The 72,089-nt window shown below is 38.9% G+C and overlaps 3 protein-coding genes across 4 annotated transcripts; 2 read left to right on the top strand and 1 right to left on the bottom strand.

Moving 5' to 3' along the window:
- The first annotated feature begins 37,148 nt into the window (after positions 1–37,148).
- Positions 37,149–45,261, top strand: LOC104227921 (ankyrin repeat-containing protein At2g01680-like). The gene is made up of 7 exons (XM_009780300.2): positions 37,149–37,273; positions 39,518–39,682; positions 41,161–41,637; positions 42,154–42,384; positions 42,692–43,389; positions 44,101–44,184; positions 44,373–45,261. The coding sequence occupies exons 1-7, from the start codon at positions 37,270–37,272 to the stop codon at positions 44,985–44,987; spliced, it is 2,274 nt and encodes a 757-aa protein (XP_009778602.1). The 5' UTR covers positions 37,149–37,269; the 3' UTR covers positions 44,988–45,261.
- Positions 45,262–45,445: 184 nt separating this feature from the next.
- Positions 45,446–60,598, bottom strand: LOC104227922 (phospholipid-transporting ATPase 3-like). 2 transcript variants are annotated; one of them, XM_009780301.2, is made up of 27 exons: positions 60,109–60,598; positions 59,490–59,555; positions 58,212–58,273; positions 57,850–57,931; positions 57,588–57,698; positions 55,863–55,940; positions 55,595–55,691; positions 54,863–54,969; positions 54,321–54,386; positions 53,830–53,951; positions 53,656–53,740; positions 53,481–53,558; positions 53,257–53,373; positions 52,981–53,127; positions 52,798–52,902; positions 51,997–52,139; positions 51,138–51,239; positions 50,992–51,055; positions 50,703–50,915; positions 48,423–48,588; positions 48,255–48,334; positions 47,934–48,173; positions 47,279–47,500; positions 47,030–47,197; positions 46,560–46,919; positions 46,377–46,483; positions 45,446–46,074 (listed from the first exon to the last, which is right to left on the bottom strand). In XM_009780301.2, the coding sequence occupies exons 1-27, from the start codon at positions 60,274–60,276 to the stop codon at positions 45,771–45,773; spliced, it is 3,660 nt and encodes a 1,219-aa protein (XP_009778603.1). In that variant the 5' UTR covers positions 60,277–60,598; the 3' UTR covers positions 45,446–45,770. The 2 variants fall into 2 exon arrangements, with proteins under 2 accessions (XP_009778603.1, XP_009778604.1); XM_009780302.2 differs by having other exon boundaries at positions 58,212–58,268; positions 60,109–60,123.
- A 2,589-nt stretch (positions 60,599–63,187) lies between these two features.
- On the top strand, positions 63,188–65,063 carry LOC104227927 (serine/threonine-protein phosphatase 7 long form homolog). Its single transcript, XM_070159645.1, has 2 exons — positions 63,188–63,967; positions 64,827–65,063. The coding sequence occupies exons 1-2, from the start codon at positions 63,188–63,190 to the stop codon at positions 65,061–65,063; spliced, it is 1,017 nt and encodes a 338-aa protein (XP_070015746.1).
- Positions 65,064–72,089: the final 7,026 nt, after the last annotated feature.

The raw sequence follows: 72,089 nt of genomic DNA, 5'->3' as shown, positions 1-72,089 counted from the left end.
AGCTTGAAAACCCGAAAACATGGAAAAGAAGTCAAAATGTTGCAAAAGAATGGATATGTTGCAAGTATGCGGCCGCATAATTCACATACGGACCGCATAATTCAAATGGTGATCGCAAATAGGGACAGACTTATTGGCCAAATGAAGAAGAAAATATGCGGTCCATTATGCGGTCGTATAACACTTATGCGAGCCGCATAATGGTCGCATAACTTCAGTAGAAGAAAGTTCTCACCATGATATGTGATGGCATATGCGATCGCATAACACACATACGGACCGCATAATTGGTATGCGACTGAAGCAGGAACTGGGAACTTAGCAAGTCTGCGATGGAATGAAGAATATGCAAACTGCATAAGTGGTTTGTGACCATTATGCGATCGCATAAGTTACCTGAAGGGGTATTTTTGTCCGATTTTGACCACGACTTTTGGTCCACTATAAAGAGAACAACTAGGATTTTTGTGGGTCATTGAAATCTGAAACAAGGTCCTACTTAGAGAGCATTGAATACTCCATTTATTTGGAAAGTTGTGAAGAAGGAATCTTGCACTTTTGTAAGCTTTATGACTTTATTAAACACTTTGTACTTGTAGTTTAGCATGAGTAGCTAGTTTTAAATACTAAGGTTGTGTATCCTAGATGGGTGTAATGTTAATGGGTGTTTAAGATTGAATATATATATATATATATATATATATTGGTTGGTTGATATTGATTCAATTCTTGTTCTTTATTTATGGTTGGTGGTTGCAAACATTAATCTATTCCATTTTACTCTTTCTTTACTTGGAAAAGTAAGTTAGGGCTTGGTAGAATTGAATATCAAGAACTCAAGACTTTAAATCTTGTTTAATAGAATCGCTTAGGAATAAGTGGGTTCTACTTGCATAAATTGGTTGTTCTTAAATTGCAACTCTTTTTTATTTGCAAAAATCATAAAGAGAAAATACTACCCAACCATTGGAAAATATTGGGTAGTCATTTAGAAATCATTTCCATATCAAAGGACCTTCCATTAGAAATATAGCATATTAACACCAATAGCATTACATTTTATTGTCGGGGCCACAACCTTGGTTTCCTTAGTGAAATCATTTACATTCTCATATCAAAATTAGTTACCTCTTTAATTCACAATCATATCATTCTCTTGTTAGGTTAACGGAATAGAATTATGACCTAAGTCAAGATCCACAGTACTAAAGTAAACTTTTCACACCATATTCCCTGTGGGATTCGACCCCAACCTTGTTGGGTTATTAGATTTGATATAGACAGTCTTACACTATTTAATTAAAGTGTAATTTGAGCGTATCATATATCCCCATATTTTATCATCTATGGAAGGCCAATATACCATATTATATCATCTATGGAAGGCCAATATAGTGGCCGATGCATTGAGTAGGAAAGCTGACAGCATAGGTAGTTTGGCATATTTATCGGCAGTGGAGAGGCCACTATCCATGGATGTCCAAGCCTTGGCCAATCGATTTGAGAGATTGGATAATTTGGAGCCTAGTTGGGTTGTTGCTTCTGTTGTGGCATAGTCCTCATTGTTGGAGGGTATCAAGGTTCTCCAGTTTAATGATCCTCACTTATTGGTATTGAAGGACACGGTGCAGCAGGGTGGTTCTAAGGAGGCTATGATTGGAGATGATGATGTTATGTGGCTTCAAGGCTGGTTTTGTGTTCCAAATGTAGATGGGTTGAGAGAGTTGATCCTTGAGGAGGCCAACAATTCGCATTTGTAATGACCTGGCTGGTCGTTTTATGTATTTAGACTCATTCCCCTATTTTATCACTTATTTTATGTTCATTTATGGTTATGTGACTTGTCAAGGTAGTTGGTTTCTTTTTCGGGGAAGTTTCGGAGTGAATTGGGATACTTACTCCTACGGTTGGAAGCTTAAGTTGGAAGAGTTGATCAGAGTTTGACTTTTGTGTAGACGATACCCGAATGGAGTATTTATAGTTCCTATAGCTTTGTATGGCAATTTTGGAATTAGAAGTATGTCCACATATTCATTTAGATGACCGTAGGTCATTTTGGCTTGAGTTGGTGAAAGCAAGAAAGTTGAAGGTTTGGAAGGTTGAGAAGTTTGACCGATAGTTGACTTTGTTTGTACCGGACTCGAATTTTGCTTTCGGTAGTTAGAATATGTCTATTGTGTCATTTATGACTTGAGAGCGAAATTTGTGGTCAATCGAAATTGGTTTGGTATGTTTCGGCATTAGTTCTAAAAGTTGGAAGTTCAATAGTTCATTAGGCGTGAATTGGGGTGCGATTTGTTATTTCGATGTTGTTTGATATTATTTGAGGCTTCGAATAAGTTTGTATCGTATGTTAGGACCTGTTGGCATGTTTGAATGGGGTCCCGGGGGCATCGGGTGTGATTCCGATCATGTTTGGCTACATTTTAGACTTGTTGGACTGCTGATTTTTCTGGTATTTGGTTTCATTATACGCGTGCGTGAGGGAAGGGTCGTGATCGCGTAGACTCTTTAGGTGGCTGGTAAAATTTGTGCATTGCTCTACTAGGTTGTGCATCACGAACGCGTGATGCATGTTGCGTTCACGTAGAAGGGAGGCAAGGCGCAGGGGCGGCAGGAATTTATTCGTCGCGATTGTGAGTCATGGACCATGATGACGAAGCTTTGTGAATTTTGGCCATCGTGTTCGCGACTACTCTGTCACGTAGGAGGATTTATCAGCTGGGACTTTTTTGTGCTTCGCGAGCGCGAGGATTTTTCTGCGTTCGCGATGGAGAACCTAGGCATATTTATAAACCCAAATCAAGGGTTAGATTATTATTTTCATATTTTGAATTGTAGAGCTCGGTTTTGGGAGATTTTGGAGGGGATTTTCATGTCTTGGATCAGGGTATGTTTTTTGACTTGGATTTGTTCATTTATCATGATTCCATCCTTCTTTTTGTCATTTATTTAGTGAATTAAAGTGAAGAAATGGGGAATTTGGTGGGAACTTTTCAAAAATGAAAGATAGAGGTTTGAAGGTCGATTTGTGGTTATAATTGGATGATTTTTGGCATGGTTGGACTCATTATTGAATGGATGTTTGAATTTTGTAAATTTTGTCGGGTTCCACGGTGTGAACCCGGGGTTGACCTTTATCGTATGGAATCGATTCCTATAGCTTTTATTGATTATACTAAGTTGTTTGTGACTAGATTCGAGTCGTTTGGAGGTTGATATGCGTGGGAAGGGCTTGTCGGAGTAGTGATTTGCGCACTTTGAAGTAAGCAATATTTTTAAACTTGGAATTGAGGGTATATATCCATGGAAAACATGTTATTTGTGTTATGTTTGGGTGACGCACATGCTAGGTGACGGGCGTGCACCGTGGTAATTATGATCCGGTTGATTCTTTTATACTATGTTGTTATCAAATCTTGTTCTATCCGTGAAAACCTTACTTGTTAGAGTAACTGGACTATGATTCATGTTAGAAATCATGTTTAGCCTATGTGCTTATTCGGTTGAGTAATGAGGTTAATTCTATTATTTTGAGTTATCTGTTTTAATTGCAATTATGTACTCAGTCATGATTCTTCATTTGCAATTAGGATGAGTGGTACGAGATTGTGAGCCCTTGAGACTTGAGAGATTGATGACTGGAATGGGCCTGAGAGCCAGATTGTGATAGTTATTCTAGATCGGGTTGCACGTTGCAGCAGGCCTTATTAGCTTATTTATTATTGTGGATCAGGCTGCACGTTGCAGCAGGCCTTATAGGCTTTATATTAATGCTTGGGGAGGGTCCACCCTTCCGGAGTCTGACACACCATCATTGAAAGTAGGCACAGTGATATATACATGTGCGTTTGTGAGGGGCATTGATGTCAGGCACCCGTATAGTGATGAATGATTGTGTGTGTGATGAGTGGGTGAGATGGACAGATTGAGTACCCTGAGAGTATGAGTACCTAGGAATATCACTGTGATACATTACATTTGACATGTAAGCATAGACATGTAACATTCCTCATGCTAGATGTACTTGATATATGTTATCATTGTTGGACTTTAATTGTTGAACTTGAAAGTATGCCTAAATTTCTATACCCTGAACGAGCGTATTATGGGATTTTTCTGAGTTATTTATTATCATTGTCATTATCATACATGTGTTGTCATTATATGGATTATGAATGTATCCTTCTGAGCTCGTCACTGCCTTCGGCCCAATGTTAGTCCTATTACTTATTGAGTATATTAAGTCAGTCGTACTCATACTACACTATGTACTTCGTGTGCAGATTTAGGTACATCTGGACGCGGTGATTGCTAGATCATTGATAGTACTTGTTTAGAGACTTCAAGGTAGATGTTATGGTGTCTGCAGACCTTGAGTCTCTTCCCTTTTATTTTCTTCAGTATTGTTTTATTATTCAGATAGTTGTACTAGAGTTTTGGTTGATGTTAATACTTAGTAGTGCTCATGTACTCGTTGACACTAGGTTTTGGGATGGATATAGTAGAGTTGCAGTTATTTTTATCATATGTTTATGAGATTTTTCGTTGTTGAGTTTATTAAATCATGTTCCATTCAATTGTTTACCTATTATGTGATTATCAGCTTGCCTAGTAAGTGTGTTAGGTTCCATCACGTCAGGTTAGGATTTTAGGTCGTGACATCGTTATTCCATTCGCCCAATTTTCAAGAAGATGTACCGTGACTAAAAATAACACTATTGGTGGCGAAAAATGAAGAAAGATATTGTTGCTTATGTCTCTCGGTGTTTGAATCGTATGTAGGTGAAGTATAAGCATCAGAAACCGGGTGGGTTGACTTAGAGATTGGAGATAGTGGAGTGGAAGTGGGAGCGCATCACTGTGGATTTTGGTAGGCTTACCATGGACCTTGAGTAAGTATGACGCAGTCTGGGTTATTGTGCACCGATTGACTAAGTCCGCACACTTAATTCCGATGATGACTTCCTATTCCTTAGAGCAGTTGGCTCAGATTTACATCTAGAATATTATCCGCCTATACGACATGCCCATTTCTATCATTTGTGACTAAGGCACGCAGTTCACATCGCATTATTTGAGGTCCATACAGCGTGAGTTGGGCACGCAGGTCGAGCTGAGTATGCATTTCATCCTTAGATGGAAAAATAGTCTAAGCGCACTATTCAGATCTTGAAGGACATGTTACGTGCCTGCATTATTGATTTCGAAGGTTCATGGGACCAGTTCTTACCTGTAGCGGAGTTCGCCTCTAACAACAGTTATAAGTCAAGTATCTAGATGGCTCCGTATGAGGCATTATATGGGAGGCGATGTCGTTCGTCGATTGGTTGGTTTGAGCCCGGTGAGGCTAGGCTGTTGGACACTGATTTGGTCTGTGATGCCATGGAAAAGGTTAAGGTGATTTAGGAGAGACTTCGTACAGCTCAGTCAAGGAAGAAGAGCTATGCAAATCGAAAGGTTCGATATGTGGTTTACATGGTGGGTGAGAAGGTTCTTCTTCTCTGAGTGTCTCCTATGAAGGGCATGATGTGGTTTAGGAAGAAGGGTAAGTTGAGCCTGGGGTTTATTAGCCTGTACAAGAAATTGGATAGAGTTGAAGAGGTTGTTTATAGGCTTACATTACCTCCTAGCCTAGTAGGGTTACATCTGGTATTTTATGTTTCCATGCTTCGGAAGTACCATAAGGATAGATCACATGTTTTGGACTTCAGCACGGTGCAGCTTGATGAAAATCTAACCTTTGAGGACGACTCGGTAGTTATTCTAAACCGGCAGGCTCACAAGTTGAGATCTAAGAGTTTTCCTTCTGTGAAAATGCAATGGAGAGGTCAGCCGAATGAGGAGGCTATGTGGGAATTCGAGTCCGATATATGGAGTATATACCCCCCACCTTTTACCACTCCAGATACTTTTCTATATCCATTCGAGGACAAGCATTTCTATTAGATGTGGAGAATGTGACGACCTGATAGGTCATTTTGAGTACTAGTCTTTATTTCCATATTAAGAGACCTTTATTAGCTTCATTTGATGTTTTTTGATTTTCATGCATGGTCCGTGTAATTTTTCGGAAAGATTTTACGTAAAATTTTGAAAAAATGTGATTTTTGGCATAAAATGAGACTAGAGTTGACCACGGTCAATATTCTTGGTAAACGACCTCGGATCGGTGTTTTAAAAATTTTGGTAGGTTCGTATGATATTTTTGGACTTGTATGCACGTTTGGTTGGGGTCCCAAGTGACCGGAGCACATTTCGAGCGTATGTGAAAAATTATGAAAATGAGTGTTAAGTTGAAAATCTTGAGTTTTGATGATTGATTCTTGTTATTTGATGTTATTTTGATGATTTGAGGTAACGAATAGGTTTGTAGGATATTTATATACTTGTTTTCATGTTTGGTTTGGAGCCCAAGGGGCTCGGGTGTGTTTCGGGTGCATTACGAAAGAGTTTGGGCATTGTTGGTGAAAGTCAAGTTGCTGGTGTAATCTGCAGATCTCGCATTTGCGGTCAATTGGTAGCATTTGTGATATAGGGCTAGTGGGCTGGAAATTCGCTTTTGTGAAGAGTAGTTCGCATTTGCGGACTCTATATGTTCGCATTTGCGACCTTTGAATCACTTTTACGACTGGAGTGCGAAGTTTAGCTCATATTTATGACATCACTGGGTCTAATGCACTTATCGCATTTGTGATCAGCGCGTCGCATATGCCGACTTTGCATTTGCGAACAAATGTTCTCAAATGCAACACCTGCGGATGGGTAAAAGAGGGGAAAATCGGGACTTAGCTCATTTTATATAATTTTTCAATCCCCAAACACTCTAAAGGCAATTTTTGAAGAACCGTTTCTTCCCAAATTTATTGGTAAGCAACTCTAATTCATTTTCTATCAATTCCCCATTGCTTTTCATGAGTTTTTAATATCAAATCTAGAAATTTCACGGTAGAAATTAGGGATTTTGGATAGAATTTAGGGATATTATAAAATTGAGATTTAGACCTCAAATTGAGATCGGATTTTGGAACAAATCACATAACCGAGCTCGGGGGTGAATGGGTAATCGGTTTTTGGTACGGATCTTGGATTTTGACCAAGCGAACCAAGGCTAACTTTTATTGACTTTTTCAATTTCATAAAAAGATTGAACCTTTTTTATTCGTGGGTAGTTTCTAAAGCTTATTTTGAATTGTTTGAACGCTATTTGGCTAGATTTGATTGGTTTGGAGGCTTGTACAAAAGGAAAAGTTGTAGTTGAGTATTGATTCGGTTGCGGAAAGAGGTACGTATTATGTCTAACTTTGATTTGAGGGAATTGGGGCTTGTTGGTCTTTTTGTTATATGAATTATGTGTGGGAATGGCTTATATACGAGGTAATGACTGTATATGAGCTATCATGGGTTAAAGCATGTGGGTTGGGCTGTTTACTTTCACGTCATCATGTATTCCATGTTATCTCTTGTTACATATTTTGATTACTATATACTATCCATGTCTTCCTTATTATCTGTAATTTAGCTATTACCTGTTTCGATTTGTTCATTTTTCACTCATATCTATTTACCTGCTACATGTTCCTATCTGCATTAATTGTATATTTTTATTGTCTCGTATTTATACTTTCCTTTATTGTCCTTATATTACCTGGTGCAATTTATTATGTTATTTCGATTATGTGAGCCATTTAGCTATTCTTGTATTAATGAATTTTCAAGGTTTGTGATTACGAGGTATTGAATATTCTCTGTTTGTATTAGTAGTTCCTTGATATTACGTGCATTTCATTTCCCTTTTTGTGTTGAGATTACGTAATTAGTTGTGTTGAGTGATTAATTTTAATGAGTTGATATTGGGAACGGCTTTTGCTCCACAACAGTATTGAAACGAATTGATATCGGGATGGAGTTGAATGCCGCAACAGATAATAATATGATATGATATTGGGATCGGGTTGCACGTCGCAACAGATATTGTGATAAATGTTGGGATCGGATTGCATGCCGCAACAAGTATTGTGATAATTGTTGCGATCAGGTTGTGCACTGCAACAGAGTATGATGTTTGTGGCTGTATTTTGTTGTAGAATTTTATCTTGATATTGTGATATGAGATTTGAGATCATGTTATTCGGGGACCTCTGGTAGTTGACCTTTGAGTTTGTTTTTATGAGTTTACAACTTTATCTATATTTCTGTATTTTGTTATTATTATTCGTATAGGGCATCGCTACTTAGTCAAGGTTAGGCTCGGCACTTACAAAGTACATGGAGTCGGTTTTACTCATACTATACTTCTTCACTTCTTTGTGCAGATCTCAGTGTTGGTTCCAGTGGTGCGTAAAGTAGTTCGCTCGGATTGACTTGCTAGGAGACTTGAGGTAGAGCTGCATAACATCCGCCAGTCCTTGAAATCCCCTTCTATCTTGTTTTAATATTATTCTGGTTTCAGACAGTTATATTTCATTTCAGATCATGTTTCTAGTATTTTAGACACTCATGTATTCGTGACTCCAGTTTTCTGGGATGTGTTTAGACTGCATTACGTTTGTATTAATCACATGTATTTCAGATTGTATCAGCTTTGAAATATTATTATGTTTTAAATACTTAAAATGGTTAATTAATTAGCTAACGTCGGATGCCTAGCAAGTGGATATTAGGCTCCATCATAGCCCAAGATTAGAATTTCGGGTCATGATAGTACTGAACATAAAATATAAGCTTTAAGCCAAAAAATAAAATAAAAATAGCAATAAATTCAAAACACTTGTACCATATTAATTTTTGAATTATTGAATTCTTAAATTTATAAGAATTACATTTATGTTACTCATAAAATACAATAACATACCCAGTATTATCCCACACTGTGAGATCTGGGGAAGGTAGTGTGTACGCAGACCTTACCCCTACCTTGTGAGGATAGAGAGGTTGTTTCCAATAGACCCTCGGCTCAGGAAAGCATGAGCACCAAATTAATGAAAATATACACAAGAAGGGATAATACCAAAAAATCATATAAAAGCAGAATAAAAACAACAAGATAGTAAGGTGAAAGAAAACAACGGTTAGTCATAAAAACCTATTACCAACAGAAAGCGAGACTGGGTTCCCATACTACTGGTATGAACACTCTAGACTACCTACTCTACTACCCTAATCCTCGACCTCCATAACTTCCTATCGAAGGTCATGTTCTCGGTCAGCTAAAGTTGCGCCATGTCTTGCCTAATCACCTCTCCCCACCTCCTCTTTGGCCTACCTCTACCTCTTCGTAGGCCCTCCAAGTCAACCTCTCACACCTCCTCACGAGGCGTCTGTGCTCCTCCTACTCACATGACCAAACCACCTAAGCTACGCTTCTCACACTTTGTCCTCAATAGAGGCCACACCCACTTTATCGTGAATAACCTCAAATGATGTGCATTAAAATTTAATTAAGTAAGAAATTACCACTTTATGAGTAAACAATTATTACATTGATATATTACTAATTTACTTAAAAATTAGGCTATATAAAAGCTAACAAAGCTTTGAGTATAACCGAGCTAGCAAAAATATAACCAAGCCCTGAGCGACTCGACTCATTATCCAAGTCTAGTTGCAAGTGCATCTTTGTGAGCATCCACCAATACTAAAATCAATTTTGGGCCATTTGGTTCATGAACTACCAAAAATAAATTGTTACACAAATATTGTAGTATGGTTAATAATGTTGGAAAAATACCCTCACAGAAATAATATTCATGGTATATGACTGTAATAAATATGAATTACTAAAATATTGTAACCAACGAAAATAATAAGAGAAACAAGGACACCAAAATTTTTACATGAAAAACTCTTTTGAATAAAGGAAAAACCGTGACCTAAGAGAAGCAAATGATTTCATTATAGCAAAGATTTTTCAATTTGTAGTACTGAGTAAAATACTCCAAGACTACACACTCAAAAGCCATAATCCTCTTTTATTTTAATATTTACCTTACTACAATACCGCTCAAACTCTCATTTTTTCCTCACAAAGTATTTTTTCTTCGTACTCTAGAATTGCTCTCTTACTCTCTCTGTTTGGTGTGTATTACAAATCGGCCTAGAGCTCTCCATTTATAGTGTTAGAAAGACTCTTCTTCATGTCATGGATTACATCACAATATAATAAAATATCAATGCCATATTGTGAATTCAGAGCAATGATCGCCTCCCAAATCATTATCAGTATTGATTTGGTTGGCTTGATAATTCAAAGCCAAAAGAAGTTGTCTTTCTTTCACATGGTCATGGGATGGACCCATCAAATCTCCCCCTTTAGTCCTATGCACCTGAAGGAGGTATCTTCAGTTTTTTAATAAAGAGTACATGTCAGCAAGTTCTTTGCATATCTCGAACTTATCTCTCAGTATTACCTTAGTCAACATATCCGCTAGACTTTCACTCGTGTGCATCTTCTTGACCTGCAAAGATCTGTTCTCCACTTCCTCACAAATATAATTGTCACGACCCCAAATGTCGGTCGTGATGGCGCCTATCACATTGCTAGGCAAGCCAACTAATCAATAACCACAATCCTCTTTCTAAAAACATTAAGCCATTCACTAACGCAAGTTTTAGATACCAAATTTATTATAAGCGTTAAGGCAACAAAAGATATGCGGAAATTCAAAATAACAATAAACTACACAGCCCCAACAATCTGGTGTCACGAGTCTAGAGCCTCTAATACAAGTCTGAATACCTAATACATCAATAGTCAAGGAAATGCGGAAAAATAATAAGATAGGAGGGAGAGAACAGGGCTGCGGACGTCATGCAGCTACCTCGAAGTCTCCGTCAAATACTGAAATAGCTGAAAGCCCTCACTCGACCGTTCAGGCACCTGGATCTGCACACAGCAGGGAGTAACGTGAGTACGCCAACTCAGTAAGTAACTAGAGTAAATAAGGACTGAAAGCAATGATGAGCAGTACAAAAATACATAACTGGATAATCAACAGAATATCAGGTCATCTTTACAGTTTAAAATCCGTTTTCGTTAAAAAATCACATTTCCAGTTTAAACATTTGGAATCAAATACTTAGCGGTATATCAAATAGAGGCTTATTTAAAAGAAGAGTGAAATCAGTGAAAACATCATAACAAGGCCTCTCGGGCAAGGAATCACTCAGAATATGGCCCCTCGGGCAGCCTCTCAGTCACTCGTGACTTGACTCCCGTCACACATTACTCACTCTCAGCACTCGGCTCATTAGTATCTCATAATAATAGAAATCATAGTAACCGTTGCGGCGTGCAGCCTGATCTATATATAATAGTCGACTATGCTCACTGGGGGTGTGCAGACTCTGGAGAGGCTCCTACAGCCCAAGCGTCATATTGCTGCGACGTTCAGCCCGATCCAATATATATATCATTGCGGCGTGCAGCCCGATCCAATATATATATTTCTGCGGCGTGCAACCCGATCCATAACTCACATATATATACTTATCCTCACAATAGGGTTCTCAACCACTCTCGGTCTTTAACCTCACAGCCTCTCGGGCACAACAATAAAAATTAGGGAACTCAACTCAAACAGTCCTCACAATTAGGAGTAGAGTAATAAACTAGTTTTAAACATTTAAGCAGGTAAAACATGATTGAGGATTTGCTTCTAGTAAGTAAAGTGAGGAAAAATAGTCAAAATGCCCCTAAGGGTTTCTACAGGTCGGCACAAGGCCCCAAATAGGGCATACAGCCCATAATACAGTATAAATATCCAAAATACGGTATAATATAATATTTCCAAATCAAATACGTGGCTTAATAGTCGCAACGGGATGGACCAAGTCACAATCCCTACCGGTGCACGCCCACACACTCGTCACCAAGCATGTGTGTCACCGCGTTTATCAAAACAAGTCAAATACCGGGGTTTTGTACCCTCAGTTCTAGATTTACAATGGTTACTTACCGCAAACCGGTGAAAATACTACTCCACGACTCCTTTGCCCCTCGAATTGGCCTCCACTCGCGTCAAATCTATCAAATATCATAATCACGGCGTCAAAATATGCTAAGGGAATGAAGCCCAAGCAAAAACAATCGAAAAATACCAAAAATTCCAAAATTGGCCAAACCCGACCCCCGGGCCCACGTCTCGAAATTCGAATATTTTTACATCAATAGGTTCCTTAACTACCCACGAGTTCATACATATCAAAAGTTCTCAAATCCAACCCCAAATGGTCCTTCAAATCCACAATTAAAGGCCTAAATTTCCAAACCCTAGTTTCCCCAATTTTAACCTTTGATTTCCATAATTTCTAGCTCTAATCCATGAAATAATAGCATAGGAACGAGTTTTAGGTCCAAATTCCTTACCTCAATGAAGTTCTCTTGAAATCCCTCTTTCAAATCGCCCAAAGAGCTCTCAAGACGAAGTCAAAAATGGTAAAATAAACTCATAATTCGCGAAGGACCCTTTTTATACCTTCTGCCTAGTTGTTCTGCATCTGCGGCACCATTGCTGCTTCTGCGGTACCACATAAGCAGTCTATCCTCCGCTTCTACAGAAATCACTTAGCGGACCAATTCTGCATCTGCGATCCAATCTACGCACTTGCGACTCCGCAGGTGCAGTCCAATTACCGCATCTGCGGTTCCTGCCTCTTCCTCTCAAATCTGCTTCTGCGGCTCCCTTTCCGCACGTGTTGTGCCCAAACCGCAGGTGCAAAAACACCAGAAGCACCAAAGTTCAGCAGCTACAATAACATCTCAACTTCTCCGTTAACCACCCGAAATCACCTCGAGGCCCCCGCGACCTCAACCAAAAGCACAACATATTCCAATACCTTATTCAAACTTGTTCCAATCACAAAAACACCTCAAACAACATTAAATCACCCAAAACACATCGGATTCAAGCCTAAGTTTCAAAAATCATCCGAATTTCGCTTTTGATCAAAAACCCAACCAAACCACGTCCGAATAACCTAAAATTTTATGTACACATCCCAAATGACACGACGGTGCTACTGCAACTCTCAGAATTCCATTTCGATCCCTATATCAAAATCTCGCCTACCAACCGGAAATTGCCAAAATATCAACTTCGCCAATTCAAGCCTAAATCTAATCCAAACCTCCAAAACATATTCCGATCACACTCCTAAGTCATAAATCACCTCCTAAAGCTAACCGAACCATCAGAACTCACATTCGAGCCCTGTAACTCATAAGTCAATATCCGGTTGACTTGTCCAACTTAAACTTCCTTAAAAGTGACTAAGTGTATCAAACCCTACCATAATCTTTCCGGACTCGATCCGAACAACTCGATATCACAAAACACGGATAACGAAGCATAAAAAAGCAAAAAAAAATAGGGAAAACGGAGCGGTAGCCCATGAGACGACTGGCTGGGTCGTCACATCCTACCCAACTTAAACAAACGATCATCCTCGAATGAGTCAAGAAACATACCTGAAGCCTCAAACAGGTGAGGATATCTGCTCCGCATCTTCCGCTTGGTCTCCCAGGTAGCCTCCTCCATGGGCCGACCTCTCTACTGCACTTTCACTGAAGCTATATCCTTTGACCTCAACTTTCAAACCTGCCGACCCAAAATAGCTACTGGCTCCACATCATAGGTCAAATCATCGTCCAACTGAACCGTGCTAAAATTCAAAACATGAGATGGATCCCCAACATACTTCCGGAGCATAGAAACATGAAATACTGGGCGCACACTCGACAAGATGGGCGGCAAAGCAAGCTCATAAGCCACCTCCTCAATCCTCCGAAGCACCTCAAAAGGTCCAATGAACCGCTGACTCAATTTCCCTTTCTTTCCAAATCTCATAACACCCTTCATGGGTGAAACCTTCAACAGAATCTTCTCGCCAACCATGTAGGACACATCTCGAACCTTCCTATTAGCATAATTCTTTTGTCTCGACTGCGCTATATGAAGCCTCTCCTGAATCATCTTCACCTTCTCCAAAGCATCCTACACCAAATCAGTCTCCAATAGCCTAGCCTCACCGGGCTCAAACTAACCAACTGGAGAACTACACCGCCTCCCATACAAAGCCTCATATGGAGCCATCTTAATACTCGACTGGTAGCTGTTGTTATAGGCAAACTCTACAAGTGGTAGAAACTGATCTCATGACCCTTCGAAATCAATGACACAAGCACGCAACATGTCCTCTAATATCTGAATAGTGCGCTCAGACTGCCCATCCGTCTGAGGGTGAAAAGTTATGCTCAACTCAACCTGAGTACCCAATTCTCGCTGCACAGACCTCCAAAACTGCAAAGTAAACTGAGTGCTCCTATCTGAAATGATGGAATCTGGGATTCCATGCAGACGAACAATCTCCCGGATATAGATCTCTGCCAACCGCTCTGAAGAATAGGTAGTACATACAGGAATGAAGTGTGTTGACTTGGTCAGCCGATCCACAATCACCCAAATAGTATCGAACTTACTCAAAGTCCGTGGAAGCCCAACAACAAAGTCCATAGTGATCCTCTACCACTTCCACTCGGGAATATCCATCTGCTGAAGCAAGTCACCCAGTCTCTGATGCTCATATTTCACTTGGTGACAATTGAGACACTGAGCTACAAATCCCACAATGTTTTTCTTCATTCTTCCCCACCAATAATGCTACCTCAAATCCTGATACATCTTCGCGGCACCCAGATGAATGGAATACCGTGAGCTGTAGGCCTCTTCTAGAATCAACTCCCAAAGCCCATCCACATTGGGCACACAAATCCGGCCATGCATCCTCAACACCCCATCATCACCAATAGTCACATCTCTGGCATCATCATGTTGAACTCTGTCCTTAAGGACCAGCAAATACGGATCATCATACGGGCGCTCTCTGATGCGATCATATAAGGAAGACCGAGAAACCATACAAGCTAATACCCGACTGGGCTCCAAAACATCTAATCTCACGAACCGATTGGCCAAGGCCTGAACATCAACCACAAGAGGTCTATCCCCAACTGGAATATATGCCAAACTCCTCATACTCACTACCTTTCGGGCAAAGGCATCGGCCACCACATTGGCATTTACCAGATGGTATAATATAGTGATATCATAATCCTTAAGCAACTCCAACCACCTCTGCTACCTCAAATTGAGATCCTTCTGTTTGAACAAGTGCTAGAGGCTACGATGATCAGTAAACACCTCACAAGACACACCATACAAGTAATGTATCCAAATCTTCAACACGTGAACTATGGCAGCCAACTCCAAATCATGAATGGGGTAGTTCTTCTCATGGGGTTTCAACTGATGAGAAGCATAAGCAATAACTCTACCCTTATTCATCAACACACAACCAATCCCAACTCTCGAAGCATCACAATACATGGTATACGAACCTGAAGCTGATGACAAAACCAACACTGGAGCTGTGGTCAAAGCTGTCTTGAGCTTCTGAAAGCTCTCCTCACACTCGTCCGACCATACAAATAAAGCACCCTTCTGAGTTAATTTGGTCAAGGGCGATGAGATAGATGATAATCCCTGAACAAACCGATGATAGTAGCCTGCCAAGCCAAGAATGTTGCAAATCTCTATAGCTGAGGACGGTCTGGGCCAACTCTAAACCGCCTCTATCTTCTTCGGATCAACATGAATACCCTCGTTGGACACCGCGTGCCCCAAGAAAGCCATTGAACTAAGCCAAAACTCACACTTGGAGAATTTTGCATAAATTTTCTCCTCCCACAATCTCTGTAACACAACTCTCAAATGTTTCGCATGTTCCTCTTGACTACACGAATACACCGGAATATCATCAATAAGGACTATGACAAACGAGTCAAGATAAGGCTGGAACATGATGTTCATCAAATGCATGAATGTTGTTGGGGCATTGTCAGCCCGAAAAACAACACCAAGAACTCATAATGACCGTACCGGGTCCTGAAAGCTGTCTTAAAAATATCCGAGTCCCTGATCTTCAACTTGTGATAACCTGAATGGAGATCAATCTTTGAGAACACTCTCGCTCCCTAAAGTTGGTCGAATAAATCATCGATGCGAGGTAAAGGATACTTATTCTTAATTGTTACTTTGTTCAATTGCCTATAATCAATGCACATCCTCATAGTGTCATCCTTCTTCTTCACAAATAGAATCGACGCACCCTAAGACGACATACTAGGCCGAATGAACCCCTTATCAAGGAGCTCCTGCAGCTTTTCTTTTAATTCTTTCAACTACGTTGGTGCCATACGATACGGCGGAATAGAAATGGGTTGAGTGCTCGGCACCAGGTCAATACCAAAATCAATGTCCCTGTCCGGTGACATGCCCGGCAGGTCTGCAGGAAACACATCAGAAAAATCCCTCACAACTGAAACAGAATCAATACTGGGAGTCTCATCTCCGACATCTCTCACAAAGGCTAGATACTAAAGATAACCCTTCCCAACCATACGCTGGGTTTTCAAGAATGAGATCACTCTACTGGGAACATAATCGGTCAAGCATCGCCACTCAATTCGTGGCACACCCGGTATAGCCAATGTGACTGTCTTAGCATGATAGTCCAGAATAGCACGACACGGAGATAGCCAATCCATTCCCAAAATGATATCAAAATCCACCATACATAATAGTAAAAGATCCACTTGGATCTCTAGACCCCTAATAGTCACCACAAACGGCCGATACACATGGTCTACAACAACAGTATCGCCCACCGGAGTAGATACATGAACAGGTGAAACAAGAAACTCATGGGGCATATCCAGATAATAGGCAAAGTATGATGACACATAATAAAAGGTGGAACCGGGATCAAATAATACAGAGGCATCTATGTGGCAGACTGAAATAATACCTAAAATCACGGCATCTAAAGTAGCAACATCTGATTTACCTGGGAGGTCATAGAAATGAGCCTGACCCCTATCTGATTGACCTCCCCCTCTAGGGCGGCCCCTAGCTGATTGACCTCCACCCCTAGCTGGTTGGGCGGGTGGTGAAGTAACTGGAGCAGAAGTCGAGGGCTGATCCCTCTGCTGAGACTGACCATCACGAAGACGAGGACACTGCCTCCTCATATTCCCAAACTCTCCACACTCATAACAACTCCCCGGTGCTGGAGATAGGGATTGAAGGGAACCCCTGGCACTGGAATGACTAGTAGAAGGGCCCGGCATGGAAGAACCTTGGACTGATGGAGCACAAGACGAGCTCTGAGCTAGAAGGGCACTAAGTGATGAGTGGCCCTGATGAGAACTGTGAAAGCCATGACCCGATGATGCTCCACGGTAACCTGGGCGAGCTGAATGGGCCTGCCTAAAATAACGGCCTCTGCCCTGCTGGAACTGATCCCTCGAAGGAGCACTGCTAAAGCTACCAGATCCTCGAGGCCTCTTGGCCTTCCTCTCCTCTCACTACTGTCGGCGAACTGACTCAATCTCAAAGGCGATATCAACAACCTCCTCGAAGGTATCACCTGTCACCCTCTCCCTAGTCATGAGAATCTGAAGCTGGTACGTGAGGCCATCAACAAACCTCATGATCCTCTCTCGATCTGTGGGAACCATCCAAACTACATGACGGGCTAACTCAGAGAACCGCATCTCATACTATGTCACTGTCATCTACCCCTGACGCAGCTGCTCAAATTGACTGTGCAGCTCCTCTCGGCACGACTGTGGTACATACTTCTCTAGGAAGAGAACAGAGAATTGCTTCCAAGTAAGGGGCGCTGCACCAACAGGCCTACGCCTCTCATACGCCTCCTACCAAGTGAAGGCAGCCCCAGAAAACTGAAAGGTAGTAAATGCCACACCGCTGGTCTCAAGAATCCCTGCTGAATGAAGCATCCTCTGGCACTTATCCAAGAAACCTTGGGCATCATTACCCTCTGCACCACTGAATGTTGGGGGTTGGAGTTTGCCAAACATCTCAAGTCGACGCTATTCGTCTTCCGACATAACTGGTACTACAAACTCCTGAGCTGGTGCAACCGGTTGGGCTGGAGGTGCCCCCGGTGTCTGGAGTCCTGGTACAACCTGCTCAGGTGTGCAAGCAACGGGAGTTTGGGTGCCTCCCACGGCCTGAGAAGTAGTTGCGGTCGTAGTAACTGAAACCGCCTGAGCCAAATCGGTACACACTGATAAGATCTGAGCTAAAGCCTCCTGAAGGCCTGGAATCACAATGGGCACAGCTAGTGCTTGAGTTGGTGTTGTTGTAGCGTCCACAACTGGGACCTGATCCTGAACTGGGGCACTAGGTGGATCTGTAGGTGCTGCCCTAGCTGCTCTGCCCCTACCACGGCCTCGACCGCGTCCTCGACCTCTGGTGGCCCCAACTAGTGGAACTGATGGTCGTCCACCCCTCCCGGTAGCTCGTGTCCTCACCATCTGCGAGAGAAAGGAATAATAGAAGTTTAGTATTCAGATCAACAAGTTCACACAATAAGAATTTCAAGAATATGAAGAATTTTCCTAAAGGTTCTATAGCCTCTCGAGGATAAATACAGATGTCTCCGTACAGATCCGCGAGACTCTACTAAACCGGCTCATGACTCGCGAGACCTATGTAACCTGGCTCTGATACCAACTTGTCACGACCCCAAATATCGGTCATGATGGCGCCTATCACATTACTAGGCAAGCCGACTAATCAATTACCACAACTCTCTTTCTAATAACATTAAGTCATTTTCTAACGCAAGTTTTAGATACCAAATTCATTATAAGCGTCAAGACAACAAAAGATATGCGGAAAGTCAAAATAACAATAAACTACACAGCCCCAACAATCTGATGTCACGAGTCTAGAGTCTCTAATACAAGTTTGAATACTTAATACATCAATAGTCAAGGAAATGCGGAAAAATAATAAGATAGGAGGGAGAGAACAGGGTTGCGGACGTCATGCAGCTACCTCGAAGTCTCCGTCAAATACAGAAGCAGCTGAAAGCCCTCACTCGGCCGCTCGGGCACAATAATTTGCACACAAGTTGTAGGGAGTAACGTGAGTACGCCAACTCAGTAAGTAACTAGAGTAAATAAGGACTGAAAGCAGTGACGAGCAGTTCAAAAATACATAACTAGATAATCAACAGAATATCAGGTCATCTTTACAATTTAAAATCAGTTTTCGTTATAAAATCACATTTCCAGTTTAAACATTTGGAATCAAATACTTAGCGGTATATCAAAAAAAGGCTTATTTAAAAGAAGAGTGAAATTAGTGAAAACATCATAACAAGGCCTCTCGGGCAAGGAATCACTCAGAATATGGCCCCTCGGGCAACCTCTCAGTCACTCGTGACTCGACTCTCGTCACACATTACTCACTCACAGCACTCGGCTCATTAGTATCTCATAATAATAGAAATCATAGTAACCGTTGCGGCATGTAGCCCGATCCATATACAATAGTCGACTACGCTCACTAGGGGTGTGTAGACTCCGGAGGGGCTCTTACAGCCCAAGCGTCATATCGCTGCGGCGTGCAGCCCGATCCAATATATATATCACTACGGCGTGCAGCCCGATCCATAACTCACATATATATACTTATCCTCACAATTGGGTTCTCAACCACTCTCGGTCTTTAACCTCACAGTCTCTCGGGCACAATAATGGAAATTAGGGAACTCAGCCCAAACAGTCCTCACAATTGGGAGTAGAGTAATAAACCAGTTTTAAATATTTAAGCAGGTAAAACATGACTGAGGATTTGCTTCTAGCAAGTAAAGTGAGGAAAAATAGTCAAAAAACCACTAAGGGTTTCTATAAGTCGGCATAAGGCCCCAAACAGGGCATACAACCCATAATACAGTATAAATATCCAAAATACGGAATAACATAATATTTCCAAATCAAATATGCGGCTTAATAATATCTACGGGACGGACCAAGTCACAATCCCTACCGGTGCACGCCCACACGCTCGTCACCTAGCATGTGTGTCACTGCGTTTATCAAAACAAGTCAAATACCAGGGTTTTGTACCCTCAGTTCCAGATTTACAATGGTTACTTACCTCAAACCGGTGAAAATACTACTCCGCAATGCCTTTGCCCCTCGATTGACCTCCACTCGCATCGAATCTATCAAAAATCAGAAACACGACGTCAAAATATGCTAAGGGAACGAAGCCAAGCTAAAACAATTGAAAAATACCAAAAATCCCGAAATTGGCCAAACCCAACCCACGGGCCCACATCTCGGAATTCGAAAATTTTTACATCAATAGGTTCCTTAATTCCCCACGAGTTCATACATATCAAAAGTTCTCAAATTCGACCCCAAATGGTCCTTCAAATCCACAATTAAATGCCTAAGTTTCCAAACACTAGTTTCCCCAATTTTAACCTTTGATTCCATAATTTCTAGCTCTAATCCATGAAATAATAGCATAGTAATGAGTTTTAAGTTCAAATTTCTTACCTTAATGAAGTTCTCTTGAAATCCCTCTTTCAAATCGCCCAAAGAGCTCTCAAACCGAAGTCAAAAATGGTGAAATAAACTCATAATTTGTGAAGGACCCTTTTTATACCTTCTGCCCAGTTGTTCCGCATCTACGGCACCATTGCTGCTTCTGTGGTACCGCATATGCGGTCTATCCTCCGCTTTTGCGGAAATCACTTAGCGGACCAATTCCGCATATGCGATCCAATCTACGCACCTGCGACTCCGCAGGTGCGGTCCAATTACCGCATCTACGGTTCCTTCCTCTTCCTCTCAAATCCGCTTCTGCGGCTCCCCTTCCATACGTGCGGCGCCGCACGTGCGGTCCCCAAACCGCAGGTGCGAAAACACCAGAAGCATCAGCAGTTGTAATAATATCTCAACTTCTCTGTTAACCACCCAAAATCACCCCGAGGCCCCCGAGACCTCAACCGAAAGCACAACATATTCCAATACTTTATTCAAACTTGTTCCAATCACCAAAACACCTCAAACAACATTAAATCACCCAAAACACATCGGATTCAAGCCTAAGTTTCAAAAATCTTCCGAATTCCGCTTTTGATCAAAAACCGAACCAAACCACATCCGAAAAACTTGAAATTTTACACACACGTCCCAAATGACATGATGGAGCTATAAAAACTCTCGGAATTCCATTCTAACCCCTATATCAAAATCTCGCCTACCAGCCGAAAATTGCCAAAATATCAACTTGGCCAATTCAAGCCTAAATCTACTCCAAACCTCTAAAACCCATTCCAATCACACTCCTAAGTCATAAATCACCTCCTGAAGCTAACTGAACCATAAAAACTCACATTCCGGACTTTTCCAACTTAAACTTCCTTAAAAGAGGCTAAGTATCTCAAACCCTACCATAATCATTCCGGACTCAATCTGACCAACCTGATACCACAAAACACGGATAACGAAGCATAAAAAAGCAAAAAAATAGGGAAAACGGAGTAGTAACCCATGAGACGACTGGCCGAGTCATCACAATAATGATATCTCATGTCGATATGCTTTATTCTTGTATGGTACATGCAATTCTTGCTCAAGTCTAGTTGTACTTTGACTGTCACAATAGACAACATACTCCTTTTGATGCAATCCAAGCTTTTGAAGAAATCGCTTGAGCCATATCATCTCCTTGCTAGCATCTGTAGAAGCAATGTACACCGCTTCAGTTCTTGAAAGTGCAATGCACTTATCAATTTAGACTGCCATGATATAGTGCCCCCCTCCCCAAAAAAAAGATAAATAGATATCCAGTAGTAGATTTTCTATTATCATTACCATCGGCCATATCACCATTTATATAGCTCTTCAGGATTGGATCTGATCTCCCAAAATACAAGCATTTATTTAAGGTTTCTTTTAGATACCTGGGTATCCACTTCACAGCTTCCTAATATTCTTTTTCGATATTGTCAAGAAACTTACTAACAATACCAACACTATGAGAAATATCAGGTTTAATACATTCTATTGCATACAATAAGCTCCCAATTGCACAGGAATATGTAACTTTAGCCATGATTTCTTTATCTTCCTTTGTTGTAGGACAAGTTTTCTTGCTCAACTTTATATGACCAACACGAGGCGTACTAACTGATTCAGAACTCATCATATTGAAGTGTTTAAGCACATGTTCAATGTACTTCTTTTCTGATAGCAACAATGCTCTATTTGTCCTATCTCGAAAAATCTCCATTCCTAGTATTTATCGTGCTGGACCCAAGTCATTCATGTCAAATGACTTGGATAAATTTTCCTTCAACTTGGCAATCACATTGTGTCTTATCCTACAATCAGCATGCCATCCGCATATAATAACAAAATGATAAAGTTATTATTATTATAGTATTTCTTATAGTATACACATGGATCTAAAAAAGTCTTTATGTATGTTTGACTTCTCATGAATGAGTCAAACTTCTTGTACCACGGCCTTGGCACTTGTTTCAGCCCTTAAAAACTCTTTTTTAATTTGCACAATATGTGTTTCTTCGCCTTTATTTCCAACCTTCTAGTTGCTTCATGTAGATCTCTTCTTCCAAATTTTCATGTCGAAATGCAGTTTTCACGTCCAACTTCTCCACTTCAAGATTTAGGCTAGTTGCTCCTTGTGATCTTCTTTCTTTCTGAGTCCCACAATCTGTAGCCAAGCTCTTCATCTCCATAACCGATAAAGATGCAGGGAATAGCTTAGTCATCTAGATTTTATCTACTCCTTCGTCACATGCATAAAAGCTTTACATTTGAATACTTTCATATGGGAATAGGACACTTTTTTGTTGGTCTAGACCTTATCTGGAATGTCAAACTCTAATGGAACTGATGGACTTTTGTTAATCAGTTAACATGTTGCGCGAGCTGCTTTGTCACGCCCCAACCTTGGGAGGTGCGATCGGCGCTCAATCGAGTGAACCCAACTGAGCAAGCCTTTTTAAATACTTCCTACCCAACTCAATATGATTAAGGGAACCATGCTTTTGTTTATTTAGACAATAGGAGAGATCGTACATTCAACCTTGTTAGTTCATTTTATATCATAAACCTTAAGCCATGGTTATATTCCCAAAACATCATGTAGTTCACAGTTTAGAGGAAATAAGAGTTTAGAATTACAACATGGTCTAGTGCCCAACCAACCCGAACATAACCCATACAAATGTCTACGGAGCCTCTAAGGGTACAAAAGACAGTTATGATAATGCCGGCAACAAGGCCCCAGCTATACCTCAAAAGTGGAAATTTACAACAAAAGATGTACAACATAACCCTTTTGAAGGAAAACGGGGCTCACCAAGACTTTGAGAGGAAGATACTCCGCTACGTGCGATCGGAACTGTCCGCTATAGAGCCACCTACATTCATTCAAAAATGTAGCGCCCCCGGCAAAAGGGACGCTAGAACTATGAAATAGTACTAGTATGTATAACTAAACACCATCTCATTAGAAAGAACTATCATACAATAAGGAAATCACAAAGAATCAATCAAATACTTTAAACGAACACCACATCATCAAATAAAAGAATCATATAACTTTTACATAATTTTTGTAGCTTTAGGTTGGGGACTTTAATACTGTTCATCATCATTCACAATACCACCACTTTCTTGAGCGGAGTTCGATCACGACCCGATCGGCTAAGCTACCTCATTTGAGACATATACCTCAATCATTATTCATTCTCACTTTTAGGTTTCAATCGTCAACACAATACCACCATATGTAGCATGGCGTCCGATCAAGGCCCGATTGGCTAGGCCATCTTACCAAGACGTTACCCCTTTTTCCATCAATCATCTCACTTCAATTTTTGGTTTCACATACATTAGTTCATTGGCACTTTGGGCCACAATTACCACATCAATGCTTGGCACTAGGCCACATTCCATAACTCAGGTTTCTCATTATTCCCATTTTCAACATTAACCTTGCCATTTAAGATCATAGGCACATACAAGAGCAATTCAAGTTGTAAGAATAAAGATGAATTCACCTAGTTCGACATAATAATCACAATGTAACGTTGACTTGAAATTTAGGTATTTTAGCACATAGTTCATGTTCTTCACATATCCTCCATTTTACAAAGAATAGCACATTAAACACATGGAGACGCACCTTCCATATATATTCTCACAACACCAATTCATTTGATATAACAAGTACTACATCAATCAAATTTCAGACTTCCAATCATTTGCACGGACACCATGGAAGCTCAATTTCTAAGAAGAGGGAGTTTTAGCCATACATACCTTAATAGAGCTTTCCTTAAGTCCTTATAATAATTCTGGAATTTCCTAGCAACTTCAATCTATTTTATGAGAATTATAAATTGAACCAAGAATTAGAGACACGATTAAGGTTCTAGCTCATTTGAGTATATTATCAATTACTAAGTGTGTGTTATGATTTTAGGACCCTTTTGTGAGAGATTTTTATCATCTTACAAACCAATTACTATCTTTTCAACACACAACCTCCCCATACCCTATTATCATTTATGCATGCAAGACAATCAATCCTTATACCCATGAACCCACTTGTTAATTACCTATTCTACTGTGAATTTCGAAATCAAAGGTTAGGGCTCAAGTTCTTACCTCTTGGAGTGAAGGCCTAGTAGCTTTACTTGATAATCTTCAAGGGATTAGGCAAGGATTGAGAGTTGGTTTCTCCCTCTAGAACTCCCTCTCTCACTCTATTTGCAGTAAAATAGCATAAAATGGGTCTAGTGGGGTGTTTTTCGGGTTTTAAAAGTTAGAAAATAGGATCCCCGATACGATCTGCGATCGCATAATGGACATGCGGCCCGCAAAAGGGACCGCAAAAATGGCCCCCAAAACCTTAACAAACTGCCCAGGTATACGACAAGAATGCGGTTCGCATACCTGTTCTGCGATCGCATAGTTAGGGGTGTTCATGGTTCGGTTTGGATCAGTTTCCTTAAACACAAACCAAACCAAGTAAGTCAGTTTTTCAAATATTAGAACCAAACCAAACCAATTAAGTCGGTTTTTTCTCGATTCGGTTTATGTCGGATTTTGTCGGTTTTTCGGTTTTTTCGGTTATTTGTCAGTTTTTTATTAAATATAAGACATACACAAACAAACACATATTCCGGAGGCCACATTTCCAACGTAACACTATCAAATCAATTGCCCTTTGAGAAATCTATTATTTACCAAGATATATTGATGATAATTGAATCAAATAGTGATGAATAATTTAAGGACTCAATTAAAAATATATTATTTTTAATACGAAATGGATTCTTACACTTAACAAAAGAAAACTACCAATCAAACTAGAATGTAATGATAAAGAACTACACAAAAAGTGCAAACTATTAACACTTACCATTAAATTTTTGAAACTTTATATAAAAATATACATATATATAGATGTAATAATAAATTTGAAATAGCTACTCCTATAGTCGATTTGGTTTGGGTTTTTTCTGATTAAAACCAAAACCAAACCAAATTTGATCGGTTTTTTAAAATTCAAAACCAAAACCAAACCAAACCAAAAAATATCGATTTTTTTGATCGGTTTGGTTCGGTTTTCAGTTTGGTTCGGTTTTTCAGATTTTTATGAACACCCCTACGCATAATACACTGCAGAACTGCCCCTTGCAAAAATTCCAAGGAGATTATGCGATGACTATGCGGCCCGCATATGGATTATGTGATCGCATAATTGGCTGCATAGTTGACCTCAAAATTAACCATCAAACTGCCTCACTCTGCGGCGACTATACGGTCCGCATAGCTATTATGCAACCGCATAATGGACCGCAGAAACGCATTTTTTCTGAAAAACATTATTCCTTAACTTTTTAATGCACAGATCAATCCAAAGGGTCCGAACTGCGGCGAGCAAGTTCGCCGCGAAGAAATTTACGAATTTCTAACACATATTCCTAACTTGGAACTACGAGATCTTGGGTTTTTGAGCAAAAACTTTCACGGGGCCTTACATCCTCCCTCACTTAAGATCATTCATCCTCGAATGAGGATCAAGGTTCACTCATTAGGAAACCTTATGCAACTTCAGCTTTTTCACATCATGAAACATATCAACAGCCCCAAATTTGGCTAACTCCCTATATTTTCAAAAGTTTTGCCAGAGTTTCCTTTGTAACTAGGCTTATCCACCTGTCAGAGATCCCCAAAAACACATCCTAATAGCTTATACACAATCCATAGACATGACATAACTTGCAACGACACCAACCATGGCCGCATAGGCAACATATAACCAAAATAGAATAGTTCTACATAGACCAATTCAAAAGATACAGAGTTCATAGGAACTAGATTCATAAAAGTTGTTATATGGATATACAAACAAATATGGGTACTTCTTTTTCATTTCTTCCTCGGCTTCCCAAGTGGCTTCTTCAACCTGCTGGTTTCGCCATAACACTTTCACAGAGGCAATTTTCTTTGTTTCTTAACTTCCGGACCTGCCTGTCAAGAATGGCAACTAGAATTTCCTCATATGACAGTTCTTCATTAACCTCAATAGTTTCAACTAGCACAATAGTGGACGGATCCCCCACTACCTTCTTCAACATAGACACATGGAAGACTAGTGTACCAATGACATCTCGGGTGGCAGCTTGAGCTTGTATGTCACCTGACCAATTCTCTGAATGATTCTCTATAGTCCGATATACCTCAGACTTAAATTTCGTTTCTTTCCAAATCGCATGATACCCTTCATGGGGGAAACCTTCAAAAATACCCAATCATCTTTGAACTCCAAATGTCTGAATAAGACTTTTGGCGACTCTGAGAAGTTTTCAACCTTTCCTTAATAATTTTGACTTTCTCCATGGCCTGATGCACGAAGTACGGCCCTACCAGTTTAGCTTCTCCAACCTCGAACCACCTAATGGGATACCTACATCTCCTACCATACAATGCCTCGAATGGTGCCATCTGGATACTAGCATGGAAGTTGTTGTTATAAGCGAATTCTATGAGTGGCAAATGGACATCCTGGCTACCTTTTAAATCAAGATCACAAGCATGCAACATGTCCTCAAGCGTCTGAATAGTCTGCTCTGCTTGCCTGTCGGTTTGGGGGTGAAAAGTCGTACTAAGATTTACCTGCGTACCCAAACCTTGCTGAAATTTCTTCCAAAAGTTGGTCATGAACTAAGCCCCACGATCTGAAATAATTGAGACTGGAGTGTCATGCAACCTAACTATTTCTTTGATATACAACTGAGCATATTGTTCCGTTGTGTCGGTAGATTTAACAGGCAAAAAGTGCGCTAATTTCGTGAGTCGATCCACGATTACCCAAATTGGGTCGAACTTGCGTGAAGTGCGCGGTAACCCTACCACAAAATCCATGTTAATCATTTCCCATTTCCACATTGAAATTTCTATGCTTTGAGCCAATCCACCGGTCCTTTGGTGTTCGGCCTTCACTTGCTGACAGTTCGGACATTTTGCCACAAAGTTCGCCACATCCCTTTTCATGTTGCTCCACCAATAAACTTCCTTAAGATCATGATAAATTTTGGTAGAACCTGGGTGCACAGAATACCTGGAAGTATGAACTTCTGCCATGATTCTTCCCTGAAGATCGTCAATATCTGGAACACATAGGCGGCCTTGGTACCGTAGGGTACCATCATCCATGCTAAAGGAAAAGGTTGTGGTCTTGTGTTTATGAATCCCCTCTTTCAGTTGTGCTAATAACGAATAGTTGTATTGCTTTTCTTTGGCCTCCGCTACAAGCGATGATTCAGCCCTATTCTACACAATCACTCCCCTTTCACTAGAGTCCGCAAGGCGAACTCCCAAACGAGCCAACTAGTGAACCTCCCGGGCCAATAGCCTTTGACATGCCTCCAAATGAGCCAAACTTCCCATAGATTTCCGGCTAAGAGCATCCGCCACGACATTGGCCTTTCCTGGGTGATAGAGAATATCGATATCGTAATCCTTGAGTAACTCTAGCCATCTTCTCTGTCTTAGATTCAACTCCTTTTTCTTGAAAATATATTAAAGGCTCTTGTGGTCCGTAAATACATCCACATGGACCCTATACAAATAATGTCGCCAAATCTTTAGTGCAAACACCACTGCCGCAAGCTCTAAGTCGTGGGTTGGATAGTTCTTTTCATGATTCTTGAGTTGCCTAGAAGCGTAAGATATAACCTTGTTGTGTTGCATTAGCACACACCCAAGACCAATCTTTGAAGCATCACAATACACCACAAATCCCTATGTACCCTCTGGCAGGGTTAATACCGGTGCTGAAGTCAATCTTGATTTCAATTCTTGGAAGCTCCTTTCACAAGCATCGAACCATTGGAACTTAACTGCTTTCTGCGTCAATTTACTCAATGGAGAGGCAAGAGTAGAAAAGCCCTCCACAAATCTTCTGTAGTACCCAGCCAAACCTAAGAAACTACGAATCTCTGTTGGAGTGGTAGGTCTAGGCCAATTCCTTACTGCTGAAATCTTTTGAGGATCAACCATAATCCCTTCCCTGGAGACGATATGACCTAAGAACGTGACAGACTCAAGCCAAAATTCACATTTCAAAAATTTTGCATACAGTTGATGTTGCTGAAGAGTCTGCAGAACTGCCCTGAGATGGTCAGCATGGTCCTCCCGACTTCGGGAATACACAAGAATATCGTTAATGAACACTATCACAAAGGAATCTAGAAAAGGCTTGAAGACGCAATTCATAAGATCCATGAAAGTTGTCGGGGCATTTGTTAGCCCGAAAGACATCACCAGAAATTCAAAGTGCCCATACCGAGTCCTGAAAGCTATTTTGGTATATCTTGCTCCCTTATCTTCAATTGATGATACCCGTGCCGCAAGTCAATTTTTGAGAAACACGTAGCACCTTGCAATTGATCAAACAAGTCATCTATCCTTGATAGAGGGTATTTATTTTTGATTGCGGCTTTGTTGAGTTGCCGGTAGTCAATACACATCCGTAGCGACCCATCTTTCTTCCTTACAAACAAAATCGGTGCACCCCATGGTGACACACTTGGCAGAATGAAACCCTTCTCTAGAAAATCCTTCAATTGTTCCTTTAGCTTTTTCAATTCTGTCGGTGCCATTATGTAAGGTGGAATTGATATAGGTTGCGTGCCTGGCTACACATCGATCCCAAAATCAATCTCCTGTCTGGTGGGATCCCAGGGAGCTCATTTGGAAAGACATTCGGAAATTCATTCACAACCGGCACGGACTCAAGTCTAGGTGTCTCGACATCAGTGTCCATAACATGGACTAAATGATAGATACACCCCTTCTTGATCATTTTTGCGGACTTAAGGTAAGAAATAAACTGACCTTTAGGCACTACATTATCTCTCTTCCATTGAACAATGGGATCATTAGGAAACTCAAGCCTCATAGTTCTAGTCCAACAATCAAGTTTGGCAAAACACGAATAAAGCCAATCCATTCCCATTATTACATCAAAATCAACCATCCCCAATTCAATAAGATCGGCCATGGTATCCCCAATTCATGAAGCTGTTCTGGTTCTATCCCAAATTCCATAGCAACATAAGGGGTAACATAGGACAAGCTGGAACTGGGGTCAATAAGTGCATACACATTATGAGATTGGACAGTCAGAATACCTGTAACAACATCTGGAGAAGCCTCTATAGTCTGGCGACCACTCATAGCATAGAACCGGCTGGGTCCTCCCGAACTCTATGCACCACCCCTAGCTGCACCGCGCCCCACAGGTGCTGGAGTAACTCGAGCTGGAGAGGGTGCTGAAGATGTAGCAGCTACTGGACTGGATGACTGTGTTGTTCCCCTACCCGCACCCTGGCGAGATGCATGACAATGCCTCTAAATGTGGCCCATCATCACGCATTCACAGCATATGGGCAACTCCATGTAGCAAATCCCTGAGTGCATATTCCCGCACTTGGGGCACGGGGACCTCTGCTGATGTTGGGATCTCTCTCCTGACTGACCCCACTGGTGGGATCCCCTGTTGCCCTGACTGGGCCTGAGACAACTCCATTGTTGCTGCTGGCTGGGCCCTGATCGCAGTGCACTGGCTGAAGACTGTGCAATAGACTGGGACGGCCCTGATGATCCTCCCCGGAAAGCTGATCTTCCCCTACCTAGTAACTCACCCATGTTGCCCGTAAACCGGACCTTTCTGTTACCCTCTCTCTCCATCCTGTTCTTCAGCTTACGGTTCTCTGTGGCCTGAGCAAATGCCACTATCTTCCCATAATTCATGTCAGAATTCAAGGCAGTTGTAGAAGCCTCATTAATAGTCAAAGGATTAAGGCCTTGAACAAACCGGCTCACCCTGGCCTCCATTGTGGGCAACATGTGAATAGCATATTTGGACAGGCAGGCAAACTCCATGTGGTATTCCCACACACTTCTGCTACCTTGATTCAGATTCTCAAACTCTGCTGCATGGGCTGCCCTTGTCTCAGCAGGCAGGAAATGATTTACAAAGGCATCGGCAAACTCGCTCCATCTCATCGGAGGGCTCCCCTCCTCACGAGAGTCTTCCCACAACTCAAACCACGAATAGGCCACCCCTTTCAGATGGTAGGCAGCCAACTCTACTCCCTATGTCTCAGTTGCACGCATAACTCTGAGGGTCTTGTACAACTCATCAATGAAATCTTTGGGGTCCTCTTCTGGATTTGCACCGTAAACACTGTAGGGTCTAGCTGGAGAAATTTGTTTACCCTAGAACTGGTGGAATCCCGTTGCTGGCTAGATGAACTGGGTGCGGCATTTGACCTTTGGGCCTGAGAGGCCACTAGCTGGGTCAACATCTGGATAGCTCCCCTAAGATCCTTATCAGAAATACCGGAACCGAAAGTTGGGGCTGGAGGCAGAACAAGCATACCGGCGGGAGGGATGGTGGTACCCTCCGTAGATGTAGGAACTGAGGTAATCTGCTCTAGAGTAGAAGAATCAGGTAGTGTGATAGCAGGGCGATTATCCTCACCCGCAGTATCAAGTAATGAATCATCAGTCACTCCTGAGGTAGCATTGGCTTCTTAGCCAATTCTCGCATTTTTCTTAGGTGCCATGTACTGAAAATTGAGGGAATGCACTATTTAAAGGAGGAATAGTTTCACAATTGCCGCACGATCCAGAATATCAAAGAAGGGTGTTATTCCTAAATGCCCAAGTAGCCTCTAACTTATAGATGTGGTCGACTACACACCGATAAGAAGGACTCTACTAGACACGGCTCCGCCTTAGGCTCTGATACCACACGCCCCAACCTCGAGAGGCGCGACCGAAGCTCAATCGAGTGAACCCAACTGAGCAAGCCTTTTGCACTTCCTACCCAACTCAATATGATTAAGGGAACCATGATTTTGTTTATTTAGACAATAGGAGAGATCGTACATTCAACCTTGTTAGTTCATTTTATATTATAAACCTTAAACCGTGGTTATATTGCCAAAACATCATGCAATTTACAATTTAGAGGAAACAAGAGTTCAGAATTACAACACGGTCTAGTGACCCATCCAACCCGAACATAACCCACACAAATGTCTACGGAGCCTCTAAGGGTACAAAAGATAATTATGATAATGCCGGCAACAAGGCCCCGGCTATACCTCAAAAGTGGAAATTTACAACAAAAGATGTACAACATAACTCTTTTGAAGGAAAAAGGGGCTCGCCAAGACTTTGAGAGGAAGATACTCCGCTACGTGTGATCGGCATTGTCCGCTATAGATCCGCCTACATTCATTCAAAAATATAGCGCCCCCGACAAAAGGGACATTAGTACCATGGAATAGTACTAGTATGTATAACTAAACACCATCTCATTAGAAAGAACTATCATACAAGAACACCACATCATCAAATAAAAGAATCATATAACTTTCACATAATTTCCGTAGCTTTAGGTTGGGGCCTTTAATATTATTCATCATCATTCACAATACCACCGCTTTCTTGAGCGGAGTCCGATCACGGCCCGATCGGCTAAGCTGCCTCATTTGAGACATATACCTCAATCACTATTTCATTCTCACTTTCCGGTTTCAATCATCAACACAATACCACCATGTATGTATCATGGTGTCCGATCACGGCCCGATCGGCTAGGCTGTCTTACCAAGATGTTACCCCTTTTTCCATCAATCATCTCACTTCAATTTTTGGTTTCACATACATTAGTTCATCGGTACTTGGAGACACAATTACCACATAAATTCTTGGCACTAGGCCACATTCCATAGCTCAGGTTTCTCATTATTCCCATTTTCAACATTAACCTTGCCATTAAAGATCATAGGCACATACAAAAGCAATTCAAGGTGTAAGAATAAAGAGGAATTTACCTAGTTCGGCATAATAATTACAATGTAACGTTGACTTGAAACTTAGGTATTTTAGCACATAGTTCATGTTCTTCACATATTCTCAATTTTACAAAGAATAGCACATTAAACATATGGAGACGCACCTTCCATATATATTCTCACAACACCAATTCATTTGATATAACAAGTACTACATCAATCAAATTTCAGACTTACAATCATTTGCACGGACACCATGGAAGCTCAATTTCTAAGAAGAAGGAGTTTTAGCCATACATACCTTAATAGAGCTTTCCTTAAGTCCTTATAATAATTCCGAAATTTCCTAGCAACTTCAATCTATTTTATGAGAATTATAAATTGAACCAAGAATTAGAGACATGATTAAGGTTCTAGCTCATTTGAGTATATTATCAATCACTAAGTGTGCATTATGATTTTAGGACCCTTTTGTGAGATATTTTTATCATCTTACACACCAATTGCTATCTTTTCAACTCATAACCTCCCCATACCCTATTATCAGATTTTCATGTAAGACAATCAATCCTTATACCCATGAACCCACTTGCTAATTACCTATTCTAATGTGAATTTCGAAATCAAAGGTTAGGGCTCAAGTTCTTACCTCTTGGAGTGAAGGCCTAGTAGCTTTACTTGATAATCTTCAAGTTTTTAGGCAAGGATTGAGAGTTAGTTTCTCCCTCTAGAACTCCCTCTAGAACTCTATTTGTAGTAAAATAGCATAAAAGGGGTCTAATGGGATATTTTTAATGGGATGGGGTCGGGTTTTTAATGTTAGAAAATAGGAGCGCCGACACGATCTGCGATCGCATATGCGATCACATAATGGACATGCGGCTCACAAAAGGGACCGCAAAAATGGCCCCCAAATCCTGAACAAACTGCCTGGGTATGCGACAAGAATATGGTCTGCATACCTGTTCTGCGGTCGCATAATTGGCCATATGCGGGCCATATGCGATGATGGCCCGCATATGGATTATGCGATCGCATAATTGGCCACATAGTTGACCTCAAAATTAACCATCAAACTGCCTCACTCTACGGCGACTATACGGTCCGCATAGCTATTATGCGACAGCATAATGGACCGCAGAAATGTGCTTTTTCTGGAAAATATTATTCCTTAACGTTTTAATGCACAGATCAATCCAAAGGGTCCGACGCCGCGAAGAATTTTGCGAATTTCTAACACATATTCCTAGCTTGGCACTACGAGATATCGGGTTTTTGAGCAAAAATTTTCATGGGGCCTTACATGCCTCACCCCAAAATGACTTAAGTAGTTTTGTTATTTTAAGCATACGTCTCTCTTTTTTGACAATGGTGTGATTCATCCTTTCAATTAAATCATTTTATTGTGGGGTTCCAAGAATTGTCCTCTCATGTATGATTCTATGGCTTGAGAAGTAGACTTTAAACTCTTTTAAAGTATATTCTCCTCCATTGTCTGTACTAAGACACTTCAATTTTTGACATGTCTCCCTTTCCACCAGAGCATGAAATTTTTGAAAAATTTAAAATACCTTATCTTTTGTTCTTAAGAAACAAATTCACATAATGGACCGCAGAAATGTGCTTTTTCTGGAAAATATTATTCCTTAACGTTTTAATGCACAGATCAATCCAAAGGGTCCGACGCCGCGAAGAATTTTGCGAATTTCTAACACATATTCCTAGCTTGGCACTACGAGATATCGGGTTTTTGAGCAAAAATTTTCATGGGGCCTTACATGCCTCACCCCAAAATGACTTAAGTAGTTTTGTTATTTTAAGCATACGTCTCTCTTTTTTGACAATGGTGTGATTCATCCTTTCAATTAAATCATTTTATTGTGGGGTTCCAAGAATTGTCCTCTCATGTATGATTCTATGGCTTGAGAAGTAGACTTTAAACTCTTTTAAAGTATATTCTCCTCCATTGTCTGTACTAAGACACTTCAATTTTTGACATGTCTCCCTTTCCACCAGAGCATGAAATTTTTGAAAAATTTAAAATACCTTATCTTTTGTTCTTAAGAAACAAATTCACAATTTTCGTAAAGCATCATCAATAAATATGACAAAATATTTGTTATCTCTCATTGATTCTACATTCATTGGACCATAAATATCAGAATATAATAAATCAAATATATTCAATTTTCTTTCATGAGTTGCTTGAAATGATTCCATATGTTATTTTCCAAATAAACAATAATCACGGGGATTCACAGTTGTACCTTTTGCAAAAGAGATATGTGACTTCTTTGGCTAGGATCTGCAATCCCTTCTCACTCATATTAGCCTAATCTCTGGTATCGTAGATCAGCAGGCATGTCATCTACAGCCTCATGTAACCTTCACTTATCTTAGCAGTTGTGTTGTACAATACGTTTGGAGAAACTCCTTTAGCAAATCACCAATAATCATTTGGTGAGCCTCCACTTCCTATTGGTAAAGTGATTCTCCTACCCGTCTCTATTTAGAGCAACCCCCGAAAGTAAATTCATTCGCAGATCTAGTACGTGTTACACGTTTTTTAGAACTAGTGTGCATCCTGCATTTGTCTTGATATAAATATCACTAATTTACACAATCTTTGAGTGATTAGTATTTCCTATCTTGACCATCCCAAAGTCTCCTATTTTGTACCAATGAAAAAAATTCTCTTACTGATGCGGCATGGTAGGATGTTGTTGTGTCAACCACCCATTTGACTCTTGGCTTGCTAGGTGCATGCATTCCTTCTCCTCATAAACGAAGAGAATCATTGAATCATCGTTGTGCACTACAGTAGTTGTGTTGTCATCATTCTTCTAGCCACTTCTTTCACCTCGACTTTTATGTAAGCAATCTCTTTTGAAGTGACAGGATTGGCTGCAAATGTATCAATTTTTACTTTTTGACTGATTCTTGGACGGCCTTTGAATTTATCAGGGCTACTTGAAGCTCTATAAAGACTTATTTCTCCGTTTTCCATGATCCTTATTTTCAAGCTTCTTCCTCATCTTATAATTAGGCAGGATGGCTGATGTGACATCTTTTGACTCGATGGTATCTCTACCATGCAGGATGGTTGTTGCCAAGTTATCATTGGAAGATAACAACCAGTTCAGAAGCAAGATAGCTTTTTATACTTCAGTGATTGTTTCTCCGAGGTTTGTCAGCTGCATGATTAATCCATTAAACATATTTAAATGGGACAAAAAAATTTATACTTTCACTCATATGAATGGCATAAAGTTATTTTCTCAAAAATAATTTATTTGTTAAGGATTTGGACATATATAGACTTTCTAGTCTTTTCCAAATACCAGATGCACTATTTTCGTCGCTGACAATATTGAGCACTTAATTGGACAAGTGCAATCTGATTGTACTAGCCGCATTCTTATCCATAGCTGCCCAATTCTCAACTTTTATTGTTTCGGGGTTTGCCTCTTTGTCATCTGGTACAATGTCTAATCTTTGTTGGATGTGTAGATATTTCATCCTTCTTTTCCATATGAAGAACCCGTCATTACTATTGAATCTTGTTACTTCGTATTTTACTCCTGATATTTTTTATCACAAAGCATAACCGACCATATATTTTTGTGAATGACCAGAACATGTACTCTGATACTAATTGTTAGGAAAATATTTCCCACATAAATAATATCCATGGTATATGACTATAATAAATATGGATTACTAAAATACAGTAATTAGGGATGGCAAAATGGTTAAAAGAAAATAGTTAACTACTCATATTATCTACTAAAAATGGGTTGGATATTGAACTTTTTAAAAACGGGTCAAATATGGATAAGACCATATTATCCCATGGATAACTAATGAGTCTAACTTTTACATTTGTAAAGCCTCAAATTGGGGGCTCCTCAAGTTAGTGAGACTAAGAATTCTCCCAAAAGTGATCATATGCAAAAAGTCATGGATAATATGGTTACCCATATTATCCACCGGTTAACACGTTTTTTATCCGTATTAAATATGAGTCAGGTCCGATAATTTATCTATTTTTTCATTACCCGTTTTCGATCTGAACCATATCCAACCTGACCCGCCCGTTTGTCACTCTTAACAGTAACCAACGACAATAATAATAGAAACAAGGGCACCGATATTTTTACGTGGATAACCCTTCTGAATAAGGAAAAAATTACGGCCCGAAAAGAGAAACTAATTCACTATAGCAAAGATTTTGCAATTTGTGATACAAAGTAAAATACTCCAAAATCACTACATAATCCTCTTATGATTTTTTCACTTCACTACAATATCGTTTGAACTTTCTTTTTTCTGACAGAGTATTGTTCTTCTTACTATCTCTGTTTGATGTATATTAAAAATAAGCATGGAGCTCCCTATTTATAGTGTTAGAAAAGCTCCTCTTGATGTCATCGATAACATCACAATGTAAGCAATCAAATGACAAATTGTAAATTCGGAGAAATGATTGCCTGCCAATCTTTTTCATGGTTGATTTGGTTGGCTTGACAATTCAAAGCTAAAGAAAATTATCTTCACATGGGCATGGGATGCACCCATCAAATAATTAATTGAGAATTATTAGGCAGAGATTGTTATATCAAAGATTCCTAAGTCAAGCTGTTTTATCTTTTATTAATTGCTAGACATCTTCTTGTTTCACTTATTTTTGTCCCGTGCAGAATATCAATATCTATTCTCAGGTCATGCATTTAATATAAAATAAAACCCAACGACCTCTTAGATTAAAAAAAGACCAAAAAAAGTGGTGGGGTTGTACCTTTAATCACAATTGTATAAGTTCCATCTTGCCCTGTGAGCACCTGCGCCAAATAACAAAGAAAGCCAAAAGTTTGTGCTCTTTAATCTGTCTCTCTGTGCCGATGTTGAAGATTAGGAGCTTATAAAGCTTCATATACTAAGATAGTTCACTCTCTCCAGTTCATCATGAGTACGTCTTTCTTCTCTTCTCCTTCTTCTATCTTCTCATGTTTTATTCATTATTTTATTTTATTAGGGAACAGCATAGGAAAGACTAGACTAAGAACAACAACCATAAAATAAAATAGTAACATGAAGTTGAAAATTTATCATTTAGAAAAACACATATATATATATATATATATATATATATGTTTATCATTGCAAGTTTCACACTCTGGGTATCCTATTCTTCCCATCGAAACTTCATCTATATATTTTTATTTCATCTATACACTTTTAGAGGGTGTTTGGATTGGCTTTAAGGTGGTCTAATCAGTTTTTAAGTTCTTTTTAGCTTGACAAAATTAAAAAGTAAAAATCGTATAAAACAAGCCAAAAGTAATAAGCTAAGCAACCCCACTTATTAGTTTTTGGCCTAAAAGCTATACTTTTTAATATCTAAAAACGAAGAATATTATAATCGCTAAAAGATCAATTTTAAATCAAATGCTTAAAAAAAATTAAAATGAGCTATGAGTTGGTCTTGAACTATGACATGTGATCTCTTTGTAAATCAAAATTCAAAAATTACCAAACATTCTTAATTATAGGTGTGGTTGGTGTGGAGTAAAGTATATCCAAAAAAAATATTTTTCAATTTTTACTTATTTTCTGATTGCTTCCTTCCCAAAAAAATGGTCAATTAGTTTGGGTTGGCATAGGCATAAGAGATTTGATTGAATAAATGACACATTCGTAGTTTAGACTATATCAATCTAGTGAATGTTGTTCAGATTATATCAATTCAATAAAAGAAAAAAAGCAATTCAAAACGGTCTTGAAATAATTCATTACATTTCTTCTAAAGTTGCTCGGTATCCAGTTTTTATTCTACAATTATACGTTTGATTGGTCAAATATTTTAACAAATATTTCTTCTAAAAAAGCAAGTTCCTTAAAAATAAGAAAAATAACTTTCCTATGAGACGCTAGGAAAACAAGCTTCATAAGTGGCATTCCACGCGAATTGTTTATTCCGCGCCGCCAACACCATCATGTCACCTATTGCCGCCCTCACCACCACCCCATCCATCTCCTACCACCCCCACAGCCACCCCTCCACCACCCCCTCGCCCTCTCCCCTGCAAACCACTAATCCCCCCGCTCCATAGTATTTAATTTGCATAAATTATATCATATAAAAAATATTTTAAGATATTTTTTTCAATTCATTTACCACCACCAGAACATAAATAAGAAAATCGCTTATTTTCTAAAATATTTTTCTCCGTGCCAAACACATCTATAATCTAAAACCAAACCAAAAAAAAAACAGAAGGAACGATGATCTTTTTCAATATGTATTGACTTGATTTTGTCATTCCGCTTTATGTAACAAAACTTCATACACAATTAATGATGGAATACACTGTGGCGAAACTAAAAAATTCAATAAGGGTGTTCAAATTTTGAACACTCTTTGTCAGTGGGCTATGCAAAGATATTCAAAATCTAGTTTTAATCAATAATAAATAATATTTTACCTTATACATAATATAATTTTTTGACGAAGAATAATCAGTTGATCATCCTTGGACCAACATAACTTTCGCCTCTGAGAATACATCGACAGCCGCGTAAATTTGCCAGCATATTTCATTTGTACACTCGAACTAAGGCATGTTCAAGTGAGCACCTGGACACGGATATAGAGGTCCTATTAGATACTTGATTTCCTTTCTTAGAGTTTTTTGGAAAATGACTTTTGATATTGTTTTTGAGTAACAATCAAAACAAATATTGTATTTAAAGTAACAGTACGATACAGTATAATAGGTAATAACCATCCAACTAGTTTTTTACTTAAATTTTATTATATCGTATTGTTAAATTCATCGTTACGACGAAAAATGTCTATCTACCTTGCTTTTTTTCTTTTATTTTTTCCTTCCTCATGTATTACATAACTATATTTTGTCATTTACCTTGTATTTTGTATAATAATTTTACTCTGTATTCTTTTTTTTAGCAATGTTACAAGCTTATTTTTTCTTATTGTTGATCCGTTACATTATGAAACAAATGGAAAACGATACGATCCATTCAAAAACACTACAATACAATTTCTGTTTGGACCATCCAAACAAGTTCTCAAGCAAATAAATTTATATCAGTTGTCACCATCTGATTTCTTAGAAGGAGGATTGATTGTGACATCTGGCTGGTCATAAATTATATTCCTCTATAATTAATTATTTTGTAAGTTTTGTAGATTACAGTCCTGATATATCTATAACGCGGAGATCATCCGCAGTCAGCCGTTATTGCTCAGCTAAATCATACTTTGATGAAATTGAAGAACAAGATGAAGGAGGGTCACGATCTGATATCGAAAATCAATCTCCTGCCCGTCTGCAGGATGCACTACTTTCTAATAGTAAGTTCACAGTTACAGTAGTATTATTTTCTTGCTTACAGATAAGGGCGTTGGGTTTTACCAAATCAACATATATAGGTAATTAGAGGATACTTAGCTTGATGAATCATTACCATATATTTAGGAGTCCAAGATTCGGGCTAATGGAATTAACCATCAGATATTTCCATTGATTAGAATTTTGGAAGGTGTTTTTAAGATTTCTTTGCTGACTAAAAGCTTTGAAGAATGCGGGAATTTAACATTTTGGGATCTCTCCTGTATAGCTTTACTAGATATCCATTGCCTGCACTTAGTATTGAATGAACACCCCAAAACAAACAACAACAACAACCAATAAAAAAACCAAAAAAAAAAAGGCACCCCAAAGCTTCTCATTGCTTTAAAATGCTAGACAAAAAAAAAATTACGAACCACCTACCCCTGTTCGAAACCAATTAATGCTGAGATGAACAAGGATTGGGAGAATGTTTAACCTATGAGAAATTTTGTGGAATACTTACGTATAGCTTGTCAAGTGTAGATTTCTTTTTAAGTATCAAGTTGTAGATAAGTAAAGGATTGATCTCTTAGATAAGGTATGCTATTTTCTTCAAATTTACCCTAGTTTTGATTCTGATTTCGGGAATCAAATTGTATCTCGTCTCGAATTTTTCCGTCTGTCGTGGTCAAAGTACCAAAATTGTTTGACCAAATCCGGTACGGATCCCATACCCACACCCATATTAGTGTTGTGTCGACACGGGTGCGACACCTAAATTGCCATGTCGGAGCTACTTAGTGTTTAACTATACAGAACTTTCTTGTATAGATCATTCTTGAAATAACTACTAATCTCTTTGGTCCACTTTATGTGGCAGTGCTTGAATATTCATAGAGTTTAAGAAAGAAAGTAAGATTTTTAAAACTTGTGGTCTAAAACAAGTCATAGGATTTATGTAGCCACAAATCATCTCATTAAGGGTAAAGTAGGAAGTTTTAAGTTAAATTATTTTCAAAGTTAGAAAGTTGTCATTCTTTTTGAAACGAATTAAAAAGGAAATGTTACCATATAAAATGGTACAGAGGGAGCACAATAAAGTTGAATAGAAATTAAAGGGGGAGCTGTCCGTAAAGAGAGTGATTTTAGTTGCTATTCAGTTAACCATCCAAAATAGATTGTAAATGTAATACTACTAGTTATAGTACCAGTCCAGCAATCCAGATACTCATTGAATTTTTGTATTCACTTAAATCAAAAATAAAGACAAACAAGCTAACACGTACGTCAGGATATCCATCTACAAATAAGCGTTGTTCAAGTATTACTCATTGCAGCAACAATAACAACACGACCCAGTAACATCTCACAAGTAGGGTCTGGGAGGGTAGTGTGTAGCAGACCTTACCCCTACCCAGATGGGGTAGAGAGATTGTTTCCGATAGACTCTCGGTTCAAGCAGCCAAGCATTACTCACTGCGCGCTTTTAATTTTGCAGGTGGCAGGAAAACAAAGTGTCGGACACCGCAACAAATTCTTTATCAAGCTGCTTTGCGAGATGATTGGGGAGCTGCTGAACCTATTCTGGAAAAGGATTTGAGTTTAGCTAGAGCTAAGATGACGGAACGTGGTGAAAGAGTTCTTCACATTGCAGCTGTGGCAAGAAGCACACGATTTATACTGGAGCTAGTGAATAAAATGGAGGAAAGTGACTTGGAACTGCCAAATAACGGGGGAACTAATGCGTTTTGTTTTGCAGCTGCGTCAGGGGTTGTTAAAATTGCTAGTATAATGCGGGATAAGAATAAGAAGCTACCCAACATCATCAGTAAACATGGAAGTGCAATCACAATGGCTGCTTTGCTTGGACACAAAGATATGGTAGTATATCTTTACAAGGTCACAGATCTTGCCGCACTAGACAACTTAGAACGCTTTGAACTTCTCGAAGCCACGATCCAGCATGAGTTGTATGGTATGAATATGAGAGATCTCTTCCAATGACAGATACATACATATGCACACAGAAAGCATGCTCTCTCCCTCCTTTACCGCCTCAAAACCCTCCACCCTAAAATAAGGAATTCACTATGCATTCTTGATTTTCTTTGATTATGGCTTTTGTGGTATTTACATTCCTTTTATGTGATACGACATATATATTTATAAATATTTTCACAATGAAACAATCAAGTGTTATTTTGTGTTAATGTGAATTTTTTTTCTTTTTTGCATGATTCTTAAACTCAAGTTTTAGGGAGAACTTCTAAAATGTTGCAGCTTTCCAGCTTCTACTGTCACTGTATCAGCTTGCCCGAAAAATAGGACCATTATATTTAGTTATTAATCAGTTAGGGGGCTAAACTTTTAACAAGCTTTGAGTGCTTTTGAGGTGTATATCTACTGTAGAATTAATTTATTATCTTGGTTTTTACATGCAGATCCCACTATGTGGGATTATACTGGGTATGATGTTGGTTTTTACATGCAGATGTGGCGTTAGATATTTTCAAGAAAGACACAGCTTTGGCCACTACTATAGTAGAAGGAAACCGATCACTCTTACATGCGTTAAGTAAGAAGGCTTTAACAATCAGTTGGCGAGATCCGGATGGGAAGTGGAAAAGGTTCGTTCATATGCTAAATGCCGGAAGTATGCGAGTTTGTTCTCCAGTGCGGCGAATATTTATTAGTATGATTTCCAGGATGCCATTTATTACACGTAAGATCTACTAAGACCTTTTTTGTTTCAATTTGCAGTCTTGTTTGTACCTATGTTGCTCGGACTCTCCAGAAATGTTGCCGGGTGCGTGTCGGATCCTTTGTATTTTTGGAGGATCCGACACGGGTGCGGCATTATTTTAGAGAGTCCGCGCAACATAGGTGTGTACAAACATTGTATCACAAATTCAAATTCTGCATTTTTTGCTAGAAGTATTGCTTATTTCTTCTTGCTTTGTTTTGACTTTTGTTTCAAGATGGAGCTCTTTATTAGTAGTAGTTTGTAATATACATTGCTGGAATTTTAGGGTTCGAAAGGGTTTGGGTTATTCGGGGTAAATCATTGCTGAAGAAGCAAGCTGGTGTGCTACTTGAGGAGCTCTGGGCAGAGTGTCTACAATTGCCAGAGGCTGAGCTCGCGCGGTTAATCTCAAAGACCCAAATATTGAATTCTGCTGCAAAAGCAGGAAATGTAGAGTTTTTAGCTGTGCTAATTCGTGATCATCCTGATCTGATATGGAAAGTCGACAGAAGAAAGCACACCATTTTTCATGTTGCTGCTTTACATCGACAAGAAAAAGTCTATAGTCTTATACACCAAATAGGAGCAGTTAAAGACTTGATAACTCTTGGTGTTGATGTTGATGGCAATAACATTCTCCATTTGGCTGGTAAGTTAGGGCAGCCTATCCCTCTCAAACAGAAAATCAGGCAACAATTTGGAGAGATAGAAGAGCTCAAACAGAAACTTGGGCAGCCAATGCCTTGTAATGATATAATCTTGGAATCTATTAAGCAGCTTTTGGAAGAGATCCTTCAACAGAGACTGGCTGAGCAAACACCTGCCAATATTGAATATGAAGAAGCTCTTCAACAATTAATTACTGAGATTGATCAAAAAATTGGCCAGCCAAGCCCTTGCAATATTATAATGAGGAAAGCACTACAAAAACTGATTAGAGAGATCGAAGCCATTAAAAAGTTAGCAGAGACAGTGTGCTTTAAGGTGATAAACTCTGTCCTATTGGTGTAGCTTGCTAAAATTGTTGTCACGTGACCAGGAGGTCATGGATTCAAGCCGTGGAAACAGCCTCTTGCAGAAATGCAGGGTAAGGTTGCGCATAATAGACCCTTGTGGTCACGCCCTTTCCCGGCCCCCGCGCATAGCGAGAGCTTAGTGCTCCGGGCTGCCCTTTTATTTTCAGTGTTCTGATTTACAGAAGTCATTTGTTCTGGATTTTCTTTTAGAGTCATTTTCTGGAGTTCGAAAGTAGTATATATATTTTCCATCAAAAAGGGGGAAATGACTTCTCTCACTTGTGAACGGAAGCCTTTTTCATTTATGACTATCCCATCTCCTACTCCAGATAATACTAGCTTGCTTCAACCAACACATAGATATTGTTATCCTTCTTTAACACTCAAAAGTTTCATCAGTAATTTTCAATGCAAAATACTATCCAATTTGTTGACACTCTTATCCACTCTAGTAAATGCTTTTCAGTAAAAATATTTTGTGCTCCCCAACAAATACCAGAAAATAGTTTTTGAAGACCATACACACTTGTCATAACTTTCGTCATTTTTCTTTCTCTCTTGTATGCATATTATATTTCCTATCCTATCAATCCAATTTACGATGATACATGAACTATGTCTTAATGTAAGAGTGCCATAATTTGGTCATCTTCCTTTAAATTATGACTGATTTGTACAGGAGGAAGAGAAGATTATGCCACCGTCATTTCTCCGGGTATCTGGAGCAGCTCTTCGACTGCAAAGAGAGATATTGTGGTTTAAGGTAAGAGATGACTACGAGCAAAATTGGCAGTCAGAAACTACTTCTCTCATGCATTTCTATCTCAGCCATTTTATTTTTCGTTGTAAACACGTATGTTTACAGCTTTTGTTGTTAAATTTTTATTTTAAAGAAGAGTCTGTAACCTTTTCTATTGCTAGTTATCATCTCATGCAGTAATTATTTGGTAGGAGGTGGAGAAAATTGTACCACCTTCATTTCTCAGGATGAAAAACAATGATGAAAAAACCCCAAGGCAATTATTCTCAGAAGAACACAAGCTGTTGTTGAAAGAAGGTGAAAGGTGGATGAGAGACACTGCAAATTATTGTATGATTGTTGCAACTTTGATTGCCACAGTGATGTTTGCTGCAGCCTTCACTGTGCCAGGCGGTAATAATGACAATGAAGGTACCCCCATAATGCTAAAATTGAAAGGATTTACGGTTTTTGTCATATCAGATGCAGTGGCAATGTTCTGCTCAATTGTTTCCATAATTATGTTCTTGTCCATTCTTACTTCTCGCTACAATGAAGACGACTTTCTTGTGTCATTGCCGAAGAAATTACTCCTTGGACTCACGACACTCTTTGCCTCGATAGTTGGCATGCTCGTGGCTTTTGCAGCAACTTTCTTCTTGGTCTATAATAATCATATGGCTTGGCAGCCAAAGCTCATTGCTGCTATTTCTGGTGTTCCTGTTGCTTTATTTGGGTGTTTACATTATAAGCTATGGTGGGATACTGTAAAATCAACATACTGGTCCAAATTTCTTTTTAAACCGGGAAAGCACAGATTGTATTAACAGACAGATCTCGAGTCATATTGGAATAAGAAACAGCAACATTTCACATTCTCGGGTCATACGGGAACCAAGTTTCCTGTTTTAGAAGGTGATGCTTATTTCAAATAAGCTACTTGCGATGTTCTTTTGACAAACGTGCACAACTACATGTTAGGGAGGAGCTCTCTTACCTGTGTTTTAGGAATGTAGGGTGTGTTTGGTATGTAGGAACATATTTTCTGGAAATTGTTTTCCAGTTTTCCAATGTTTGAAACAACTGAATATTTAACAGCCATATTTGGTGCTGCAAGTTTATGTTAAAAACATATCACCATGGTTGTTCTAGTAATCTAATATGACTAAGTTGTATTACTCCGACAATTAATCTATTATAATTATCAATCAATCAACTATACATTAATTCCAGATTGGTCAAAATCGGCCATCTATATAATCGGCACCCATTCCCCTCTATCACATTCATAAATAATATATGATAATATTGCAAAAGAAAATAAAATATATCACAACTATCGATACATAGATACAAGCTGGACTTGCCAAGTGTGTTCAGGATGGTTACTTCAAATAATGTACATTCTCTATCATTTTCTTCTCAGCTGATTTTGCTACAATCTTACCTACCCGACTAGCGACTACAACTTTAGAACTAACAATGAGAGGTACGAAGAATGTGTGTGAAAGAATAAATACACAGCTAATTCTACGTATCTGCTAATGTTGTCTAGGTGAAAGGTGAAGCGCCGAGTCAAAGAAGAAAATTTTGTACAAAAATTCTGGAACTCAGCTCTTTCTAGGTGCCTTTGGCCGTGTTTTCATGCTTGCTCTCCGAGCCACATCCCACGCCTTCTGAGGTGCCAAGACGCCAGCCTGAGATGCAAAAAATGACTCATAACCGGGTGAATCAAAGGCGAAACCAGTATGCTTTGATTTCTGTCCAGGCAGTTGCATTAGGGCATATCCCCTTGCTTCATCTGGAGAAAGTTCATTACGAATCTCCAATAACCCAACCCTGCTATTGTCAATCTCGTGCTTGTGAATTTCCTGAACAATCTGATAATCATATGGGAAAAACCATCTTTGAGCCCTGAAAGGAAGCAACTAGTAGTGTTAAAAGTGAACTACTTCCAGTAGTCATACAAGAAATTAGAGATGTGAAATTACTAGAGAGAAAATCTCAGCAAAGATGTGAAATTACTTTGTAAATTTACATTTTCATTCACACAATTTTGTTTAGCTTGAGAGAAAATCTCAAGGACACAATGATATGTCCTTGAGAGGTAGAATTGGAAAGAATGTTCAAATAAAAGATCCTAGAATAATGTATACTGAAATGTAATACATAATATTAATTCAAGTAGTTTAAGAAAATTTACTGCAGAAACTTACCCCTGATATAGGAAGTCGACAAAAAGTGCAGCAACTGGTACAAGCAGCAGTGTGAGGTAGAAATAAAATGTGCCCATCAGGACAAAGATGACTAAATGGATACCCTCCTGTGGTGAACAAGAACAAACAACGTTAGAAAGTGAAATGACATTAGGAACACAATAAACATGTACGGAAACTCACCTGTTCTTTATGCAAGTGGATACCCGAGTAGATAAAGACGAAAATGAACCATAATAATATGCTCCCTCCAACACTAATGTGATGCCATCTTGTAATTGTGTTGCACATCATAAGGAGACGCAAATTGACAGTTACAACAACACAAGTGTAGGCCATTGTACTGACATCCCATAGACCAAACATCCTGCCAGATGAATTCATGCCCTTTGTACTCGAAGAAATTACGAAATTATACAGGACTAACGATTGATATACTGCAAAAAAAGCCCAGGTAGCCACAACTCTCCACTTGAAGAATGTATTCCTAATTCCTTCCCTGTATAACTCGGGATATTTCTTGGAGAGAGATGCACTGACATCCTAAATGCACAATAAGTGTATAAACAACAAGAAACAACAGTAGTTAGAATAATCATCACTGTCATACATTGTAAAAGCTGCGAAAAAACTATATTAAAAATATAATATACCTTCTCAAAAAGCCCAAGAATAATAACAGGAAGCGCTGTAAAGATCACATTGTAGAGAGACTGAAACCAATCATCATAGAACCTCTGACCAGAGAATCCAGTGCGGAAGGTAAACCAAAACTGAGTCAGTGTAAACATCAGATTCTTGTAAAAGAAATATGTCACCACCTGCATAGAAAAATTCCAGATCACATAACTTCCCGAACAGACCATACAAGTTTGCACAAAGAAGACCAGATGAAGGTAAACCTTGCATATTCTAAGATATGACCAGCGCCCATGGACAAGCAATAAATCAGTGAGAAAGCGGAACTGAGCTATTGCAAAATCACTAGACATGACTGCCTGCATTCCCTCCTGTCCGCTTATTCCAACACCAACATGAGCAGCTTGAATCATACTCACATCATTAGCACCATCACCAATACTAAGAGTAATTCTCTGTGCCCCCTTCCTAACCAAGCTGGTTACCTGAAAGCAATGGGAAAGTCGCTAAATATCTCTAGCCTACAAGTTTGACAATCAAAAAGCTCATCCTAACATTACAGCATTTTTTATTTGTAACTTCAAGAATATCACCAAAACTCTAAACTGTAACGGTGACTCCAGAAGAAACTAAACCGGTTGATAATGAAATGTGAACCCCAAAAGAGCATTCCCAGGCATACAAATATGCCGAGTTTATTACAAAGTTATAAAGAGAGATAGGGAAAAGATTTAATGAAACCTATCATATGCGTATAAATTCATGGAATTTAAGCTGCCAGGCAGATGTGACTGACAGAAACTAAGGGATGGATGAAAATTGGTGACTTCATCCATGCTTTTAGTTAAAAAAGCACGTTTCAGCGTGAAGAAACCAAAAGTCAGCTTGACAGTTTCCAAGGTGGCTTAAGGACCTCACCTGAGCTTTCTGTAAAGGAGAAACACGGCAGCAAACCACTGCACTGCAATTCAAGCTCAAATTCAACAACATTACACGAAGACTGGGGTCTAAGGCATACATTAAGCACTTCCCATCAATTACTAGCGCTAACTTTGGTCCAGATGCCGAATGGAGAAACTCTTGCGCTTCGTCATTACATTTCCGGAGCTCATTCTTGACTGTGTCTTTCATAAAACGAGCAAGCTCCACTTGGTCACCCTTGTGGGAAAAAAACAGTAATTGTTAAATAGTTGTGGATTTTCAAACTGACAAACAAGATAATCAAGAAATGCTGCTCACTCTATCTTCCACTTCTCTGATTTCATCAGTTTCTGAGCTAATAACAAATTGTTTCATGCTGTTATTGATCAAATTGCATGCTGCAATACACAAGTGAATCAGGATAAGATAGTACATCGAAAGCAAATATCAAGTATCAAAAACAGACTGCCTATTTCTTATACCAACCATAAGCAATGTTTATTGCTGTTTCCAGTTTATCCCCAGTAAGCACCCAAATCTTAATTCCAGCCCTTGAAAGAGTCTCTATGCAGGCAGGTACACCTTCTTGAAGCTTGTCTTCTATAGCAGTGCATCCAATCAAGACAAGATCCTTTTCTATCAGTTCTGCCACCTGCATATAACTACACACTTAGAAAAGTAATGACACTTGACTGAAGCCCTTTAATTTAAAACACAAGTGAGTAAAAACTCTGGATGAAGAATAATAAGCGAAGAAGAGCTCCAAGGATGCAACAGTGGTAGAATGTAGAGCTGATAGTAATTATAGTATTTGGATAGGACGGAATCCAAAATTGGAGTAGTAAAAGTGGGTGGCTGAAGAAAAGACTCAGTGGTGGACGGAAGACAAAGGAGCATATCCTATCAAGTCAGGCTACAAGGCACTTAACGCTACACCAACAGTATCCTGGCCATGGAAGGCTATCCAGAAAACTAAAGTTCCCCAGAAGGTGGCTTGATTTGGGTGATTCTTACTAGTGACTAGTGAGGCTTGCCTTGGGCAGGATAATATAATGAAAAGGGTTATCTCTCTGGGCAACAGGAGCTATTGCGCGAAAAGGAGAAAGATTCAGTAAGCCATCTTTTTTATTCATTGCTCGGTCGCCAAAGAACTGTGGAACCTATTCTCTGTTCATCTTAAGATGTACCAGATCCCAACTGAGGCAAAAACACTAGGTGATTTCTCTCCCATATGCCCAAGCCTTGGTGGGCAATGGTACCCAGTACCTGTGGTGGTGCGAGGTAGCAAGTATCCGGTGGAATAGTTGAGGTGAAGGAAAGTTGACCCGGACACCTAAGTCATCTCAAAAAAAAAAAAAAAAAAAAAAAAGAGGACCAAAGGAGTTAAAACATGTTCTACGGTGCTGGAAGGGAGAGCAAAGGTCCAGAAGAACAAGAGTATCTTATGGTAATCAATAAATTTGTGAGTTCTGTAGGTGTTAAGTACAGCAAGAAACATAAGATCTCTTTGGAGGAAGAAGCTCCTCAGTGCACTACTGAAATACTCCTCTCTCCTTTTTGTATTTTTTTGTGTGCACTACTGAAATACTCCTCTCCTTTTTGTATTTTTTTTTTTTGTGTGTAATCTTCAAAATGTGAACAATTAGATAAATGTTAGATTTTATCAGCTCCCTCATGCCTTCATGCTGAAGACATAACTAAGTAAATAAAAGTGTGGTCTATCTAACAGCTTAAGCTTTTCGATGAGATGGTCACACACTTCAACATGGTATCAGAGCAGACATAGGTCTTGATTTGAGTCTCACCGCCTCCCATTATCAAAAAGAATTTTCACATGCTTGACCCATGAAAAAAAATAAGGCTAGAACCCGAGGGGGCGTGTTGAAAACATAACTCTATCAACTTAAGCTTTTAAATGAGATGGTCACACACTTCAACATTTCAATTTCTAACAACGGATAAATATTTGCATAGATACACTAACTTGGTGCTATAATCAATAATATAATACCCTCTTTCAACTGAGAGAGAGAGAAGGCTCCAAGCTAGAGTACATTCTTTTTTGGCTTAACCATCTAGCATCTGAAGCGTACTAGCCAACTAAACCTAATTCACGGTGGGTAGGACCACTAAGGAGGTAAAGCGCTCCCTACCAAGAAGTTCTCCATTCAAAAAGCTCAAACCCGAAACCTCTAATAAAGGATGAAGGATCCCAACCATCCCCCATATCCCTAGTTGTAAGCTAGAGTACATAATGACAAGAACTAGCATCATTAAAGAATGATCAAAATGTATTTCTTAATATACAACCTCCATCCATTTATAGTCTTAAGATTTAAGAGCATCTTAACAGCTGATAACAGCGGGCAAATACTTGAAATCTACTACGAACTGTTGCCAAAAAGCTATTAATGAGTTTAATTACATCATCCATTCTCTGGAATAGATCAAATTATACTTTGAAATCAATTTTGGAACTTAAGTCCGGCACCTTGAGCCTGAAGGATAACAATGAAGGGAACTTTTGAAACATGCAGAATAGAGCAACCCTTGCCAAAAGGGACTAGCAAATTTTCAAATCTCTTCCATCAATCAATGTAAATAACGATAAAACTAGAAATCCCAAGAAAAGACGAACTTAACTGTGCCAAACAATGAATTAACAATCATTAAAAGTCACCTCGAAAAAGGAAAAATATATTAAAAAACAGACAAAATGTAATAGATCTGGAAAATATAACAGCAGTGTGAACTACTGATACGCACCTCATCCAATTTCTTCTCTCGATCTCGAAGAGAAGATTTTGCTTGAATGAATTTTTCATTCCAACTTTCATACTCATCTGGGGTTAGATCTCTATAAGCCAAGCAAAGTGTACGAAGTCCAGCAGCACCAAATTGCTCCAAGTGCTCCCTAGTTCTTTTTTTCAAATCATTGTCTCCATCATGCAACCTCTCATAAATAACATTATCTGCACCCTGTGAAAAAGAAGGCTCTATGATAATATTCTAAGAAGTAATCCAAGTAAAAAGTCTTTCTTTGTAAAGTGCCTACCTTGCAATAGAGTACCAATCTGCCATCAGGATAGCGACATACAACAGACTGACGCTTTCTCGTACTGAATATAAAAATAAGGATCACAGTCAAACCTCATAGCATCATGCAGGCAACAGATATTATAAGTTAGAAAGTCCAAAGACCTGTTGAATTCAAGGACATTCAAAATCTCATAGGGTATATCTTGAACCTTTCCCATCTTCTCAACATGTGATTCGCGCACATAAATCAATGTTGGAGTACGCCTGCAAAAATGTAAAATTAATGGAGGACCAGAAATAAATAGAAGAGCGAGCAGTAACAATGACACAAAATAAGCAACCCTAACTCTTTCCATAATCTGATATAACTATGTATTTAGCAGACAATGCCTTTTGCTAACTGTTCTAACAGATAATTTATTGAACCCGGTTTCTGTTACCGACAATATACTATTTCTTACATAATCTTCCACCGAGAGAAAAATAGCATGCAATTAACAAGTTGACACCTCAAGAAAATAAATACCAGAAATTTGGTTCACGCCATCACTAGATTTCTCAATTCATTCTACAATTAAAATCCCCTACCCCCACCACAAACAACTCAACCTCCCACCAAGATGGCGTTTATAGTACCTGTAGTTAGTGTAACAGAATATTCTGTTAAGAATCTATAGATGTTCTTAAGAGTTAGCACCAGAAACAGCATATTTCATTTTCAATTTGAATCTCTTCTTTCCATACTTGAAGAAATTAACAAGAAGAATCAGATTAGAAGAATAGGTTTACATGCACTATTCCATGAAATGGTGATTGGTTTCACCACTTAGACTTTGAAGACAACAACACTCCTTAAGTCTTCCAGCCACATAATTTATGTTAGTTACCACCTAAGCTTCCATAGATACACATAATAAACAGATTCACGATGAAATCGTATCACTTCCAGCAGCATAAATGTAACAGAAATTCTACTTCTTCTTTCTGATAGGTCTAATTAAAATTGTAAGTAGCCACGCACTTGTAAAAGAAGAAGCCAAAGTTCTTTGCTGCTGCAACCAGAGCAGCTTCATCAGGAGAAGCTGCCTGATATCGTATTTTTTCTGGGGTCTCTTCACCTTCAGGCAGCACGGTATGACATATTGCAAGGCATCTGAAGAATTCCTGAACAAACAACCTTGGTCATTGTTAGGTTAGATGTCTATGAGTGCTAAAGAAGAAATCAGACTGCACTTTTGTATTCAAATCCAAAAGTTACTAACCAAATTTTATATTCCCCCCAAACAAAACCATATACAAAATGTTCACCTTTTCCTTAATGCATAGCCCCAACATGTTCTCCATGTAAAATGAAACAACAACCATTTTCAAGTCTTCTCTTAATAATGCGGGAAAAATGGGCATTCAGATTAAGATGAAGGGAGTAAGAGAATGGAGGTCAATAACACAATGAGTTGCATATGAATATCAACTGAAGGCCACAGAAATAACTAAGTAAAAAAAGAACATAAAACAAAGGCGAGCGAATGAATAGAAGTTTTTGATTTTTACTAAAACAGTGTAACTTACACTTTTAGCTATATCTAATTTCCATTAACTTCGTTAACAACAACAAGAAGGTTCTGCATATATATATATATAGAGAGAGAGAGAGGGGGGGGGGTTGGGGGGGGGAGGGGAGGGGATCACTACTACAACAGCAGTTCTTTATGGTCTTTTGTTTAGCAGCAAGTTAATGATTTTTCATTGTTCAAACAATGACTTGGGCGCAAACCAACTGATTTTTGTGGTTTTATTCCACTATAATAATCCCATCATATACCTTGCATGCATCAGGATTAGATTCATTCCTCCAGGCACCTCGCATCAGCCGAGCATCATCAAAATTGAAACCTTTTTCTCGTGCCTTGTTGGATGATTTTTGAACCTATAACAATTCTCCAAATCAACAAAATGCTGAGCCATGAATCTGTTTATATTTTATACCTATTTAAAGGTTGTTTACCTCAACTCTCATTCCACTTCTTTGTGCAGTTCCCATCTCAATTTCAGTAATACCACTGCCATATATCTCTCCTCCAATTGAACACTTGAAAAACTCCATCAAGTTCCTCGTTAGAGTTCCAGTTTTGTCAGAAAATATGTATTCCACCTACCCATAGAGATCAATGATCAATGATTCACACATAGACAGTTCAAATTATAGCTAAGGGAAAATAAGGACACATATTGCACCGCGAGCAAAACAATTTCACCATACTAGTCCCTGACTCAAAATTACCTGCCCAAGTTCCTCGTTCAAATTAGATGTCCTAGCTTGTGCAGGGGTGTTACTCTCAGCATGGTACATGTGTAAATCATTGTTGATGAATTTTGTGGACTGAATAAACTTAATCATCTGTAAGTGAAAACCAGAGAAAAGATAAGAATAAGAGAAAAAGATACTTCAAATCAAAATTCTGCATAACGCAACAACAAAAACAAACAAAAACTGTTAGGATCTACCTCAACAGAAACATAGAGAGAGATGGGAATAATCGGTGAATAGAGAGTGATTAAGGTGAACATGGTCAAAGCAGCTACCTGTGCAAAAACCAAAAGAGTAAATGGAAACAAATACAAAGAAAGAACAGCAGAAATAATGAGAAGGTTCAGCAAGTCGAGAAAATCTATTAGTTACCACAAATTTATTGTCAGGATTGGATTGTGCATCAGCACTGCTTTCAAACCGTAAATAATAATATTTCTTATTTATGAAGATACCACTGCAAAGATCCAAGAAACATTTTCAAAACTGATGGGAATATAAAGCAGTGCTCTAAAATGGCAGGTAGCTTGTAGAAACTAATCGAACCTGCCTATAGCTCCTAATAGACACATGCTGAAGAGAACACTAAAAAGAGTCAAAATAAGTTTATCAAGTTTCTTCTCCAAGGAGCTTCTCTTGGAAGGAATCTTCATTGCATTCATCATAACCTGCAGTGAAAACACAGTTGACGATCTACTTAAAATATAAACCTAAGCGAAGAAGCAAAAGAAAACAAGGGTCACAAAGCACAGCATAAAGATAAACCAATTGAATATTCGATAACGGCAGGATGTTCCTAAATCTTTAGACAAAAATATCCATGAATAGAATAAAAGAAATAGTTGTTACTGAACTAGTTAATGGCATGAGTAACCTACTTCTTTAAATTATTTTTGAAAGATGCCCAGCAAAATTAACTCGTGCCCCCCACCCCCACACCCCACACCCAAAAAAAAAGAGGGACAGGAGGAGAGACAAAGATAGATAGCCTGTGTATGTGTGTGTGGTAGCTTATAACTTAAATAAAAAATTGGTACCTTTGTTTCATGCCCTGAAAAAATGACAGCCCCAACAATGTACTGTGTGTTTCTCAGGCTGCAGCCCTGTACAAAATAGAGGTAATATCAAGAAGGAAAATGCAACTCATAATTAACAAGTATACTTTCTCCGCATCAGAGAAGAAGGATAGCAAATGCAGAGAAACTCCAAGTTTAATGCACAAAATGGAAAAGAGAAGGACTCAGGTTATATTAACATGAACCAACAATAAGAGTCAATAAACCATAATTTCTCCTGTTTTCCATCTACTGGTAAAGTTGTTGCCATGTGACCAGGCGGTCACGGGTTCAAGCCGTGGAAACAGCCTCTTGCAGAAATACAGGGTAAGGTTGCGTACTATAGACTCTTGTGGTCCGGCCCTTCTCCGGACCCCGCGCATAGCGGGAGCTTAGTGTACCGGGCTGCCCTTTGCCCATCTACATAATATTGTATGAACCACACACACAGAGAGAGAGAGAGAGAAACAGACAAACAAACAAACAAAAGATGAAGAAAAAACACACGGGAAAAGACTAAGTACCCTTAATAGAAGTTGATTTGGACCGAGTGGCAAGGTTTGTTTTTGAATTATCAGATTGCCAGCGAAAGTGTATAATGAGTTATTAGGTTGCTCACACTGTACTTCTCCTGGAAAGACGAAACATACAAGGAAACATCAAACACATCATCCTACAAAGGAATATTCAGGGTTGCATTAGAATCAAATAATCAAGATTTCACTAAAGACGTAACAAAATCATCATGATGTGATATAAATGATATAGCAATAGCATTTCTGTTAAAAGCATCCGCAGGAGATCATAGATACTCAATGGTAACAATCTAAAATGTTTTAAGCTGTTCGTTCGCAGTAACTTATATTTATACATGAATCTTTGTTTTCATTATGTGGACGCCACATTAACAATTACTCCACATCTGCTTCTAACGCCAAGGTCAGAAAATAAGTATCAACAATGTATGACCTCCTGAACTTACATGCTAAGTATATAAAATTAAACCATGACTATTGGTGTTAAAGTGCACCGTAATCAAGAGAACATCAAAAGCATGTTTCCCCAATTCTGATGGTTAACTTGTGGTTGATTTTACCTAATCTGATGCTTAGGAAGCAGCAAAGAGGAGAAAGCTAGATGGAGAAAATTCTGCATGCCTACTCAAATTTAAGATGATGACATTTGGACATCAGAAAATCCACATACATGCATAATCATGCAGAGACTAGACTGAACTAGCAGCACAGAGGACCAACCTTTAAATTCAGAGACTTTATCGGGAGTCACATAATCCCAGGTTTTCTCTAGTGCTTTTCTGATCTTTAAATTAGTTTCACCATCCAAATTTGCTGTCTGCAGTAATTCATGAAGAAATCAAGAGAGAAGGACGGTAGAGATAAGAGACCAATGCATTCATTTATGGTATATAAGAATATTCCTTTCGAAATAAACTAGACCAAGGTAGTTTTTTCTCAAAAGGAAATTAAAAGAAAAAAGATCATTTTGATGCAGACCAAGTACAACCTCAGTGTAGCAGACCCCATCAGGGTTTGTGCTGGCAAGAAAAAGAAGATCTGCTGGAAAGAACTGGTCCTGCTTAACCTGCACAAGAATAACCAACTTATACCACCTTAAATTCTTCACTGAAATAAAGAGCATTTCCTAGTTTTTGTCAAAAGTTCACAAACAAATTTCTTTTGAAGTACTGCAACTATTTTGAGAAGCAACAAATTTGAATTCCTTAACTTTTTTTTGTGGGAGAAGGAACACAGTGTATTTTCCATTTGAAGATTCTCCATAATTATCCTAGTAGGTCTACCAAATTTGAATGATGGCCAGATAGTCATCCCCAAGGTGGGAGCCCACAGACTGAGCTAGACAAGCAGATTGGTGGCTGTTTATAACTCTTTAGATTCAACCCCACATAAAATAAGGACTTAACTTTTATAAGTCTTAGAGCTTAGATCCAAAGTTCTCAGCTACTAGAGCTTACCTGTACTTCAATAATAGAAGTATCCCTGTATTTATCTAATATCTTGTTTAATGATGTGTAAAACAACTTTCATGAGAGGTGTGTTACCAATTTAATATAGTGAGTAGACAGAGTCTTTGATTTATGATTAGGTAAGTCTACCTCTATTTCATTAATGTTGTTTTAGAGCTCACTAAATAGCGAATGGATGGTCTTCAACATGGCATTGCTCCAAGCAAGGGCGGAATAGAGATGGTGCAGTTAAGGGGCAGGTAATTAAGTAATCTAGTGTCTTTCTCAAGAGCAACTAAGAGGATGTCAGTACCAATTATTCACCATCTTCCGCAATGCACGAGAATCCACCAAGAGGAAAATGTATGGTAACATGAATTCAAATATTTTAGTAGTTAGCCATTCACATAGCTCACTCAAAGCCAGAATTTAAACGGCCATGTGACTAACTGGTGTCACGACCAGACATCCAGCTCTGACACCATCAAAAGCAGATTCTAACTCATATATATGCAAAAAGAAGCATATCCACGACAGCTTTGGCGCAATATAGACTTTCTCCTTTGATGACCAGTAGTTCAAGGGTTTGAGAAGTGGAAACAGCCACTTTGCAGAAATGCAAGTAGAAGGTTGTTGCCTCGCTGGTATACATCCTCTCTCCTACCCATACTAAAGCATTTAACTAAAGAAAAGTTGATTGGCTAAATGTTCTTGTGACTTAGACATTAAATAGTTGGATGTCATTCCAGATTCTATGATCAGAATAAAATCTCTTTTGAAACTATAAGATCAAAGAGGAACAGGTTAGTGTTGGAAAAAGAAATATGTTGGAAACAATAGAGCATTTATCAACAAAGTGACAAGCAATTAAAGTATGTGTTCCACTTCTTTTACACTGATACCATCTTCCATTTACCTTGGTTACCCTAGTTCAAACATGTCAGTCAACTAGGATGCTGGTATATATGGATCAATTCAAAGTAGAAAAGAATCCTTCTGAAATGTGAATGTACCCATGCAGATTACGTACTTAAAAATAATCAACAGACACACATCCATGTGAAATATCCATTAATATAACAAACTAGCAGAAAATAACCTTCAAACAAGCTAAGATAATTCCTATGTCACAAATCAGACAAAACAAAAGTCGATAATGAACGTCAAAAACAAAAGAGCTGGAGCGAGAAAGCTGCATAGCTAGTTGGATAAAAAACAAAAGAGAGTACAAAACTGCAATGACTTCTTTGTACGTTTACACTTACTCTCACAATGTCTCCAACCTGCAGCTTCTTCCAAGGTACAGAAACCCAATTTTGATCTTGCAACACGTCTATAGAAGAATTGTTAATTGACAAGTCATTCTGAAATCGCTTCTGTAATAATATCAAAGGAACAAGAAAAGCAAACGTAAGCAAATAGGTCAGATGCAAAAGGGAAAAAGGATAATCTATCTTAAGAACGTCATGAAAAAATGGCATTTTATGAATCAAAACTATGAGAAGGAAATGGACAACCAGTACTCACCCAATCCTCCCAAGCCTCCTTAATAAGAGAGACGAGAAGCACCAAGCTCAAAGGAAGCACATTCGTTATTGGACTTACAGGACTGCATTAAAGCATTATTTTCAGGCAAAAATACGCAGGAAACATAGCTCAGCTAATACAATGTACTGATTCACTTCTTAAAACAGTTGCAAGAAGATTTTAGTCACCAGATGATCAAAATAAAGAAAAAATCTCTTCTTCCAGGCCCAATTCTCACAATAAAGTAATCTCACTTATTCTCACGAGCACATCCCCACTTCTATCTTTTTGGTGTTTGGGGAGACAAAGAGAGAGGATAAGTTAAGCCACATAATACATACTGAAGAGACAAATTGACATACCTGACCGGAGTGCACGACAAAATTGAGATCATAAGGAAATACAGATTAGCCACCCGCCTGAACTGTCATTATAAAAAGAAGGGTGAAGAGATAAGATAAAGATTATAAAAAGACAAGTATTGAATAATACAGCTGGATTGGGAACTTTATCCATATTTACGGTTATGTAATAACTAATTTACATTTAAAAGATGCTTCCAACATTCTAAATTTCCAACTTGCTAATCTACAAGAGCAGACAAGAAAGACTACATCTATTGGAAAGGCAGGAAAGATGGTACTTTTCAGTCAAGTCATGCTACACCCTTTTGCTCAATTCATAGAATGCAATATCAATTTGGCCTTGGAAAAAGATTTGGCGAAGTTCTGCTTCTTACAAAGTTCAAATCTTCACTTGGTGGGTCATCTGGAGAGAAAGAAACTCCAAAATTTTTGAAGAGGAAAAGGAGAATGTAGCTAGTCTTAAATTCATTGTATTTCTCTGCTTACTTTTTGGAGTAACATTGGCAAATGTACATGATACTCACGATGTTGAGGCCATGATTGACCTTATTAGTTCTTTGCACAACTTGTAGGGTCTTCTTTTGATCTACTGTTGTACATGACATCATACTCTTGATGTTGGTGCTTATATAAAACTTTACCCTACTTATCAACAAAAATTCCAATATGCTAATATTCTGAATTTCTCAAAATGTTAATCAAATTTTGTTTTGAAGTACATTGAACAAAGTGCCTAGTATTCTTAATTCCTGAAACGCATGAATTAGGACATCGCGGAGGCACATGACTCAACTCTTGGTGCCTTTAGATTGGTCTGATGCCCTTGAAAAAAAATAAGTAGAAAATTTTCATATAAGGGAAACAGAACATTTCTTATTACTTTTCTTTTCTCATATAGATACGGCGGGACTATATCTTATAGTTTTCATGAGCTTTTTTCTTGACCAGTATCATATTGCATGAACGAACCTACTTAAAAATCTTTACCAGTTACTCAAGAAACTTCTCCCTCTACATTCTATGTTAATAGGTTTCAACATGGCATACATGATTTAGAACGAGGTCCTTCTATGAGGTTATTGCAGGATCATGGACCTCTGTATTAAACATCCTGTATAATAAGCTCATGTATAGCTGATTTAACTAAATTTTGTGTAACTCGGACGTTTCCAACTTTCGAACTAAACTTACAGTTAAAGCTTGGTAGAGATACGGACTGCTTAAATGAGCGAAAGCGATAGTAGAAGACGTAACATAGGAGATAAAACAATTTACCTGTTCAAATAACCCCTTTGGCAAGAATGTTATGATGTCATACTTTGTGGTCGACACAGAATTTCCCTGAAAAAGAAAAGGGAATTCACCACATCATTTTTAGGTGCAATTTAACACTTGTAAGGAACATGGTTGTATATGCACAGCACTAGACAGCTAACATTTGGAATCTTCCTTAATAAACGATTTAAGTGACCCTTGAAGAGAGAGTTTTGGCACCAACTAGCCATTCCAAATAGCATTTAACCTATCCATCATTTTCCAGTAACTGAAAGGGAGCCTTAGCACAATAGTAAGAGTTAGTCACTGCGTGACCAGGATGTCAGGGTCATGCAACAAAAATAATATGGTCCAGTCCAGGCTACCTTTTCATTAAATTCCCATCCTTCCCAGGACCCATGGATAGCGGAAGCTTAATGCACCAGGGTCCAGGCTACCTTTTTATTAAAACCCCAGCCAGTAAACTCAAACTATTTCAAGTCCTTACACATCAACCAATCCCTGAACCCACATTTACCATTCTAAACCAATGCATTTGGTGATAATTAACAAAAAAATTAAGACTTTTACAGAGGAAATAACATATACACAATAATTAAGAATGAAAAGAGGAAAAAACCTTGAATTTGGTGAGAGCATTGGCATCACGATCATTACAAAAGACGGTTCGATGACCAGGCGCTTGTGGCTGTACTTTACCCAAACGAATGTTCTTAGAAGATGCGATTCTGTTCCTCATCGCCGCTGTTCCATCCGCCGATCCAGATCCTCTCCATCCCCCCGCCATAATTCCTCTGATCTCGCGGACCAAATATTCTTCTCCCGAACGGAATATTTTCTTCTACAAATTCCTTTGATCTCAACGGAACTACGCCGTCGCCGGAGGATATTCCTTTGATTTCGCCGGACCTACGTCGCCGGCCGGAGCAATTCTACTTCTCGTCTTCTTCTTCTTCTTTTATGTATTTGTTTTTTGATTAACTTGATAAATTATGAATTAAGTGGAACGAAGTTGAAGAAGACGAGTTTTCCAACGATTGAATTTTTCATAAATTCAACCTTTTCTTCTTCTGCTTCTCAACCAAGTTTTTTCCATTTCTTTAACCGCGTTGAAGAAGAGAATATTTTTGGAAAAAAGAAAAAAAAAGAGAATATTAAATTATTTTGTTTTATGTTTAGTTTTTTAATTTTATGCATACAACGAGGAATTGGCGCGTGAAAGACTGTGTGAATTGACTGTGAAGAAGGTTTAATATGTTGGGTTTACACGTGCTAAAGGGAGCGTTTGGTAATATGGGATTGTGTAGTTCATTTTTCTTATTTTTGTCGTATTTCTATTTTTGAGTCTAGGGAGTTGAACAAACTATAGGAGGACTTGGTAAAGAACGATGACATTTTGATAGTACTAATGTGCGCATCGGCGCAATGTAACGGTACGACCGTTGAAGATTTCAGGTACGTGGCGGTTATTGACTCGGAATGCATTCTCTAATGCCTTTTTAGGCAAAAAAAAAATACGTTTTTACTACTAAAAAAAATTACATAAATAACTAAAATACAGTATAATACTACATTTTACTTTAACGAAAAGTTAGCCGTTAAAGTAAAACGCAGTATTATACTGCGTATTATTAAAAAATTAATTTTTTTAAGGAAAACGTAGTATAATACTGCATTTTCCTATTAATATTGGGCCCGGCTATATTTAATTAAAGGGAAACGCAGTACAATACTGCGTTTAAGGAAAATGCAGTATTATACTACATTTTACTCTAAAAAAATAGAAAGCTCTTCTTCCCCAAGACAACGACAGAATCATCACCATTAAAAAAGAACACCCCTGCTCCACTGCTGGTCCCCCCTCCCCCCCAAAATCAAAATTTAAAAAAAAATTGGGCCCCACCCGTCACCCAAAAAGCAAAGAGTGTAGGTCCCGCATACAAGACAAGCTTTGAATTCCTTCATTCAGGTGCAAAATTTCGATTTGACTCAATTTTAAAAAACTTAAATCGAGGTATTTCGATTTTGTTTATGTCGAAACTCGTATAGTACATGCATATTTCCGTTGTTGAATATGTTTCCATGTTAATTTGTGTTATATTTGTGTTTAAATTTGTATCTTATTTATACCCGGATTGATTTATTAGTTTTGGGACAAAAAATTGTTAAAATTTGACAAATAATTTTAAATGTTAATGTTATGTTTTTATTTGCTTAAATAATAAATAAATATTATTTATTTAGTTTGTTGTTCATATTTGTATGTTATGTTTGTTGTTTTTATATGTAACAGTGACCTTTTAGCGTAGTAAAATATAGAGTCTTTTAGCGTAGTAAAATATAGAGCCTTTTAGCGTAGTAAAATGTATAGCCTTTTAGCGTAGTAAAAAATTAATTATTTAATTTATAAAAATAAACTTACAAAAGTAAAAAATTAATATATGTTGTCAAATTAACTCAAATATCGAACCTGGAACCCATACATAATAATTAATTATTTAATTTATTAAGCTAACAAAATTCTAAAAATATTGAAATTGACATGCATAATAATTAAGGATAGCTTGGTGCTACCGGGCCTCAAATATCGAGCCTGGAACCCATACATAATTATTCAGTCCAATTCAAGGAATTTTAATTTAATTTCTTAAACTAACAAAATTCTAAAAAATTGAAATTGACACACATAATAATTAAGGATAACTTGGTGCTACCGGGCCTCAAATATCGAGCCAGGAACCCATACATAATTATTCAGTCCAATATTAAAAATAATTAATTATTTAATTTATTAAGCTAACAAAATTCTAAAAATGTTGAAATTGACACACATAATAATTAAGGATAGCTTGGTGCTACCGGGCCTCAAATATCGAGCCTGGAATCCATACATAATTATTCAGTCCAATTCAATAATTTTTAATTTAATTCCTTAAACTAACAAAATTCCATCGGTATTTGAAATTGACACGCATAATAATTAAGGATAACTTGGTGCTACCGGGCCTCAAATATCGAGCCGGGAACCCATACATAATTATTCAGTCCAATATTAAAAATAATTAATTATTTAATTTATTAAGCTAACAAAATTCTAAAAATATTAAAATTGACACACATAATAATTAAAGATAGCTTTGTGCTACCGGGCCTCAAATATCGAGCCTGGAACCCATACATAATTATTAAGTCCAATATTAAAAATAATTAATTATTTAATTTATTAAGCTAACAAAATTCCATCGGTAACTGAAATTGACACGCATAATAATTAAGGATAACTTGGTGCTACCGGGCCTCAAATATCGAGCCTGGAACTCATACATAATTATTAAGTCCAATATTAAAAATAATTAATTATTTAATTTATTAAGCTAACAAAATTCTAAAAATATTAAAATTGACACGCATAATAATTAAGGATAGGTTGGTGCTACCAGGTCTCAAATATCGAGCTTGGAACCCATACATAATTATTAAATCCAATTCAAGGAATTTTAATTTAATTTATTAAAGTAACAAAATTCTAAAAATGTTGAAATTGACACGCATAATAATTAAGGATAACTTGGTGCTACCGGGCCTCAAAAATCGAGATCGGAACCCATAGATAATTACTTAATCCAATATTAAAAATAATTATTTAATTTATTAAACTAACACACACAATTAATTTTCTTTAAATTATAGTAGACGACATGGACATTCCGCCTGCGCATCCTGGACCTGCCGAGGATCAGCTATTAGTGTTGCAGGGCGACCATAGGTCCTCCTTTGTATGGGAGGGACAGCTATCGGATGAGCCTCTCCGCGCCAGGAGACCTGACGATTTGTGGGAGTTCATGGCGCAGCATCCTTTCCATGCCCGCATAGTCGCGCGCCTACAGGCTACGGGCTTCTATACGATTTTTCGGATTGGGCGGATGCAGCTTGATTGGTCTCTCATCACGGCCTTGGTAGAGCGGTGGATACCGGAGACGCATACTTTTTACTTGCCCACTGGAGAGGCCACTATCACGCTGGAAGATGTTCAGGTTTTGTACGGGCTGCGCATAGATGGACGGGCACTGCCCCAGTACATTAGATCCATGACGCGTGGACAATATTTGGATATGATGGGGCAGTTTACTGGTTATAGACCTCAGGGTGACGATGTACAGAGAGGGGGCATTCGCGTTGCTTTGTCAGGCATCAGAGATCATATGGCGTTTTTGCACCCAGACATTACCGGCGAGACGGAGGATCTCCATATTGAGAGGTATATGCGGTTGGCGTTGCTCCTGCTTTTCGGGTGTGTCTTGTTCCCGAACACTTCGGGGAGTCTAGTGAGTATGCGTTTTCTCCATCATCTTCAGCAGCTGGATGATTTACCCTTGTACAGCTGGGGTGCTTCTGTTCTTGCATACCTGTATAGGAGCATGTGTCGGGCGAGCATACTTTGCGCGGTGGACATATGTGGATTTCTGCCCCTCCTACAGGTGACAACATTTTCGAATACTCCGTTCATTACTCCGAATTCTATATGGTCGAAATGACTCATAAATTTTACATCAACCTTTTATCTTAGGTTTGGATCTGGCAGCGGATCATGCCGTTGCAGCCACCTCTACCACCACTTGCGTCCGGTGAGGCTTATCTGTTTCTCCCTCTAGCTTCTAGGTGGGTTCTCCGGCGTGGGAACTACCGAGGGACCGATGCTCATCATAATCCCCCCTTGTCAGGGATGTGTTAGATATGCTGGTGGCCGGACAGGTAAATATGTACCTACACTTACTTGTTATAAATTGATTTGTGTTGCGCATACTCACTTTTATGTTATTATTTGATAGTTTATTTGGACGCCATACAGCGACGAGTTGCTAGCTCAGCTGCCCGATTATTGCTTAGTCGACCAACTGTTTTGGAGAACCTCCGTTCCGATGATCTTCTTCGATATGGTTGAGTATCATGCCACAGAGCGTGTGCTTCGCCAGTTTCACCGTCCCCAACCTATACCGGGGGAGCCTGCATGGGTCCCTACACACTATTAGCGGGATGACCGTGTCAGGGTGGACGATATATTTATGGGATGGCTAGAGCAGCAGGTCCATATTTGGGAGCAGCGAGAGTACCGTATTCCGCCACCACCTTCATTTACCCAGGAGGCCACTATTCATCTGTATACGTCATGGTACTGATGTCACACCCGATTGATGATCGGGAACCCCATTCATGTACTTGGCGAGCGCTACAGACCATACGTCGGGAGGCACGAGTCATTGGTATGTTTTTTTGGCTTATTAATATCTTATATTTGTTATATAGCATTATTTTTTTAATATCTTAAGTGTTTCACAGGCTATTGGGCATCACCTGGTCTACCAGTTGGGACAGGAGATGCAGCAGCATGCCGACAGTTCTGCACTCGTTGAGTATGGCCGGCGGGTGGCAGATCTGGCTCGTCGGACCCTGTTTCAAGCAAGAGATGGCACGAGGTTGGATAACGAGGCTCAGTATGCGATGCCAGAGGACTACCATCGGGGTAGGGCTTTCCCACGAGGCAGGGGTAGGGCACGAGGGAGGGGTGCCCCATGAGGGGGGTGCCCCACGGGGTCGCGGGGGACGGAGAGGAGGTGGTCCCCAGCAAGGGGGCGTTGAGGCACCTGTCGACCCACCTGTTGAGGGACATGATGAGGATTTTGGAGATGATCAGCCAGGTTATATACCTCAAGGTAGATGAGCCTTCCAGCATCATGCCGTCGTATAGCCTTCAGCTATCTCTGTCAGCATCGCAGGTCACCCCGTCAGGAGCATTGTCGATCATGGGTACATTCGACGGGGATGTAGACCAGTACTTTTCATGCCCATCTACTACAGCTGAGGATCGTCCGACCCAGGACGTGGATGGCGGGCGCAGGTTGAGTTATGCCTCATCCCCGGCGGTTGATGTGGATCTACCACAGGCGCAGGTATGTTTGTATTACTTTAAAATTTCAATTTGTTTTCTTTTCCTTAATGAGTTGTCATTAATTAATTTTTAACTTTCTTATGAAGGCTTCGTCCCAGCCCATCTTTGAGGCCACTACATGCTTTGATGAGGACACCACAAATGCATATACTTAGGAGGCCGACGAGACCACGGTGAGAAAATGTTTTTTGACTTAACACGTACAATACAAATATACTTTGTCACATGCTAAGATTAGTACTTGTTTTGTAGGTTGTTGACGGCTCGACGGTCTATTCTTCCGATCTTGCCAGATGTGGTGTCGATGCTGCTGCACATCCTCACATAAAGAGGCGGCTTGATGATGATAATCCAGATAGTGTACCCGGGCGATAGGGGATGCGACTTAGGCCAGCAGCAGCACTGAAGCACACAGGCTGCGGGACTCATTGATTTACTTATGTTTTTACTTTGTGTAAATAGTGCATTATGTAAATAATGGTAACAATTATCTTTTAATAACAATTTTATTTTAATTGCATTTGAACAGCAATTTTACTTTAACAGTACAACACAAGCACAAACCTTGCAAACCTAACACAAAAACAAACAGTAGAACTAATGAAAACACTGGACAAAGGAAAATAAAGATACACTACAATGCTCAACATGTACATGCCATTGTTTAGTCACTACCGCCTAGTATTCTCTGCTTCATCCACTCGAGCTTGTTTTCCAACTTTTTTTCTCTTCTTCCGCCTCCTTGAGTTTCGCCTTCAACTCTGCAATTTCAAGCTTGGATTGGCGCTCTCTGTCCTACTGCCCCGTACACACATCATGAAGATGATACAATTTGTTTTTGTAATATTCCTGCTCACATGGTTCATCAATCCATACCTTAAAATTGCATGTAGGTACGCCAGGTTGCCTATAAAACATGTTCATACACGCCCAGTAGCGGCGTCCAGCTTCTTCCCAACAATCGTACATCATGCTTTTGATTCCACAGTCGCACTTTGGGCAATAAAGGAGTTGTCGAGACATTTCTTAAAGAGAAACTTTGGTTTTATGGAAATATTTGCTATAGGTTGTTGTTAAGCGTAGAAAATAACTAGAATGCGCTTGTTATTTATAGGCAAGATTTCACATATAACGTAGTATTATACCACGCTTTACATACACGTAAAACGTAGTGTTATACCACGTTTTGCATATTAAATTTCTCTGAAATGACATTGTTTTATCCCATGGTTTTCAGCTTTTTCAGAACGACATGACAACTCAACAAAGCATAGTATTATACTGCGCTTTACATATTATTAACACCAATACATTGAATTTTTGAACAATTCTATGAAGAAAATAATACATTATGTAGATAATGGCAATAATTTTAGTTTAACGACACAGGTTATTGTGACAGAATTTGAACAACAATTTTATTTAAACATGACAACACAAACACGGCAAATCTAACGATACACATAACAAAAACAAACAGTAGAACTAATGAAAAGATACACTAGTACACTCAACGCGTACAAGCCACTGTTTAGTCACGACCGCGTACTACTATTTGCTCCAACCACTAGAGTTGGTCTTCCAGCTTTTTTTCTCTTCTTCTACCTCATTGAGTTTCGCCTTCAACTCATCAATTTCTTGGTTGGTTCGGCGCTCGCATATCGCTTGCCTCGTACAGGTAATATGAAGATCATAAATTCTCTTTTTGTAGTACTCCTGGTTATATGGTTCATCCATCCATACCTCAAATTCACATGTAGGCTTGTCGGGTTGCTCGTCCTCCTTGTTCATACATGCCCAGTAGCGGCGTCCACCATCTGGCCACCATTTGTACAAACTGCATTTTTCTCCGCAATAGCACCTTGGGACATAAACGGGTTGTTCAGACATTTCTTAAAGAGAAACTTTGGTTATTGTTAAGTGCAGAACATAAGTAGCATGCGCCCGTTATTTATAGTTAATATTTCACACAAAACGTAGTATTATACTGCATTTTAGTTATTGAAGTTAAACGACATGACAACTCAACAAAACATAGTATTATACCACGCTTTACATATTAAAGTTATTCTGCAACAAAACAGTTTTTTCACATGGTTTTCAGCTTTTTCAGAACGACATGACAACTCAACAAAACGTAGTAGTATACCACGCTTTACATATTAAAGTTATTCTGCAATTAAATAGCTTTTTATTCGGTCATTCCAACTTTTTGAGAATGACAATACAATAGATAAAACGTATTATTGTACCACGTTTTACATATTAGATTTATTTTTTAATACGTAATTTTTTTATTCCACATTCTTGGTCTTCTTTACTAACACAAATAAGTTTAATATTTGAACAACCATATCAAAACATCACGTTAAAAAATAAGATGTAACAAGATTGTGGAACATAATTTTATTTGATATATCTTGCAACATACACAAGTACAGACACATATTAAAAAAAAAAGACTAGGGGTATCCTTGATAGTTGGGTACATTCGACGAACTTGCACCAGGAGTTGGATTACCACCGCCACGCACACCACCTGAAGGACATTTATGATGGTCGTGTCCTGGCTGCGAGCATATGCCACATTTATGCGCATAAACTGTGTCACCAACATCCATTTGGTTCCGTATACGCGTTCTCTTTTCACTTGCAGCTTGCGCAAATAGTCCTTGTTACATACCATCTTAAAAGGTTTTGGCGGCCAATAATGCTCAACACCTAATGGCTGTAACTGCCCGCTATACGTGTCTACGAATTCAACAACACTGTATTGCCTATCAATATAGTTGGTTGCCCCATATCCAACTTGTTGAAAGCACTTCAATGCATGTGTGCACATCATGTGGTAGATGGTCCATTTCCCATAAGAACAAAATCTTCTAGCTTCATTCACCATTTGTAGATTATTCTCACGGTGTCCGCGGATAGCAGTCTTAACTTCAAAAACACCCCGGTCATCATCGTACTATAGAAACGAATGCCATTGTGCTCGCCTCCTGTACCTTTCAAATCTTCTCATGGGTATTGGCATAAATTGAACACCCATGTCCATCAATGCCGATGCAGCTCCATGCCTTTCAACTAACCTCTCCGCACTCTGTTTGAATGTCATGCGGACCATGGCAGTAACATGCAGTCCACAGGCAGACTTCAATAAGTCGTTGAATGACTCCGACACGTTTGTAGTAAGGGCTCCCCATTGTCTGCCGCCATCAGCATGCAATGTCAACATATGAAGCTCATGTCCCATCAACCAAGTATAGGCTCGTGGATCTATCTGCCGAATCGCTTCCATGCGCCTGGTGAATTTGCACTGCTGGTGCTCAGTTGCAGCCATCCACATTAAGTCATGCAAGGTCTTGTCAGGATATTTCTTCTGGAAATTGGCCTTGAGGTGCCTCACACAGTAACAGTGGTATGCATATGGTTCCTGCCATTCAGGCAAGTGCCGTACAGAACTTAAAATACCACCATATCGATCAGATATTAGACAAATACCTGAACATTGTTTGACAACGTGCTGCTTCAAGTGGTTCAAGAAAAGCGTCCACGTCTCTTCGCTTTCGTTGGCACAAATGGCAAAAGCTAGTGGAAATATTTGTCCGTTGGCATCTACTGCAACTGCAATCAAAAGCTTAATATCATACTTTCCATATACATGATATCGTCTATGGAAATTACAGGACGACAATGCACAAAACCATCAATTGCTGCTTTAAATGACCAAAACACATAGTTGAAAATATATTCGGGTATGTCCGGACTACGCTCACGTCTCCATTCAACAACAGTGTCGGGGTTAAAGTGCTGCAGTGCGGCCATGTACCTGGGCAGATTTTAAAAAGACTTATCTCAGTCGCCATAAATAAGTTCAAAGGCACGTTTGCGACCGATATATGTCTTTCTTTTGGTTATAGTACAACTATACTCTTGGTGGACGGCTGTAATACACTCTTTAATCTTGAACCTAATGGACACTTCCAAATATGGAATCAAGACAAGAGAAATCAAGTCCACATCCATGTTGAAGTGATTCTCATTGAATGTGTCTATTTCACATCTGTGGGTGCTAATAAATTTACCCACTTTCCACAACCTGATTTCTTCTTGCTGGCACGCAACGTCTAGTGACAACCCATAAAGTCTCTATGGCATACAGCCTTGTATACCTCCGTAGTTGACTCACTTACTATCATCTCACGACACTCTCTTATATTGTATATTTTTACAGCCCTAATTAGGCGAGCTTTGTCGGGGAAATACATGCCCTTTGTCAGAACAGCTGGTCTAGACTCATCCCACATCGCCGACCGAATTTCGTCATCATCCCTTTTGAGGGCATCCATGTTCGGCATACTTGGCAAATTATCAAGATAGGGAATATTACGCTCATGAAATGGCACGTGGGACTCGTACACTTTTGGTCTAGCGGAGGTGGAGGAACATGCTCCGTCGTCAGCTCAGGTTCAACATTCACTTCCTCCTCATCATCACCCTCATCATGGAAGGGTGTGTCATCTCCAGACTCATCCGTATTGTTGTCATAATCACTATCATCTTCCTGACTCTACGCATCTGCCAACTCAAGAGTGAATACGCCGTCTATGGGCAATTGTGTGAGGTCAGCAACATCAAGAAGCCTGTTTTCACTGCACAAAAAGAACAAAATGATAAGTTACCCAACTAGATAAATACATTAGAAATAGATATATCACTTTACTTACAAGTCGTACTGTCTTGACGTTTCATGATGGATATTTTCTTGTTGGTGATGACTCCCGGATAAACCACCATGGTCCAATACTCCAGAACTACACATATTCCAACTAGGGGCGGGGTCATAACTTGTAAAATTCATATCCGGACGGTACCCCATATGAAAAATATGAGTGTTAATACAAATCCAATTCAAACATAAAATAAACATCGCTAAAGCGTAGAAAAATTGAAGTTTACCAATCGTCTTGTGGATTATATAAAGTCGAAAAATTATTTTGTGGTTGCTCATTCGCCGGTGGTGACAAGTTTAAATCAAGGCAAGCTCTTTCATCAGCAATTTGTCCGGCAAAAACTGCTCCAGAATAACCACCCGATGACTGGGGGTATCCCTACTATGCACGCCCTCATTATTGGGAACGTCTTCCACCTTGACATACATTTCCAACAACTTTATTACAATAAATTCCCTATATTCATCCAGAATTCGCAAAAAATCTCTAAGAGTTTCATCATCTTCGATGTTAAACTCAGAGTAATAAGCAAACCCCTGCGGAGTCACTGAATACGGAAATCTACCGGTTACTTTAAGATTAACCGAACACTTTCTCTGACTCATTTTTTTACGTAACAACGATACCAATTTATCGTACTCTATTATAAGCGGCAATTTAATATGACACCGTGGAGGTGAGCTATACCTCACAGAGTTATTCTCCAGTACAACCTCACCCCTCCCCCCCCAATATAATGAAACCCTTATTCTTGGCTCTTCAGACATTGTAAAAAAATGATTAATAAGAAGAAGAGAGATGTATGAACGGAAGTTTGAAGGAAAGTATTGAATGGATTTTCATAAAATTCAAACGCCTTTAAATAAGCTTGGGGTGCAGATTTTTTTTAATGTAAAATGCAGTACAATACCACGTTTTATGTATTTGAATTATTGATGGGCCCAAATTTTAAAGCAAAACGCATTATAATACTGTACTTTCCTTAAACGCATTATTGTACTGTGTTTCCCTTTAATTAAATATAGTTGGGCCCAATATTAATAGAAAAATGCAGTATAATACTGTGTTTAAGGAAAACGCAGTATTATACTGTGTTTTCCTTAAAAAATTAATTTTTTAATAATACGCGGTATAGTACTGCGTTTTACTTTAACGGCTAACTTTCCGTTAAAGTAAAATACAGTATTATACTAAATTTTATTTATTTATGTAAATTTCTTTTAGTAGTAAAAACGTATTTTTTTTCCAAAAGGGCATTAGAAAAGTTTCGGACTCCATCGGTGTTGGTTATTGTAAGCAACCAAAAAAAAGAGTGAAAGGGAGGTCTCAATTTTGAAAACTTTACCTTAGGGTTTGTATTTTTGAAAAAGTTTTAAATTTGAAGAAATCTCTTTCTTATGATATTCTTTTTTTTAGTTTTCCCTAAAATCTATGTCACGACCTTCACGAGTTTATGTTTACTTGTGCACCGGCTACCTTTTTTTATTGTTCCTTCTGTTAAAGAAGATTCGAAAAAAGATGTAGACATATTAGGAATTGAGAACGAGGAGTTATCAAAGTTAGACAAGATTGTTTTTTTTTTTGGCAAGTTCGGTGAGGAGGACAAAGAAGAGATGCTTTTTATCAATCAAAAACAGATATCGCCCTCATGCTTCCACTGTCAGCTTACAGAGGAATAAGCGAGCCCAGTACCCAAAAAAATCTTGCTTTTTCATTTACACTCGAAAATAGTAAAGATCTATCCAAACTCTTGCTTCTTCAGCCTGTGGCTCTTAGGTGCGAAGGGCATTGCTTTCACATTCATTTTACAAGACCAAAATGAAGCCTTTTCTAGCTAGTTGGAATAAAAACCTTAACAAGTAGTTAACTATGGAAAGATCATTATAGTAATATTTTCCTTTTATTTCTTGGGCAAAATAC

This window comes from Nicotiana sylvestris, chromosome 10, assembly GCF_000393655.2.
Source record: "Nicotiana sylvestris chromosome 10, ASM39365v2, whole genome shotgun sequence".
In the NCBI taxonomy this organism is placed as follows: domain Eukaryota; kingdom Viridiplantae; phylum Streptophyta; class Magnoliopsida; order Solanales; family Solanaceae; genus Nicotiana; species Nicotiana sylvestris.
The sequence above is the reverse complement of the archived record's forward strand: the minus strand, read 5'-3'. Positions and strand labels throughout refer to the sequence as shown.

Excerpts from the sequence above, each read along its gene's own strand:
- LOC104227922 (XM_009780301.2), bottom strand. The coding sequence starts at position 60,276 with ATGGCGGGGGGATGGAGAGGATCTGGATCGGCGGATGGAACAGCGGCG. Across the intron at positions 50,916-50,991 it reads GATTGGTACTCTATTGCAAG|GGTGCAGATAATGTTATTTA; the intron begins GTAGGCACTTTA and ends TCTTTTTCACAG. Across the intron at positions 48,589-50,702 it reads GAGAGAAGAAATTGGATGAG|GTGGCAGAACTGATAGAAAA; the intron begins GTGCGTATCAGT and ends AGTTATATGCAG.
- LOC104227921 (XM_009780300.2), top strand. Across the intron at positions 41,638-42,153 it reads GATCCAGCATGAGTTGTATG|ATGTGGCGTTAGATATTTTC; the intron begins GTATGAATATGA and ends TTTTACATGCAG. Across the intron at positions 44,185-44,372 it reads GAGAGATATTGTGGTTTAAG|GAGGTGGAGAAAATTGTACC; the intron begins GTAAGAGATGAC and ends ATTATTTGGTAG.
- LOC104227927 (XM_070159645.1), top strand. The coding sequence starts at position 63,188 with ATGGACATTCCGCCTGCGCATCCTGGACCTGCCGAGGATCAGCTATTA. Across the intron at positions 63,968-64,826 it reads GATTTCTGCCCCTCCTACAG|GCTATTGGGCATCACCTGGT; the intron begins GTGACAACATTT and ends AGTGTTTCACAG.